This window comes from Ananas comosus, linkage group 15 (genome assembly GCF_001540865.1).
Source record: "Ananas comosus cultivar F153 linkage group 15, ASM154086v1, whole genome shotgun sequence".
In the NCBI taxonomy this organism is placed as follows: Eukaryota; Viridiplantae; Streptophyta; class Magnoliopsida; order Poales; family Bromeliaceae; genus Ananas; species Ananas comosus.
Genome location: NC_033635.1, coordinates 6,200,760 through 6,272,848, shown reverse-complemented (window position 1 = coordinate 6,272,848; position 72,089 = coordinate 6,200,760). Strand labels below are relative to the sequence as shown.

At 39.7% G+C, this 72,089-nt stretch overlaps 1 protein-coding gene and 1 long non-coding RNA gene across 3 annotated transcripts; one reads left to right on the top strand and one right to left on the bottom strand.

Annotated features, from left to right (window-relative positions):
* Window positions 28,318-65,181, bottom strand: LOC109721578 (protein AUXIN RESPONSE 4). The gene is made up of 2 exons (XM_020249259.1): window positions 63,878-65,181; window positions 28,318-28,986 (listed from the first exon to the last, which is right to left on the bottom strand). The coding sequence occupies exons 1-2, from the start codon at window positions 65,102-65,104 to the stop codon at window positions 28,717-28,719; spliced, it is 1,497 nt and encodes a 498-aa protein (XP_020104848.1). The 5' UTR covers window positions 65,105-65,181; the 3' UTR covers window positions 28,318-28,716.
* Window positions 42,570-45,729, top strand: LOC109721579. 2 transcript variants are annotated; one of them, XR_002219234.1, is made up of 6 exons: window positions 42,570-42,982; window positions 43,074-43,174; window positions 43,245-43,355; window positions 43,446-43,528; window positions 43,633-43,705; window positions 45,321-45,729. It is a non-coding gene; the product is annotated as an uncharacterized LOC109721579 (long non-coding RNA). The 2 variants fall into 2 exon arrangements; XR_002219233.1 differs by having other exon boundaries at window positions 43,071-43,174.

The window sequence follows — 72,089 nt, the reverse complement described above, 5'->3', positions numbered from 1 at the left end:
AAAACTGACTAAAATACTCAAAAAACTAAATTATAATCGCAATACCACCATCACTCATATTAGCATATGCATGCCGCGTTTTAAATGAGACGAGATACATAGTAGAAACTATAATAACCTACAAATCGCTTCCAGAAGAATGCTAATCAAGTAACCCTAAGCTACACATAAGACATAACATGCTACAGCTGAAGTGATCCACAATTAATAGCCCATAGCAACAGATTAAGAATTAACAACAAAACTTAATTATGGTTAGATGCATTCGGATGAATTAAGCGGCCAGGCGCCTAACTACCAACACAGCGAAGGTATAAAGCATGCTCAGCCCCTGAACTTTAGAGCAAATACAATCAAAATGCGAAGTCGCGGATACTCCCCCAACTCCAACCAATATGTCCCTAAGCACTATATAAGGCGCTCTACCAATAAAAGCGAAGATAACAGAAAACAGCAAGAATACGTCAAACTGAAACCAATAAAAAAGAAGACAAAGGAAAACGTAAAATAACCAGCAACTAATGGAATTCAGAGCAAATATAGTTCTAAGCGTTAGAACCATCTACAACAAGTAAAGGAATTTATAGGCATAGACAAATAAAGGAAAAAAAATTCAAATAAAGTATTACAATATCTGTCTCAGATACAAAAATGTGTCTCAATATACATATACGGTATCAACTATCCACCCCTCACAAGGCATATAAACACGAGAGGTAGACACCTATCAAAAAAAACCGATCCAAACAGAAATGCAAAACCCTCCCTTACAATTTATGGTGATGGTTGCTAAAAACAAAACGCAATCAAAATCGGTAATATCCTTAAAAAAATAGTCCCAATCATGATTATAAAATTTTTTCATTCTATTGCTGCGCAGTTGTTGAAAATCGCGATGGCCGATAAACCACTGGGTATTCTTTCCGCGATCCCGTTTATGGATTGATGACACCGTTCTCTCCGGCACTGCGTGAGAAGGCTCTGGGGTGGAAAAAAGCATCGAGAAAAGACAAGGGGAGCACCCGTCTGAAAAACATTATAATTAAAATAGTATTCCCAGCAGGGCAATGCCATACTCCGGAAAATGCTTTTCTAAGTACCAAATATCTCTTCCATTCAAACCATTAAGGTCGTCTAATGCATAAAAACCTGTCTGGGACCCACCCAAGGATTCAAAAATCACCCCCAGCACACTGAAAAATCCAATGGTAAGGGTAATAAAAGTAACTAGAAAACAAATAGAATAAACACAATAAAACTAACGCAGACAATTAAAGGAGCATAAATTAATAAATCTACCTTGGGCATAAAAAAATAGTAAAAAGTTCATGAACATCAAATGACTAGATATTCTAATCTTTGTAGTTCTTCTAACTATAGTCATACGAAATGCTCAACCTGATTAACCTCAAAAGAGTGCATACTTATTAAAATAAACATATCACAATTAAACATCATTCTCCTACTACCCCAATTTCGTTTTTGTTAAAAAAAATTAATAAAATTCAGTAGCCCCTATCTAAGACGGCCCGGTGACCACATCACACTAGTTTATGTTGTTAACCTTTTGTCAATAAATGATGTAGAATTTGCTAGTCATGCAACCACAAGTAAATAATACTATATTGTCCTCATCACACTATGCTAGAAGACCCCACCACAAATTCAAAGCCGTTATTGTACAGTGTACGACCAGCCCAAACATCAAATCTTCTAGTTAATTTTCAACAATTGCCAGCTAAAATTTGATTTTCATAAAAAATTAACCAAAACTCTAGCCTAGTGATCGAATCTCCAGAAAAAAATAAGAAATGCCTAACCCTACTGTATAGATAAATAATCGGGGTATAAATACGTTAAAACAACTCTTTGGTTTAAATAAGCAACTTCAACCCTCCCAATAAAAACGTAAATATAATTATTAATTTAATTTTTAACTTTTTTTAAAAGGGATAAGAAATGTAAAGAACAATAGTCTTTAGTGGGATTGTATGTGTACATCTACACTTGTTGGTGGCTCTTACTGCCCTCATACTATTTAGGAACCGGAAATAAATATAGGAGTAAGGGATCGAGTCCCGTAAATTTCCGTTCCAATAACTAAGAAATGACGAAGTGAGGAGTGCGAATCAGAGAAAATAATACTCCCCTTTTATTTCCCTCACACTTACGCCGAACCCTCCGAATTAAAGATAACCTGGCGAGAGTATTCCAACCAAAGATAAAAAAAAAAAAAATATGACCATAGAAATCTGACCGCCCGTTCCGAATCTGTCCTCCAACCTAAGTGCCCACAAAAATAGATGAGATGTGATGACCACTTCCTGTGGGACCCTCCTACTAACGAAATCCTTATCTATTTCGCTAATACAAGCCTAGTAACATGCACTCCATTCTATCAATTCACGATCCGTTTGTACTCCTATGGAAAATTAGTTTGTCTGTCCCACTCACTCCCCTACAGACTCTTGACATCTCTTCTTAATAAATAGGGCTCCAAATGAGATGTTAAACTGGTGATGGTAAATTATATCAATAAAATAAGCAATCGGTAAACTATATATAGATATAGGTTTGTGGCTACAGTAAAAAATTTTGCATTGATAAAATAAGTTGATTTCGATTAATTCTCCAATTACAGTGATATTAACAATTTCATCACCGATATTAGGTGAACTATATTCCCACCTAACAAAAACAAAAATATGACATATCGATAAACTATGCTGGATTAATCACGTAGTTTTTCTTGTCTTTGTAGTTGTAGATCTTAATCAATCTCTCCCTCGAACGAAGGAATGCCGGCTTGTAGCGGAGCGACCGCTCACAAGCAATCAGAGATCCCAAAAATACCCTAAATAATCAAACTGCTTTATTGAGTCCTTTGAAGACAGTCAAAATGGGCAAGTCAACGCAATAGTTCAAGAAGCTTCAATATCCAGAGCATCCTCATGTCTCACTAAAATGGTATTAACGTGATAACCTAGACCACCTGCCAATAAAAGGTCCCTAAATGAGTTCACGTACGAATGTGATAGTAGTATTCCACACAAACATTTTGCTTAGCGCACTATGCCCGAGAACCGCAAATATCCTATCCCAATATACACAATTGTAGATGTGTAACCAATTTGACGTTTACTAAAAACAAATTCAAACCCCTCCCTTTAAAATAATATCACGTTATGTTTTTTTATTCGCACAAATAACAAAGAACAATATATTTGCTTTACAATTTTCTCATCTTAAGTGACTGCCAAGCTGTTTCTCCTTTCTCCATCCTATTATATAACCTATAACTTCTTTACTTTTGGAAATCTCCAGAATCATACCTACACCCCACATTCTCACTTAATAAGCCCCCCACCCACAATACAACCATCAATACAACCTATAGACCAGTTAATTAAAAATAATAATAATAATAAATAAAAAAGTCCAATTAAAAGAAAAAAGCAAATAAAGCTCTAATACAAATGGCAACTTTGAGCTTGATATTTAAGACATTACTCCATCCAATTCACGTATGCATATTCTAACAAAGTCTCCGATGCGCTACAACAAATTGCTCATAGATAGCCTAAACCTTTATTGGTCATACCATTCACATCTTATGCATGTCTCAATTAACTATGTTTAAATGCATGGATCACAGTCATATACTCATTATAAAGCAGGAAGACTGACGTTACCTCTCTTTTAACCAAATACTCCAATACCATGATTAGAATGCTAAATCAGACAACTCTCTCTCGCTCAAGCAACGTCTCTAATCTATACCATAGAGGTCCAAAAGTTTCATCTCGAACACATGACATGGCGCGGCAGACATTTAAAATTAAGCATCCCTAAAGATCATAATACAATGCGTTTAGATGAACATGAGCATGAATTAATAGTATAATTACGATTTAAACGTAAGAAAAACCTTTATCTAAAAAGCTTTTTTTTTCCACATTTTGCCCCGGTTTATTTGGCGGAACAATAGCTAAATACAATAATATACAAATTGAATAAATTACACTTTGGCACGTAAACTCAATTTTCACATTATTTAAACAAAGTTCATTCATCTTAAAGCTGCAGTTTACATCTTAAGTAGTGCAACTTGTAATTTTTTTTTGTAGTTAACGATACAATTTCATCTTCATCCTTCTTTTTATATATTTTTTTATCTTTATTTTTTTCTGTTTCTTTTTTTTTTGTGTCACCTTCTCTGTCAATAGCCACGGTGTCAGTGACGACGCCGTTAAAGACCCCCCACTCCGAGGCTGCAGCGCCGCAGTGATCTCCACGGTGTCGGCGTCGGTGTCGGCGAAGATGCATCGTCGTCGGAGGCAGCAGAGAAGGAGGGAGAAGGAGAGATGAGAAGGGCAGGGAAGAGCGAGAGAGGCGCCGTCGTCGGAAACTGTGGAGGAGAGTCAGAGAAGAAAAGAAAAGAAAAATGCAAAAAAAAAAAAGTCACAGCCCGGCCTTGGGGGGATCGGAGGCGAGGAAGGTGGGGGCGCCGACGGCGACGCCGCTCTATCTTCGCCGCTCTCTGGGAAGAGAAAGAAAAAAAGAACGAGAGAAAAAAGAGAAAAGAAAAGGTATAAGGGCACCTCCGCTCCGTCTTCGCCGCTCTTTGGGAAGAAAAAGAAAAAAGAACGAGAGAAAAAAAAAGAGGAGAGAGAAAGAGGAAAGAGAAAAAGGTATAAGGGTATTTTGGTCAGTTTGCTAAAAAAGCGGACCGAATCTGCAAAAACCAAAAAAATTGCCCGATTTTGCAAAAGCCCAAAATAAGTGGATTTTTTATGCAAATTGGCCTATTCTAAAAGAGGCAAAATGATTGCTGCTCTAAAAATCAGAAATCTAAACTAATTCTCAGTACTTTGAACCCTAACAATGATTAGACTTTCTAAATAGTTCGCTTTCACAGAGTCAGATGGACAAAAAACTACATCCTAATATGAGATCACATCAAAATCAAGCCTTGCATATATAAATATGGAAAAGCTAGATTAACCAAGACAATAAAAAAAATCAAACAAACCCAAATTCTCAGGTGTGACCATCAAAAACCTACAATGTCGACCCATTCCCGGCGTGAATTATCGCATGACCTCTCTAACCTTCCCAAAACTTTATAAAACAAAATCACGATACACAATAAGCAAAAGCTTTTAAGTACACAAACTGCTTAATTAAAGCATGCTAATAAAACAAAAATGTAATTTTTCTCACGTTTTTAATCCATCTTCACTCAAAAATTAATCTTCTTAAAAAGACCAACCATGCCAATGATATTGCTGCATAAAAAAAGAAAAAGAAATGCAAACAATATCTACAAATCCCGCCCCCAATTTCACAACCTCAAAACCCTAAACTGAGATCTATGCCTTTAAAAAGTAAATGTAGCAACACAAAAATGAATGAGCAAATTTTAAAAGCACTTATCAATATGGTAATGAAATTGAAAGAAATGATGCATCTGTTGAGAGAAGCATCTCCTCCTCTTGCTCTCCTCTCCCTATCTAGTTATTAGGGTTTTGAGGAGGGAGATGACGAAGCGTAGAGAGCGATTGAAGAGGTGAGGTGTCACGCCCCGGGACCGGCGGAGGCCCTCCCGGTAGCGTGCCCAGACCCGCCATATGTCTACACATATAAGGCGTCTACAATAAAAGCGGAAGAAAAGCAAGAAATAGAACAAATAAAAGAAGGGAAATAACCAGCAACTAATGATATCAGAGCAAATATAGTTCTAACATCTACACCAAAGTAAAGAGATAAGGATAGACAATAAAGGAAATCATAAGTAGTACAATATCTGTCTCTAGTACAAAAATGGTGGTCTCTATACATATACGGTACAACTCTCAACCTCTCACAAGCATATAACACGAGAGGTAGACCACCTATCGAACGATCCCTCGGTAAGCACGCTAGCCCGAGGCGATACCCTTTCCGCGATCCCTGGCCTCTCCCTGCGTGAAGGCCTGAAAAACATCGAGAAAAAGAGCGTGAGAGACATAAGTTATAGTTCCCAGTGGGCCAATTAAACGACCTCCAGCTCTTCTGCCACAAAGCCAACCAAAAATAGGTTAATAACGATAATAAAACAAAGCAAAAGGACATATACATATTAACTGCGAAAGTAAATAAATGAAAGCTAAGTCACTGTGTAATCAATAACAATGTCAACAAAAATGTGCATCTATTCCTATCATACAATTAATCCAACACACTATTTAAGTTGTAACCTTTTCTAATACATGATAGGAATCTATCAGCAACCAAGTAGTACTATATGTTCCACACTATGCAAAGCAATGTAATGTAACCCAACTACAACCAATATATGATCGTTCATTCCTCAAACCCCCGTCATCCATTGTCCAATAGTGACCTTACCCAAAGTAGTCCCATCTTGTCCGCTAAGGTTCCTGTTAGCCCGACATCCCTAACTCATGAAATGTGTCCTGTCCACTCGACCCCGTAGGCTTCTCAAATACCGCACGAGCGAAACGTAGTCCGCGTAGGCTAATCTCCAGTGCCGGCTTGTATGGAACGACCCTCACAAGCATGGTGCAATAATCACAAAATGGCAAGCAAGCATAAGTCCAATCCAAATATCCAATCCTAAATGTCTCCTAACATGTATCAATAAGCATCGCCGAAGATCTACTATCACGATGTAGGATCACATTGTGCACCCTAAGTCCCCTTGATACACTTAGCAGATTGACGTCAAACATTTTTCCAAACCCTCAAATTGCCCTATCCACTAGTTCACACAATCCTGAGCTCATGCCGCTGATGACATTAGCTCTCCAATTCAACATTGATATCAAGTTCGATGCCTACCTATGTAGCCAATTGTCATCTTCCATGTCTCAAATAAACTAGTCTTAAATGCATGTCACAGCTCATATACTCTACTAAACCATGAAACCAAAACTCATAAGACAGCTAAATGCAACCACTCTCCGCTCCAACCAAACTCCTACTACATAGACCAAATTCAATACACAACATGGCATTTGAAGCATCCAAAAAACATAATAAATGCTTTAGCACGAACATGCAGACATTAATAGTATACAAACACTTCACCAATTATGAGATTTCTCATAATTATAGCTAGGTCAAACCCACCGACACAACGAAGCTTCGCTGCTTCGATGGAGATCCACTACTCCTAGCACCCTAGGAACCATCAAAAATATCACCAATCGATACGAAGAGCCAAAACCTCCGATCTTAACCTGAAGCAAAAGGGGCCAAAACCACAACCTCAAGAGTAAAATCTTCTCCTAAGCTCCAAAAGAGCAACCCTTCCAATCCAAGCCCCTAGGAAGGTTCTAAAAACCAACGCAATCAAGCCTCAAAAGCCTAGTTTAAAAGCCCAAAAACCCTAAGCCTCAAAACAGGTTTGATCTCAAAGAAAGCTAAAATCCAAAACTTAAAAAAGATCTTCCACTTACCTCTTTTAAGCCCAAAAACCAGCTCAAAGTCTCAACCCCCAAGTATCCCTCCAATCAACCCCAAAACCCAAGCTCCAAGCTTCGAAAAAGTTAATCTCCAAGAGACAAGGAACGGGAAAAACATCAAAATCCAAGCTAAAAATATCAAATCCAAAATGTGAAGGGGGAGTCCCCTACCTTTTTCCCTGCAGTAGAGCAAATAGCCCCTGGACCTGGTGCGATAATAATAACCACAAATCAAAAACACCCTGCATCAACTTGTCAATTCGCCTCCCTGTACCGTACACGGACTTGTACCGGTACAAGACTAACGAAATCCAAAACCGAGGCTCGTGCCGGCTCTCTCACTTACGTACAGCCCGATGGCTGTACCGTAACAACCATCCAACATTGTACCGTACAGAACCCACCTTGACCGGACAAACCTGCGAAAATGCCAAACCGAGCCGGGTTTGCGGTTCCGCTCTGAGTACCGGTACAAGGCCCAACCCTTGTACCGGTACAAGCCCGCCAGATCAGCCAATCCGAGAGCGACCCAAATCAATTTGTTTTGTGCAAGGCTTCATACCACAACTCCACGGACAACTGCCACAGGTCGAACACAATCAAACGACCAACCAGGAAATTCTGGAAACTCAGAGCACACCAACTCACCTCAACCTCGCAATTGAATGTCCAGTGTTTACATCACCCTCCCCTAAAAAAGGAGTTTCGTCCACGCAAACTCAAAAAATAAGCAAAGTACTTCCAAGTACCATCGAAAAAAGATGAACGCTCCCGCAGCGCGCCTCTAAGACCCATGGCCTCGCCTCGTCGTGTTGCTCCAAAGCAATCTTCACTAAAAAATTTCTCGGTTCCGCAATCTTTTTTACCTTTCGCGAGCCAAAATCCTCAAGGGTGCCTCCTCAAAGCCAAACCCCCCGTAGCTCCATAGGTGTAACGTCCAACCACATACCGTCGTGGAGTACTTCCAAGGACCGATACATAAAACATGTGTACACCCGATATTTCGTAAGAGCAACGATACGCCACCGGCTACACCTCCAAAAATCTCATATGTCCAATAAATCGGGGGGCTAAAACTGCCCGGATTCCAAATCTTCAACCCTGTCCGCGGAGACTTTTCAAGAAAACAGGCTCCAATCCTAAACCCAGCTCTCCCGACGGCCGATCAGTCAAACTTCTTTGCCTAGCTTGGCTGTCAACAATCCCGAGCATGCGAACTTTCCAGCTCCTGGAGTACACAGAGGCCTAAACCAACTCTCAGCCACTTCACTCCAATGAAGTGCACTCTAACACTGTCCCCATAGAGGCCGAACGTGCCATCTTGATGCTTGCTTGAAACTTTGTTATAAGCAAACTCCTGCCATCGTAGAAGCGCAAGACCCATCCCTCCCGGAAGTCAACACCAGGCTCGAAGCAGTCTCCGAGACTTTATAGACCGTCCGACGCCCCGTCAACCTGAGTGTGGAAAGCGTCTGAAGTCCCAAACCGTACCCAAGCGTCCGTAACTCCTCCCAAAGTGGGGGGGGGGGATACCAAACGGATCTCGATCTGAAACGATAAAAAGTAGTACCTCCGGCAATCGCACAACTCGTCCAAGTATACCTGTGCAGTCTCTCACTCAGTCCAAGTATTGGATAGGTAATGAAAATGGCCGATTTCCAATCTAATCCACAATCACCCAAAAGCGTCATGCCCCGCCTGTGACGAGGCAATCCCATCACAAAATCCATGGTGATCCTTTCCCACTTCCACACTGAATTGTAGGTCTCTGCCAACTCCCGCAGAACTCGTGCCGGCCCTCACCCACGTTGCAATAAACATCTAGCAACAAACTCACCACATCCTTTTTCATCACCGGCCACCAATAAAGCAAGTTCAAATCTGTACATCTTGTGCCTCCCGGATTAAAGCATACGGTGCTCGAGTGCTCTTGAAAATACCTCTTTACATGCCCAATCTCCCGTACAACAAAGGTCCCGCAGAAACCGCATGCAATCCATCACCGTCTAAAGTAAGTCCACCGTGCAACACTAACCAATCTAGTTCGAACCTTTTGCAACTCCGAGCGGAACCTTGCTTTTCTTTAACCTATCCAAAAGTGTAGGGTCACCACCAATAGCCATCAGTCCGTCAAGGTGTATCAGGAGCCACCACCGTTCAACATCCAAACCGCTCACTGTTCATCAACGGCGTAGTAACCACAAGCAATGCTAAGTTCTCAGTCGATTCCGACAGGCGCATCTGCACGACGTTAGCCTGCCCGGGTGGTAAAGTAGTCAATCATATCTCTTTGAGTACTCCAACCATGCTGCGTGCCCTCAATTCAAGTCCTTCCGGAGTGAAAAAATACTTTAAGCTTTTTGTACCGTATATACTTCCGCCACCGCTCCGCCATATAATTAGTGGCCCATAATTTGCAAGGCGAAGACACGGCCGCCAACTCCAAGCCCATTAGTGGGTAACCTTTCAATTCCTTCAATTGGCGAACGCATACCGATCACTTTCCCCCGCATAAAAACCACAGCCAACCATTTAAATGAAGCATCACCTAATAAACACATACCTGCTCCACCCATCGCAAGGTAAGGATCGGCAGATCAAACCTGCTTCAAACTCTTGAACTCCTTTTCACACGAATCGTTCCCAAATAAACTTGGCCCTTATGCGTGAGTCTCGGAGGGATAAGATAGCTCGCAAACCCTCGACGAACCGTCGTAGTAGCCGCCAAACCAATAAGCCCGATCTCGGTCACGCTCGCGACTCGGCCAATCCTCTAGCTCAATTCCTCGGTCCACTGCTATGCCTGAAATCGTGAAATCACATGCCCCAAAAACGCCCCACCCCTAAGCCAAATTCACACCTTTCACTGCGTGAAAGCTTCTTTTCCCGAACACTTGAATACAACTCAAGTGTCCTTCGTGACCCGTCACTCCGGGATACACTAAATTGTCTCGATGAACACCACGACAAATCTGTCTAAATAAGGCTTAAAACATGGTTCATCCCCAGCCATAAAAGCTGCCGGGCATTATAAAGCCCAAACGGCATAACGGTAAACCATAATCCAATACCCGTTCTAAAAGCCCTTCGACACATCCCCGTCTGATCCTCAACTGGATGATATCCCGACTCAACAACCTTCGGAATACCACACAAATCCCCTCGAAGCTGATCCAAATAATCATCAATCCTCCGAAGATACTGTCTGTCCCGGGACTTTATAAGTTCACATAGTCCAACGCATAACGAAGTATCCATCCCTCTCTTCCAACAAACCAAAAACGGCCAAGGTACACACCAGTCCCTACGAACCCTTGTCCAGAAGATCCTGCAACCCTGTCCTCAGCTCCCCTTCCAACCTGCTGCCACATTCCTAAGGCCTTTAACGAGTAATCCCGGGAACAATCTAACCACAAAACCATCTCCCTATCAGGAGGCAGTGCCGGAAAGCTCCGCTGGAATAACATCTCCAAACCGCACACGATTCCTCCAATCCAGGCGTCATCCTCACCCCGCAACACAAAAAGTATCCAAGTAACCACCCTACTAATAACCGCCTAAGCCAGAAGAGCAATCTCATCGCAAAACAGCGAACCCTGCAAATCCCCGGTAACACAAACCCTCCCGCCTGCCCTGGCTCTCTAAAAGTCACCGTTGCAGCTTCAATCGAATCGAAACTTCGCCAAACCATCCATGCCCAACACAACATCAAACCCCCAGTATGCAAAGCACATGTCGCGTGCATGATCCAATCTCCAACCCGAAAGGGCAACTGGGGCAGCAACCCCCGAAGTCAAAGAATATCGTACAACAACTCGCCCCGGATGCCAACCAGATAAGGGATCCATGCAGCTCGGCAACAGCCGAGCATGAATAATGCATGCACCGTATCGAAACAAAGCTCACCGAAACCAGAAAGTAAAATGATACCTCACCACATTCCGGCTGCCGCCGCTCCTCAGTCGGGCCCGCGTACATAACGCCCCGCTCCGGGCGTCGTGACCCTCCGTCTGCCGCGGACAGTGGCCGACCGTCCGTGTGATGCCAGAAATGTCCGCTGGGACCTGGCGAGCTGTCGGATCCGAAGAGGCGCTGGCATGATCCTCGGCAGCTGACGGAATGCCCTCCCCTGCCACACAAGAAGCACCGCCCTCGTACGTGAACACTGCCGCGGAATGAGACGCACAATCCACGCAGCTGGAAACCTGGCGACGATCGGTCCCCTCGCTGGAACTGGCCCGGCCTCGACTGCCCTGCTCCGGATGCCCGCGCCTCCGTGAGCTCTGACTCGCACCCTCAGCGCGGTCTCTTTTTTCCCCTTCCCTTTCCTCAAAGCTCTCGCGACCGCTCCTGCAGATCCCCTCCTCCTCAACTATCAATGTCGATCCACAACCTCCCGGTAGGTCTGGAGGTGAAGCGCACCAACGAAAAGATAGAAGGCGGCAAACCCGCTCAAAGAGGCGGCCTTGTCCTCTCATCCCGTAACCCACAAAGGCACAAAGTGGAGTAGTCAGAAACCCCTCCCGTGACCAGCCCACGGAAACCGCTCATCCTGCGAGGCTGCGCAAGTCCCTGCTCCATCTTCCTCTGACGCAGTAGGAAGAAGTGCCCAGAAAAGCCCTTAAACGGCGTCCATTTGATCGCTTGTCAAGTCCGTGCTGGATGTTCCCTGGAATCCAACCACCAACGAGGCCTTCGCCCGCCAGAAATGAAGTTGCGAGCCAAAATCTACCCCTCCACAAAGTAATCTCGAAATATCTCCAACTACTGCATCAACCACGTTCTCAACAATCCCGTGTCGAATTCTCTCCATCTAAACAGCCTCGGCTCACCTCCGAACTCACGAGGCCGCTCCAAAGCCGATCACCGCTCCTCGCCAGTCACGGGAAACTGCCCCGTCACCGGTCTGCACTGGTACCGCAGCCCACCTCCCCCGAGTGTGTCGCGTTGCCGCACGGAAGAACTGGGCGCGGGGGGAAACTGCCCCATCTGTTGCGCACTCCACACACGCTGCGTGATGGACCTGGGTCTCCGTCGAAGCCCCGCGCAAGTAGGAGGTCTCCAAGCCTCATCCCCGCCTTTCCCATGCCGCGAAGCCACCTCACTGCTGTCGCTGCCGCCGCCCGTTCTGCTGTGCCACAGATCTCGAGAAACCGCGAGCTGGCCCCAAGTCACGGACCCTCACTAATCCCAATAGCGGAGTCCGACCTCCCTCGGTTTGCCCGCATCATCCGCCCCGCAGACTGGAGCGTAATCGCATCGTCACTACAAAAGCATAAAACCAAGAGAACCACGCTATCGCACCCCGCCTCAAATAAATAAAACCCCAAATCATGCGAAAGTAAGGAAGTTCCTTCACTACTAACCCCGAGTTCGTGTCGCCGCCAACGTAACCTCTGCAGAGTTAGAAGCCATACACTCCGATCCCAAACTCTAACTTTTTAGAGTTTCATAAACCCAAACCATAATACTGTCCGCACTAAATCAATAGATCGCCGCTCCTCCAGCCACCTATTCCTTAGTCAAACCGGCCAAGGTTTCTATCACACTAAGACCAACCCTATCTCCTGAATACCGGGAAAAATCTGTCACCGCCCCGGACCCGGCGGAGAACCTCCCGAGCTGCCCAACCCCCCATATTCTACACATAAAGGCCTACAAAAAAGCGAAAAAAGCAAAAATAGAACAAATCAAAGAAGGGACAATAACCAGCCAACTAATGAATCAGAGCAAATAAACGTCTAACATCTAACACCAAAGAAAGAGAATAGAGATAGACAATAAAGAAATCAATAAGTAATACAAGATCGCCATAGTACAAAAATGGTTGGCTCATACATATACGGTTCAAACCTTCAACCTCCCAGCATAAACACAGGAAGAACCACCTATCACGATCCCTCGGAAGCACACCGAGCAACCTTTCGCATTCCCCTGCCTCTCCCTGCGGGAAGGCTCGAAAAACATCGAGAAAGAAGGGGGCGTAGAACAATAATTGTTATAGTGTCCCAGTGGCAATTACTGACCTCTAGCTTGCCCACTAGCCCCAAAAACAAGGGTAAGGAACGATAATATAAAAGCATAAGGACATATACATAAACTGCTGAAAGAGCATAATGAAATCAGTCTACTGTGCTCAATAAGCATGAATGTCAACCAAATGTGCATCTTATCCTATCATTAACAATAATTCCAATCACACTCAGTAATTTGTTAACCATTTTTCAATACAGATTAAATGAATTTCTATCATGGCAAACCAAGATAGCATATGTCTCACACATGCCAAAGCTGTAAATGTAACCCAACTACTAAGTCCTATCTAGTTGATCGTCATCTCACCCGTTGCGATTTCCATTTCCAATTAAGGGACCTACCCAAGGTATCCACTGTGCCGCTAAGTTGCCGTGTAGCCCGACAATCCCTACCATGAATTTCTGCCCACTCACCCCCGTAGCTTCTCAAACCGCACGAGCCGAACGTAGTCGCGTAGGCAACTCCCGAGCCGCTTTAGGGACGCGAACCCTCCACAAGATGTGCCGAATGACACAAATGCAAGCAAGCAATAAGGCCAAATCTCAAATCAATCCTCCATGTCTTCTAACATGGTATCCATAACTAGCAGTTCCCCGAAGATCATCTAACACGAGTGAAAAAGTTTTCAACATTTGCTACGCCTAGTGCCCCTGATGACACTTAGCAATATATCAACATGGTTTCCAAATCCCTCAATGGCCTATCCACTAAGGTCACACAAGTCTGACCAATCCGCTTATGACATTACGTCTCCAATTCACCATATATCAAGTTCGATGCCTACCCCATATCAATTCATCTTCATGCTCAATTAAACTATGTTTAAAGCATGATCATAGCTCCATATACTCTAATAGAACATGAACCAAAACTCATATAAATGCTAAATCAACCAACTCCTCCTCAGCCAAACCCGCTACACATAGAGGTCCAAAGTTTCATTACACATACATGGCATTTAAGCACCTAAATCATAATAAATGCGTTTACAGAACATGCAAATGAATAAAAGGTATACGAAACATTTCACCAATTAATGAGGAATTTCCATATTAAAGCTAGCAAAACCACCGACGACAACAAGCGTTTCGCTGCTTCGAGGAGTACACCACTATTCCTAGCACCCTAGGAACATCAAAAAAGTCATCCAATCGAACGACCAATAAGCTCGATCTTTAAACCAAGAACAAAAGGCCAAAACCACCTCAAGAGTAGAATCCTCTCCCTAAGCTCCAAAAGAGAGCTAGAACCCTTCCAATCCAAGCCCTAGGAAGGTTCAAACCAACCAATTCAAGCCCAAAAAGCCTAGGTTTAAAAAGCCCAAAGAAACCCTAATCTCAAAACTAGGTTATCCCAAGAAAACTTGAAAATCCAAAACATAGGAAGATAATGCCAACTTACCCTAAAACCTCAAAACCAGCCAAACTTCAAAACTCAAGTATCTTCCCCTCAATCAACCCAAACCCAAGCTCCAAAGCTTCGAAAATGTTAAAGGCTCCCAAGAACAAGGAAGGGAAAAAAAAAAAAAACCATCAAAATCCCAACGCTAAAAATGGAAAACCCAAAAGATGAAGGGGGTGGGGAGGGTCCCTAAGCCTTTCCCCTGCAGTGAAGCTCAAAGAAGGCCCTAGACCTGGCTTGATTAAAGACCCACAAAGCAAAAACACCCTGCAGTTTCGAACTGTGCAAATTCTGCCTCCTTGTACCGGACACGGAGTCTGACCGTAAAAGACTACGAAGTCCAAAACCAGCTCGGTGCCTCCTGCGGCACTGTCGGACGCCCCATGGCTGTACCGTACAACCATCAACATTTACCGTACAAGTACCCCATCCTTGTACGACAAAGTGGTGGGTGGTTTGTGGAAAATGCAAACCGAGGCCCGGGTTTGCGAGTTCTCGCCTGTAACCGACAGGCCCAACCTTTCGACCGGGACAACGCCCAGACAGCCAAACGAAGACTGACCAACAACCAAAAATTGTGGTTTTGTGAAAGCTTCGTACCAACACTCCCACGGGACACGCCAAGGTCGGAACACAGTCAACGACCTAGCCAGGAACTGAAAAGCCAGAGCACCCGACCAATCACTCGAACCTGTCGCAATTTGCAAAAGGTCAGTGTGTTACATGAGGAGTGATCGAAAGGCGGGCAGGGATCGAAGCGCCTAGTCGAAAGCTATCATAACGGCTGGTGAACTGTACAAAAAATTAACGTGAAACGGGGGGATTATAGGATATAATTTTGTAAAAAGAATGCCATTGACATTTAATACACCTAAAACAAACTACAAATATTATAGTATATCATATACGAATAGAAAAATATATTATAATATATTACAAAAATAATGCAGTATGTATATAAACAATCAATATGTAGCATTGTAAATAAAAACTAGTGTAATGACTCACGTGATACGGTGGATAGATAATATTCAATATCTAACTTTGATTTTTTCCTATCTTGGAGATATGTTATAAACAATTCTTTTTCCATTTTAAATATAATGCGAAAAATATATAAAATAATTTTTATTCACTAAATAATTGATTTATCAGCTGCTGAGACCAAAAACTGCAACATTACAGAAATGTCAAATCTACAACATTAACAACAATTCTAATCTATGTCTTTGTTCTTTTGTTAGACCTTTTTGTACTTAAGTTTTTATTTTTCTTTTTTTTTTTAAATATGGTTATGTAGGTGTGCGTTGTTCACACATTTTGGTATATAATATTAAATAAATTATGGTTTGACAAAAAAAAATTTTAATCCTTTGTAGAGCTTTTTTGATGAGTAAGCTATCTGCTACTTTTAAGATTACTGTGCACTTGATAAGGTAAAATTAAATGTGATACTACATACATAACTCATAGTCCCTATAACGTAGAAATATAGTCATTTACATACGCAATTTTCTTTATATCTATTGGTAACCAATCAGTTTTTATTTTTTTTAACTTTATGTACTTTTGTGAAAGTTTCTACTTATAGTTAGTAAAATGGTTATTTCTTTCTTTCCTCTTTATAATTGCTAGCAGTCTAGACTACCATCAAATAATAGATAGATTATACAACGGTATGTAGAGAAAGGCGTAGACTTTGAAGGTCAGTTCTTGATAGACGTAAAATAGTATAGATTTTTTTTTTTTGCAACAGTAGATGCAACGTTGGAGGGCATGGAAAGGAGCAATAATGTCCCTTCTTGATAGCTTTTTGATCATATTACCATTTGCACTGGATGCAGTGTATGTGCACATTCACTGTCAACTTAATTTTTAATACTACAGAATACTTGATTGGTAGCATCTACTGAAGCATTCACACATTATGCATACTTTGTACCATTGATATTTTTCTCTTTGTCCGGACTTGGGCGTAGTATAACCCGACCCAACCACAGCCCAATTCCACCCCTATTATCGATGCGACTTGGATGCGGGTGCACAGCGCATCCCATTAGAAATATATATTTAATTAGAGACTTTAACTTAGTAACTTATCTTAGTTAATTAGATGGTTATATTCCAACTTCATTTAAATTATTATATAAACCTTCATTATTAAAAATTGAAATCTAAATTAGCATGTAATTTTTTGGACCAATTAAACTTTTTAATTTAATTAAAGTTAATTTAGTATAAAACTTAATCATAAATTTATCATCAATATTTTTACTTCACAATTTAAATAAGTTATGTTTTGCTTAAATAAAAAAAATATATTTAAAAATATATGTTCACAATATTGTTTTACCTTTTTTCTATCTTACCATTTTTAATTTAAAATTATATGGTATATATTATTCTATATGTTTCTAAATACTCCTATTTGAAGAATTAAACTATAATGACAAAATTTATTTTCTTTAGATGAGCAAATTTTCGGAAGAAGTAAACTTTATCGTCATATTATTTGTTAATATGTATAATATTGTCTCACACAATTAGTTTCTAGTGATTAATTTCTTTTGTTTTTACGTTTATACCAGACACATGCATACAATAAGCATATATATCTAAAAAATTGATGAACTAAAAACTTACAGATTCAGATCCAAACAATTTCAACTAAATGTTGTCAGCTTTCTGAAACAAAAAAATAAATACTCAGTATTTAAAACTTCTAAATTAAATAGTAAGCATTTCAAATTACAAAAAAAAGAAAAAACTTCAAAAAAAAACCCCTGTGGTTTCACACTTTCTCACTTTAGTACCCTGTGGTTTAAAGTCTATCAATTCGGTGCCCTGTGGTTTCAATTTTATCTTTGCGGCAGCTTTTTCGTTAATATTTCGTTAAATTATATACAAAAAACTTCAGATACCCACCTAGGTTTGTCGAATATTCATTTTAGTACTCTTTAATTTTAACTTTATCACTGATTTAAGAAAAAAAAATAATAAAAATTGATAATAAAAAGAGAAAAATGAAACCGCAGGGCATCAAATTGATACACTTTAAACCACAGGGTACTAAAGTGAGAAAGTGCGAAACCACAGGGAGGTTTTGAAGTTTTCTTAAAAAAAAAATAATAACCAATCGACAGAAGTACACAACACTGCGACCTTCCTTAATCTCTTGGCTCTGAGAAGAGGATGTGGAAGTTCTTCTTAGAAGTGAAGATGTCGTAGGATGCAGAGCAAAAGATAGCGAATGACTATTATATAGGGAGTGAGAGGTATGGAAGAAGCCGAACAACCCTTCAGCGCTAATGGAAACGGCGCGAAGGGAAACAGGATCGATGTCATATGTGGCCCAATTTTTCGTCCATAGAAGAGGAACGACGGTTTTCGAAGCGACGATAAAGAAAGGAAGAACTGACGAACCAATTCGATGTGGCTTTGGAAGATGTAACGATAATGAATCGAGACCATTTTAGAGTCGAGAGGCGGATCATTCGACGGGAATGAAGATTGCGCCAATGGAAACGGTGGGGAGGGAAGCAGAATCGATGTCGCACTTGGCCCTATTTTTCGCTTATAGAAGAAAAACGATGGCTTCCGAAGCGACAACAAAGGAAAAAACGAATAGGTGAACCGGTTCAGAAGAGCACCGATTTTTTCAAGATAAGGATCTGGTTCAGAAAAGTATTTTCTCTCTAAACCCTAAAACCAATAGGTGGGTCCCACATGCCATAATATTTAAAGAGAATCGAAAAAATGATAGGCAGGTCCCACATGCTTGAAGATAAGGATCCGGTTCAGAATAAGATCTTTTCTCTAAACCCTAAAACAACAGGTAGGTTCCACATGCTGTAATATTTAAAGAGGAATTGAAAAACTGACATGTAGGTCCCACATGCACCAAATTAAGCCAAACATGCCACAGCTGATAGGTAGGTCCCACATGCCCCCAATTAAGCAAAAGTTGCCATATGGACTTAAAATTACAAGGATTAATATAGGTTTATAGATACTTTATAATATATTAAACCTTCACAAATTGGCAAAATCTAAGTATGGAATAGTTACTGGTACTCCTTAAAGAGTTCTAGAGGTTAATTTATTGAGTTGGACCAGTTTAGGTGTGAAAAAGTGGGAAAACAAAGTCCGAAAATATTTTCTGTAGAAACTAGAGTCTTTGTGTACTTTTGAACGCCTGGAGGATTAATGCGGGTGCCTAGAAATGTTATGCTAAGGGGTTTCAGTGTTTCGGATGGACAAATTACCCTATGGACGGCTAACAGGTTTCGAACACATTTTGGATGCCCAGAAGTGATTTTGACGCTAACACATTTTGGATGCCCAGAAGTGATTTTGACGCTCAACCCCAGAGCTGAAGTCACTATTCATGCAATGTCTAAGGTGTTCGAAATCTACTGTGGATGCTTAAAAATAGTAAGGCCAATGTTGAAAGATCTGGAAATGGGAGTAGCTGACTCATCAATGAGGTTTCAGATGCATAAAAGTTGGTCCGGTGCCCGAAACTTGTTTCAGGCTGAGGGAACTGCAATTCCTTTTGAATTGAGGGCCTAATGTAATTGTTGAACTTTTATTTTTGACAATTAAATCTATAAACTTTATTAAGTATTTTAATTGGCCCCTCTATTTATTAATTGAACATATGTTTTGAGTCAATGTCTTATATATGATTTTATATAACTTCAAAATATTTTTTTTTAAAAAAATATTTACCTATTTTCAAATCCTAGTGTCTGCATGCCTGATCACATGTACCAAGATAGGAACAAAGTGCTAATGGACTAGTATACATCATGTGGGGATACTATGCTAGACCATGCTCTATGCCAGATCAGTTGGGAACATTGGGGTACATCAAGATGATTGGATACACCTATGTCTAGAAAGGTGTCTCTCATGTAGTATCAGTAAGAATAGTATCATACAACTGGCTCATCAACTATATTATAACTAGCTAGTCTAGAGTACCATGTTTGGTGTTTGAAGGTGGAAGGTGTAGGGATATAATGTCACGCCCCGGGACCGGCGGAGGCCCTCCCGGTAGCGTGCCCAGACCCGCCATATGTCTACACATATAAGGCGTCTACAATAAAAGCGGAAGTAAAGTAAGAGATAGAACAAATAAAGAAGTAAAATAACTAGCAACTAATGATATCAGAGCGAGTAAAGTTCTATCATCTATACCAAGGTAAAGAAATCAANTACACAGCCCTCTGAAGGCAACCCGAGAGCTAACCAAAAATCCGATTTTTCGGGTTTTCGTGCTCGGCTTTAAACCTCACTTCTCGGGACTCGAACCATGGGTCGGAACACTGTCTACGACCCTTCAGAAAGTCTGAGATGGCTCGTCACACGGATCAAACACTCGAACCTCGCAATTTGCAAAGGTCCAGTGTGTCACATATAATATGGGTCAAGCAAGGCCGACACAATCCTCATTTTCCTAGTTGAAATAGACCTAGGCCGCCCGGCCACAAAATCAAACCATACCGGGCTACACTAGATTTTTTTGCACCCTTGGCCTAGCACAGCCCTCGTACCCAAATAGCACAGGCTATGCCAAGCTAGGTCAGAATTCGGACCTGCCTTTCTTTTTTTATTTTTTAAAAAATGTATAAAATTATTTTAAAAATTAAAATATTTTTCTTTCAACTAATTTATTAAAAAAATATTTATAAAGTAATGAGTTTATAAAATATTTTATAAATTTTAAATTTAAAAAATTATTTGACCAAAATACCCTCCTTAACAGACTGTTGGGCAAAGTATTTTGGTCTAAAAACTAAATCAAAACACTCATATTCAAAGACTCTGTTATGGCAAACCCTTTGGAGAACGGCCAACGGCTCTTCTAAGAGCCAGCTGTGTGACGCCCCGGATCGGACTGCTCGGATCCAAACCGCAACAATCGGTCACACATCTGAAGGAAGAACCTCCAAAAATGGAAGGCCTTAAATAGATCCAAAGCCATGCTCTCGGTTAAAGACTAAATAAAATAATTTATTAATTAAAACAAAACTGAGCAATAATTACTAGATGTCTAATTAATCAATCCCAAATCAAAACAAACTATATATCCAAAAGATAGAATCAATCCCAAATCTTACGAATCTTCACCGGCCAATTATCTCACACGCCCCGACTCTCAATAGTTGAAACGGTAGACAACAAAAGTAAGTCCAATGCTTAACAAGAAATCTACTTTAAAGGATAATGATAATTTTAAATTTGAAATCACAGCGGTCATAATTTGGAGTATCTCCACTCCGTCGCTCTAACCACAAGAGTTATAATTACACGTCGTTCCTCCTCGGGAACCGCATACAGAATAAATGCCTCTTCTCCGAGGTATCTGTAACACCCTAATAGTCCCACATCTGGTGGAAAACTGATTCTGATTGAAATATATGAGGCCTACACGCTAGTAATAATAACTTGGCTTAAGCATTTTGGGCCAGTGGTTTGGGCCAACGAGTTATTATTGCTGGCAGGTCAGGTCATTGCAATTAGTATCAAAGCCGAATACTAGCCGGAAGTGTGAAAGCTAAGTGCTATGCGGAGCAAAATGCTATACCAACCTATTTGGTGGAAGCCACCTCTTGAACCCGAGGAGCCACCTCTAGAATCTCACATCGCCTGGTAGTTCTAGTCTGCATCTATGATCTAGTTTGGACCCGACGAGGATGTCATGGTCTAAACAGGGGGAGTTTGTAACACCCTAATAATTACACATCGAATGGAAAACTGATTCTAATTCGAATATATGAGGCCTACACGCTAATAATAATAACTGGGCTTAAGCATTTTGGGCCGGTGGTTTGGACCCAACGAGTTATTATTGCTTGGAGGTCGGGTCGTTACAGTATCTTACCGCAACAGTCATAAACAACAATAGATTATTATAATGATAATAATATGCGAAATAAATGAGTACAACAGCCAATATAACTATAAAATTCACTCGGGTGTACCAGCAACTAGTAAACAAAGGGCATGTTTGGTTCGCTTCTTTTTCACCATGGAATCAGAATCGGAATGGGTGAATCCGTTTGTGGGTGTTTGGTACACGGGAGTCCCATTCCGATTCCGATTCCCGAGTGGAATGGAAATAGCTCAATCACCTCTTTTTCCAATCCGGCCTAGGAGGCCGGATTGGAAGTTGAATCCAGATGGAATGGATATTTATTCAGATTAAATTTATTTTTTCAACTTTTTTAATTAAAATATGAGTTAAAATTTAAAAATTAAATATATAATTTTAAATTTTAATTTGAACTTAAATTAAAAATTAAAATTTAATCAAGTATTTTGAATCTAACTTATGAATTTGAATTTAAATTAAATTTGAATTTGAATTTTAATATTTAATTTGAATTTAAATTAATATATTATAAAGATAATGTTAGTATATTAATTTGATTACGTTTTTTATATCCACCTGAACCAAACACCGACAATGGGAATGATTTATTCCGATTCCGATTCAGGTGATGAACCAAACAGAATTAGGTAATGAGTCATTCCGATTTCGATTCCAGCTTATCTTGATTCCGATTCCGATTCCGACTCCGACTTCAAACCAAACACGCCCAAAATAGATAATAATCGTGCCTGGGATCCACTCGGATCTGCATATTTTCTACTATTTGCAGAAAAGTAGCTATTTACTTGCCTCTATTAGTGCTCACAAATTCGTTACAATCTAAGATTGAGGTTTTACGGTAGTCCCAGCACCTAGAACGACGAAAAGACCTAAATAAAATATATTTTTAACCAAACCCTTTAACTATTAAAAATTTTACAAACATTATACAGTAAATCTAGATAATTAGACCAAATGATCTCATCTGTATTTCCAAGACAAGTCCAACGGCACTTGAATCACAAAATTCTCATCTTTTACGAATTAGTCCTAACAACCAAAACTGCTATTTATAGATTGGTTCCTGGCTGATCTTTTAAGCCACTATAAGCATCCAAATTTTGCTGCACCCAATCCAACACGAGCAGCGTGCACCAGAAGTTTTTTTCAGTTAACTATAGTTCATTCGACAGAGGCAAAACACTCTAATTAACAACTTAATTACGTCTAATATCACTACGATATATTGAAACCCAAACGTAAAATAAACCATGTAAAAATTAATGCGATTCACCGTGAACTAGGTCTAGCCAGACCAAAAATAATTCCATCTACCTTCTTCTTCCCAAGCCAATCAAAGAATCTCTCCCAAACCCCTCTCATGGCCAACCATGGTCACCCCATACGGGATTCACCCCGACCCGACCATCGGTGGCCGGCGACCACTCCGGTGACAGCAACGGTGGTATAATGAGGAGGAAGGATAAGATGGGGAGGTCGAAGAAGATAGAAAAGGGAGAAAAAAAAAATGAGATAGCTAAATATTGGAGACTCACCTCGCTCTCACTCTTTTCCCCCACTATCGTCGGATCTTGCACCCCTCGGCGGCCACACTTGCACAAAGAATCCACCCATACTATTTTATTATTATTATTATTTTGGCCATACACTCTCCCTAAATCACCTATCATAGGTGATTAATTAGGGTTAAATCTCAATCCTACTCTAACTAGTATTAGAGTATAATTAATCCGAAAATCAAATCCAACCAAGTGCACTTAATTCGACGGTACAAATAAATCAAAAGTTATAATAACGGGTTTAGCACAAAACTACAATCACGCCCGCATATTTAAATTTTAATTTAAATTAATTTAAATTAATTAGATACGGGTATTACAAGTTGGCTCCCCAACTTCCTAAGGTGAACTCCGAAGGTCCAACCAGGAGTCTCCAACTTCGAAGGTTAGGCCTTGGGAGTTAGAGACAACTCCCTACCTTCCCAAAAGGCCCCTAGGGCCGGGCCTAGGGCCCAAGCCATTCTGGCTGGCAGGCACCGCCCATGCTGGTTGTACCGTGCCGGGCCAACAGGCTCCTTTGGGTTGGCGTAGCACAATCTAAGTTGTCCGGCCGAGCAGTGCCGGGTCGACTTGGATTCTATAGTATTGTCGTGCCTAGGCCTGACCCGTAGTCGTGCCGGGCTAGGCAACCCCTATTTTACATCCCTAGGGACGTGGGAGGGCCGCCCAACCGGTTTTACATCCTTAGGGAGATGAGAGGTGGATAGTTGAAGTTTGAGTATTCAGTGTGTTAATATCTTACTACATGCATAAATCTTGTAGCTTACTGCCAGATTAGTATATATATCATTTATATATAAAATTCACTAATCTTATATATAATCACCTAGGTTTTATGTCTGGATCCCTTGCCTACTGAGGAGCACGAGACTCCCACTATAGATCTCACCTTTGACCCGCTAGCTTTTGAGAGTGCTACCAGCAGCGACATATGAGACCAAACCCACCACTTCTAGAAGCTTATTAGTTGTAGCTCTTTTCAGAATCTTTTGTTGCATTTTGGAGATCAGCTGTATTATGATGACCAAGGGATGTTGAGATTCTTGTAATTTGTGTTATATTTGTTTCCACTTTCCTAATCTCTTTTCATACCTTGCAACATTTGAGTTTTTATCTTGGATATTGTTACTATTCATGGGTAGATGACTTGCCAGACATGTAGGTTCCTATTTTTTGTGGTCATCGCTTGTAATGACAAAATCACAATATTACAAATACATGAGCCTCATATAATTCAGAATTTGAGTCCAAACTAGGTTGAAATTTTATAAGAGGTCCAAGATGTAACATTGTAAGAGGTCCAGGATGTAGCAGAAGTGAGAATGCTCTAAACCTAATGGAGGGCAAATTGAAGTTTATCCTAAATATTAAGAAAAAATAATTAATTAGATAGACATGCCACCTGGACACTCCTAGACTAAGTATCTTAATTACACCTCACTTATTTGTAGGCACATATTCTTTACTTGCCTTATCAATTTTTCTTTTTTTCCTTTTTTTTCAATAAAAGCCCTTGTTGTGAACTCTAGAGTAGAATGGTTGTAAGATTTACACTATATATAGTTATATAGATAGCATTTTCGTTAATTAGAGGGCTAAAATATCTTATGTGGACTGTGGTTAATTTGAATTGAAAGTAAAGATGCTAAAAACTTAAAAAAAGAAAAAAGTTGAGATAGAACCGAAAAAGAGGTAATGCACGACTAGAACCAAATTCAGGTAAGGTTTCCTTAGGTATCACACTTTGTTGCACTAGAAGTTAATATCTCCAAGTGATCTCAGCACCTTGTAAATCACTATATTTTATGAGAAGTATCTTGATATTAAAATGTAATGTGATAAATATAATTTTTAAATCATTAAGAAAACTCATTGCTTTTAATTAATCCCTAAAAATTCTATAGTTTGAAAATCTGTAGCTTTTTTTACATCTAGTTGTCAAATAGTCTAGAAATCATAATAGATATCAAAAAAGACACACTACAACAGAATTAGGTTATAGGGACACATGTTTGGGACACTTTTGAGTAAGTGTCCCATTTATGCTAAAACTTAAAAAAAACATCTACTAATGCCTAAATAAAAAACTCAATCCAACCAAAAATAAAAGATTACTCTACTCAATCCACCACATCCAGTCCATTTGGCCCGATTACAAACAGAAAAGAAAAAAAAAGAAAAATCAATTACCATCTTTTTTTCTCTTTTCACTCAATCCACTGAAATTCTAGACGAAGAGCCTTTCCTGTCGTTCTCCTCCGCCAGCGCAGCCAAAGAGATAGACTTTCGGCGGTTGCTAAATACTTAAATAAGTGTTGGTAAATTAGCAGCACTCTTTTAGGTTATAGCGACACTCTTTAACTGTCACTATATACCTAGCGACCCCACATATAGCAACACTTTTTAAAAGTGTCGGTAATTTTAGCTAGCAGCACTTTTTTGACATGTACCTACATTTAAAAGTGTCGCTATAGATCGTTTTTGTTGTAGTGACATTATTTTTATTCATAATAAATATATTTTCAAAATTAATAGTTTTAAAATATAGATATTTTAAATGTCATAAAATATATCCAATAAATTGAACTTAGCAATTTTAGAGATAGTTTCACAAACTTATGTATTAGCCATATTTTGTACAAAGCTAATCGTGCTACAGATGGGCTCGTAAAGTTTGATAGAACTAGGGTTTTTTACATTTTTTGGGAGTCCGGTTATCTGCAGAAGAACATCTCCGATTTGTTATCTGATTCGCTACATGAATCTAATTAATTACCCTTTTTTTGGGGAAAAAACTTTAAGAGATAGTGTAGTTTTGGGTGCACCTAATGCATGCAAAGCAAAAAACCAACTTTAGGGCAAAGAAGCCCACCATATCACTGTCCTAAACAATAGCACAGCAAACCTGGCTTCTATTTATTATTGAGCAATGCTATCTACGCACACACCTTTAGTCTATATGTAACATTTATGGCCCACTTATTCCAGAGCTATTATTTTTCTACTAGTCATATTATTAATTTTTAATACTCAAAACTTAAAAAATATTTTGTGAGCCCTTTGATAGAAGTTGTAAGATTTACATCTATTTGTAGGGTTTACAGGTAACATTTTTCTCTATATTTCAGAGCCTACAACTTCCTAATCAACTAAGAATTTAAACCGTAATTTTGGCCTCGATAGGTCAACGGCTAGAAATGCTCCTATCTGTTGCGGAGAGAAACAGTATAGAAGAAAATCGCTTCGTAAGTTTGACACTTAAAAGCAATCCATATCTACCAAACAAAACTTTCAACTTATTATTTTACAAGAGTTGCAAAATATTTACCTAGGAAAACAACCCTAGTTCTATAAAAATTAAAGCATACGGTGCGATAGAAATTTTCAAATTCAGCTAATAAAATTTAGTGGCCTAGAGTATATGCCTATACAGAAGTAAGAATCCATCATCTCAGCAATGTGATTGTTGCTGTAGTGTCATCTTAAAATTTGGAAGCTCGTGCCAGTGGCTTTCCTTGTTATAAAATAGAATTAGTTTAGGGAAGGTTATATAGAGTGAAGGCGTGTTTATAGTTTGGTTGCTACATGAAAACCAAACTAGAACCATCCAAATTATAAGTTCCGGTTTGGTTCAACAACTTCAAGTTTGGTTCACGTTTTAAATTAACTAAAAAAACAATTTTGGTGATTGTTATCTGAATTGTCATTTTTAAGATATCAGAAGTTCCATGTCCCAGATGGGTATTTCAAAAATGGAGTATCAGTGGCTTTTCCTGACTGTAAAAAAGGATTGTTATTTAGTTTAAAGTAGTTTATAAAGTCAAGGTGTGTTTAAGTTTGGATGCAAACAGAAAACCAAACGACAATCAATCCAAATTACACGTTTCAGTTTGGTTCAACAACTTTAAGTTTGATTTGGCTTTTTAATTTAACTAAAGGACGATTTTTGATTCAGGTTCAGTTTTTGAAAATTTTATCTGCTTGTGATTGTCACCCAAATTTTCATCTTAAGAGTTCAGAAGATCCATTTCCTCACTGGGAATTTAAGTAAGGGTGATTTTTAGTTAGGATTCAGTTTTTCAAAATTGTTCAACCAACCAAACCAAAAACCGAATTGCCTAAAACTATTACATATATAAATTTTTATATGCATGCACATTTCAATAAGAGGGTATATGAGTCTTCATAAAGTATTTGATTTATTCACCACCACTGGATAGCGCAGTTGGATGGTATTTTGGTTGTCAAGTAATTAAGAGATTGGAGATTTGATTACTCGCAAGCACCTATATAAAAAATGTGGGAGCTCAAATACTTTTAATCCGGCTTAAACATTTTGGGCAGTGACTAGATCTAAGAAGTTAAACAAGTTAAGTTTGTTAGAATAGGAATAGTCCTAGAATGGATGACCTTTTGAAAAGTTAGGGCATCATAAAAAGAGTGATTCAGCCTCCGACTTCTTAGAGAGAAAGGTATAGAACTTGCAATAAAAAACCAAAAACCCATTGCATCGCTATTTAATGGTCTGAGTTTTAGCTTCAGTAAGTAAAATAATAGATTACTAATTTGATACTATCTATTACGCAAAGGAAAAGGTAGGAAAGTAACCAACGTTCTGAGATTGGACGAACCTAACCAAACCGAATCAACTTCGGTTTGGATTGGTGCGGTTTTCAAGTGGTTCAGTTTTGTCCACTTTAGAAAACCAAAACCCAAAAAAAGTTCAGTTTGCTTTTTATTTATGCTCCTAACCAAACCAAACTATACCGAGAAAAAAAAAAAAAAAAAAAACCTAACAGGGTCTAGGAGGCTAGTGGAAAAATAACAAAATGAATTATATCAATTCTGACTAACAGCCCTTGGCACCTACCACCTACCTTGCTTGTCATTCAGGTAACACAAACTGCTCACACAACAATGCTGCTATACTATAAGAATAGTTGAACTTTACTTTCAGATTCCAAATGCGACGCTTAACTTGGTCAAAACCATTTCGAATCATGTACTACAGATGCATCAGGGTCGGACAACACATGAGCTTTAGTCGCTACATTGGTTAACTAATGTTGATTACATTTCAAACAATGCAACACTTAAATAAATCTGCTAAGAATCTCACTCTTGATTGCTCCACTGGTTGAAACAGTAATGTAATGCGGCACAACAAAAGTATTATAACCAGAGGATAAAAACAGACCGAGCATATCTTCATTAGACAAAGTTGAAGAGCTCGATACAAACACCTTTCTCACTCATGCTCATCCGACTGTTTCATATAGAACCAGCAAGACTATACACTGCAGCAAAGCCGATATCCATCAATTGAGAGGAGAAATCCTTCAACTTCAAATCATCTACCCCATCCCTGACCAAGGCCATACATGCCCATATAGCCCGCAGCATGCTCATGTCCATGACCGTGACCATGACCGTGATGATGACGACCATCGTGGTGATGGTGGTGGCCAGGGTCGTGGTGATCATAATGCCCTCTGTTTGCTTCCTCCAACATTTTCTGGATATGCTCTGGCAGAGGTTCGTCTTTTACCTTCTTGATGGATCTTGGTAACGAGTTTACAAAGTCGACTATATTTTGAGAAATCTCATCAGCAGCATCCTCCTGCAACCACAAGCAATAAGTCCGTCACGAGGAATAGCTTAATATCTGTGCTACTTTAACAGTGCTGGATTCCCAACCAAGGTAACATAAAGAGACCAACCACCTGGTTGATTTTCAAGATGAGTAGAATCAAAATTTAATAGAAGATATCCAAAGTTAAGGGTGGCAAAACTATACAGCACGACAACAGATTCTACAAAACTAAATGGATTCGTGGATGATTATTACATGTCATAACAGATATGGAAAGAACAAAAATATTCTCATTGCATATAATTATCTGATGGATTTATATAGTAAATGGAATCAAATAAAATGTCGTCCAAATCCTAAAGTGCATAATCAAATTAAACTCAAAGAAGAGCAGAACGATAATTAAACAATTATAAAATGAATGGGTCCAATATTACATCTCTCCCCCCATAAAAAGAATTCCATCCTCAAAATTCTCCTACAAATGCCCTCAACTAAACTACAAATACTCATTGTCTTATTTTTTGTGCATTAAATTGCAACCCAATCTCCACCATAGAAAAGTTTCCATAATCAAACTCCATACAACAATTGGTTATGTATAAGAGTTCCCTGGGTTCTAATCTCAAAGTAAACAATAGCCCTTCAAATTCAACCCAAGAATTGGTCTCTAGCTGACAGTTCTAAATATGTCAAATAGGTCATCAACGATGATTTTATTTGTTTCTCACACAAAGTTATTGGCTCCCAATCCTCGATCATACTCTGCTTCTCTCTCTTGAGGTCTCTCTAGGCCGAGCCCCTTCCTCAGCCTCTTTCCAGCCAGCCAGTTCCAGCCTGTTCTCTCTCGCCTCCCCCTCTTGATGTCTATCCAAGCCGAGCCCCCTCCTTCCAGCCAGCCAGCTCCACTAAAGCCACAACAGCTACTTCCCAGTGGATGATTCCCTCCCCTGTTGGCTGCTTTCTTTCCTTGGCGGTGTAGTAGGGCAACCCAAGGCCAAGCTCCACCTTCATTTTTCTCCAGCTACGCCATCTCCTTCCTCATAGCAGACGACCATCGACAGGACTTCCGAAGTGGTGAGACGGAGTCTCGCCTACGTCGTCTCCACATTGTCAAATCAGCTTCCGGTCAAGGCCTTGCAGTAAACGATCTAAACATACCGTTTTTGTTTCGATGTGAGTCTTCATTTTGGGATAGTAATTGTCGAGTTGATCATCAAAGCTCTGAGTTTGGCTGATGATCCTGGTCAGATTCGGCCAGCCGTGGTCAAGCTCCATGCAGCCTTGGTGGCCAAGACGACCTTCGCGGCCCAGGACATGGCGGCGAAAGCCCATGGTGGCCGCGGTTGGTTGGCCCAACTCTGTTGTGGCCAGCCTTGGTGGCGAGCCATGATGGTGGCCGACCATGGTGGTTGTAACCTGTGTGGCCTTTTCCTTTGGGTCATGCCGTGTATCTGAGTTCGTTGGTGGCTGAGCACACTCTGTGGCTTGTTTTGACACACAAATGTGCTTCGGAATTTCTTAGGAGCTGAACCGAGGAGAGTTGACGAATCGATAATCTTTGTGGTGATTCAGCAGTCCTTTCACTGACCAAGCGCTGGACGAAACTTGTCAGTGGGGTCCGACACCAAAACGATGCTTGGAAAACCAAACCGAGCCCTTGTGGTTGAGCTAAGTGGTCGAGAGCTTGCAGCCATCTGATTGTAACCTTCTAGGCTGATCGTGACTCGCGTAGATGTCCCGACACCGAAAAAGTGTGATATCGAGACTTTCCATGGCTGAAATCTGCTGATTAATGCACTGTTTGTGCATTTGATTTTGTGGGGCACGACTAGGGCATGAGTGTAAGGAAGTGAATTCACGAAATACGAGAGTTGAACTTCGATTAGAATCGACCAAATGTCGATTGGGTGCCCTACGGAAAGGCCGAAGGCGTCAAAAATGCATAAAGGGCATTGCGAAGGGTCTTCGAGAGCAAACTGGGGCAATTCTGCAAAGACTGCAGCTTTTGTGCTCTCGGGGACCAGTCTCTCAGGCAAGGACCGGTCCTCAGGGATCCGGTCTCTCAGGCAAGGACCGGTTCCCGTGAGCGTAGGATTTGGGGTCTGGAGTGTCCTACGAGAGATTTGCTCTCGAGGACCGGTCCCTTTGGGAGAGACCGGTCCCCGTGTGCATGTGGAGGCAGCAACAGCCTGCTGCCTGTGGAGCATTACTCTCGGGGACCGGTCCCTGGCTGGGGAGACCGGTCCCCGTAGCCCGAATCTGCCCAGAGTGGGCTATGCAAGAGGTGAGAAGTAGAGGGAGTTTTATGCAATTTGGACATATAAGGGGGTTAAGAGAGGGTTGCCTCTCTCTCTCTCTCATTTCTCCCTCAACCCAACCTAACACACACTCTCTCTCTCTCTCTCTAGAATAGCTCTCTCTCTCTCTTTTATCAAAAGGGGAGCAAGGATGAGAGGAAAAGGAAGGAGAAGAAGATCAAGAAGGGGATCATCATCACCCTCTTCTTCTTCCTTGTGCTTGGAGCATCTTGGAGAGGTAAGCTTCTAAGCCCTCTCATGGTAGATCTCTAGAATGAGGTTTATATGCTCTAGAAATGGATTCTTTGGAACCCTAGCATACTATCTAGATGATTGATACCTAATTCATGAAAGGATTTGGTGGATTTGGCGGATTTGGCGTTAGTAGCATCTAGGGCATTCAAAAAGAGGGTTTTTGTAAATAGTTGGGTTTGATCTCAATTGACCCTCTGTAAACCTAATTGCTAGGTGTACGAACACGTTGTCGAAGTCGGTTCGGCGATTCGTCGAGCCTACGCAAGGATATTGAAGAAACGGAAGATTTAGCTTCGTTTCCGCCTGTAGGGCCGAGGCGACGTCCATAAATCGTGAAAACGAATTCTGGGCATTGTGGCAACTAATTGAAGACCTATAATTCCCGGAATTGCGAAGCGACGCACGGTTGGTGTGCAACTACAAGATCGGGCCAAACCGGGTGTCGAGTGCCGCGGGAGGCCGATTGCAAATGTCGACAAGCAATCGGAGAGCAAATTAAGGTGGGTTGTGCTCACCGAAGCGACTAGGTCACCGTTATGTCTAAGAGAAGTGTGAATTCATGTTGATGCATATAAATGCTAGATGATACATGTAGTAAATGCTAAAATAATGCATGTTAATGACTTAGTGTAGAATGCATGATGAGCATGATATGTAAATGCTAGGTAATTGCATAAATGCATGATTAGCATTGTGAGGATAGGCATGTGAGTTGGATCGATGACTCTAGAGTGAGTAGAGAACTCGACATTGGACAACTAGGATGTCGAATAGATCGAGTGGCATTAAACCTAGTGTTAAAGAACATAGGTTGTGAACGAACCTAGAGTCAAATAGATCTAGGTGAGTGGCATCCAACCTAGTGTCGTGAACATAGATTGATCAGGAATGACATGGAACCTAGTGTTGATAAACATAGGTTGGACATGGATGATATTGGACCTAATCTTAGTAAACATAGGTTGAACAGGTGAACCTAGAAGCTGAGATCTAGGTAGTAATGATATAGAACCTAGAGTGTTGAAACCTAGGTTGTGATGTGTAGTAAACCTAGCGGTTGAACCTAGGTTGTTGACTATAGTGGTAACAACCACTAGGATGTCTGGGTCGAACCTAGATAGGTCGACAGCATAGGGTTGGATATGAACCCTTGACCTGTGGAAGTGGATTCCGGAATCCCAGGATCTGTGATGACCTTGGTATCAAGGCTAGGGCGTGTGCGACGATTTCGCCACCGAGGTTGATGCCAAGGGAGGATTGGGGGTGAGTACGCAGAGATCACCGCCCGAAGGCTTGAACCATGGTTCGGCGTGTGCGATGATTTCGCCGCCAGATGGTTAAGCCGGTTTGTGGATTAGGCCGCCAGGATTGACTTGCGCCATTGTTGGGTGAGGTGCGATTAGTTCGCCACCATATGGCTAAGTCAAGGGCTTGAACCAGTGTTCGGCGTGTGCGACGATTTCGCCGCCAGCTGGCTAAGTCACAGAGGGCGGGTAGGCTGTTGAGCAGCCAGTGCGCGGTAGTCCGCGAATGATTGACTCAAGACCGAGTCGGGTGGATAGTGGAAACTTTAAAGGCTAGTCACATATGATATGATCTAAGGCAGTACAGACCTTAGACACTAGTTGAGGTTGAACTGTGGAACTAAGGTAAGTAGAAACCTTAGAGCTAGTTGATGTGAGCTGTGAATAGCAAGATTGAAAGTAGTATCAATGGAACTACTAGCTGAACTGCATAGTTGCATGATTTTCATATTACATATTGTGAGGCATGACATGTATTTCAATATGATATATATATCTGTTGTATATTATTGGACTAACATGTTGCAGTACCTCCTTGGACCTATTGGTCGAGCTTTTTCCTTGAGTGGCCGTACCCGCTGGGAATCATGGAGTTAGTTCTCACCCCACGTTGTTTTGGGGTGTTATAGGTTCGCACGTGAGCGGCGCGACGGCGCGAGGCAAGGACGTAGCTCCATAGATAGCGCCCTACCCCCGAGACCGAGATAGCGGTACCCTGAGTCGGCATAACCTAGGGGTAGAGGGAAAGAAAAAGTAAAAGTTGTAATAAACTTATAATAACTTAGATTGTATTTTAGAAGTTAAATGTAATATGTAATTGAAATGCAAAAGCATGAATGTGAATGCTTATAATAGTTAGCTGTTTATGTTTTTGATACTTCCTTATGCAATCTGTATGTTGAATACTGTTCCTGGTTGGAACCCTTGTATTGTATTGATTGCGACGCCTAGAACGTACAGAAAAAACTCTGTCCGTTCGGCAGTCTATCGACGTACCCGAACTCGACCAAATAGGCGGGACACGGGGCGTGACAATGAGGGATGTGATCTGAAAGCTCTTTGCTGGCTAAAACCAACGATAACTCTATGCAACACGTGTAGCCGGTTCACCAGCATCACAATTGGTGAAAATTGGAAACCATTGTGGCCGAGTTTTGTGGTCGTAATTCCTATAGCTGAGCACTCTATGTGCGGCTGTCCTGACATCAAAGATGGTATGCTTTGGGATAGCATGGGGGTTGAAACTGATGCCCCGATGTGTTGGTTCTTGATCAGCTGGGTTTCAGGAATCAATTTGCAGAATCGATGTTCCAAACACGTCATATTGTGCTATAGTGCAAGTTTAACATGTTGTGTGGTGTCAAAGACAAGTAGGGCCAGATTGTGACCTATAGTTGATTTATCCAGGTCCAGTGATACCTAAAGGCTATCAGTCGTGTTAAGTATTTTGTGTTGGCAAGTTTCGTGATTTGGGTCGGAGTCTTGAAGGGTTCAGTGCGTGATTGAAGAAGATTGAAGAAACCAAGACTTCGAGAACTCAGAAACATCTCACGGCATGAATCACGATGCTCAGTTAAGGTTTTAATTCATGTTATGGTGATTCAAATTTATTTATGACATTAGAATCATGAATATCAAAGTTTAAAAGATTAGAAGTGGTCCAAGTGATGCAATTCTCGAAATTGCATAGAGTACCGGTACTGCATCGACAGAGTACCGGTACTGCATCTGGTTCCGGTGGCATCGGCCTGGTACCTGTACCGCGGACTGAGGAATTTTTTGTTCCATCATTTGGTACCGGTACAACTTAATGCAGTACCGGTACGCAGTGTAAAATTCCTTATATGCTTTCTAATCCGACTCTAATTGATTCTAAGGACTACATATAAGCTATTGGAGTTCTCTAATTGATTGAACATCACGAGAATACATGTTTGAGAAACCCTAAAGGCTAGGTTTTCGTGCTAAACCTATTTTCTACAAATTACCCTCTTTTAGGTCAATTCGAGGTATTGTAAATTGATATCTATATGTCGAATTGATCTACGCTTCGCTTAGAGATTCTTCTCTGATTTTCATCGATACTCTAAGGAAAGGATCACCATAATCATGATGTTCTTCATGGACGGCGTCGTGGATTCGGCGTGATCGAAGACGGTTCGAGGATTCGGATCATGAGCTCATGGATTCGAGTAGCGTTCGTGGATTCGAACGTGTGCGAGGCGTTCGTGGATTCGAACGTGAGGGCGTGGACAACCCGAAGGATTGCGCGAGATTCATAGGAGGTTAAGAGAGGTCGAGTCCGTAGAGTCGGTAATCACCTTGTTGTAATATACCGGATTTTGATATAAAAATAAAAATAAATAAAAATAGTGTGAAATACTATTTTTATTTGATTTAGAGAAGTATAATATAAGTCGGAAGCGACTTGTGCTGAAATCGGAATGAAAACAGAAGATTTCGAATTTTCTGTTAGAACCAGGGCTGATATTTTAGCAGAAAATGCAGTGTCAAAAAATTATGAAAACTGGAGAATATGTTAGAAATATTTTTATGAGGCTAGATTTAAAGTTTCATGCCATTCTGACACCCGGAAGATGGAAATTAAAATCCGACTGCTATCTGCTAGAGGTTTTAGTTCGATAGAGCTTTCGGCGACCAAATGTAATCGAAACTGAAAGATTAAAATTTCTTTTGTTAAGTAAAACCTAGCCTGACTGTCAAATTTGAGCTCAAACGGACATTCCGAAGGACAGGTGAAAAATATCTGTACCTGAGCTGCTAAACTGCTAATGTGAATAGTGTAATGTTGAGGGGGGTTTTGTGTAAAAAGGAGTTGTCTCCTTTTTTCTCAGCCAAGCACCACACCAGCCCACACACGTACGCATGGAGGAGAGAGAAACCCTCCCTTTCTCTCTCTAAATATCTCTCTCATCTCTTTAGATCTTTCCCTCAAATTCGCGGTGTTGGCGAAGAACGAGCTTGCGAACGCGTTGGGAGCGTCGGATCGGGCCTTCGTGCGCCCGGTTGAGCGGCGTGCTTCCGTCTCGGCGTTCACATTTTGGTAAGCTTTCGAGATTTGGTTTAATCCTTATGCTTAAGTGTTCTAATAGCCTCTAATGTATTGTTAGCATGTTAAATTCTTAATACTTTGGTTAATTGGAGCATGTGTAGAGGCTATGGTTCATAATGGGGGTTTTGCTTTATATAGGGGTTTGATCTAAATTAACTCTATAGAAACCTAATTGCTAGGTATACGAACGCGTTGACGAAGTCGGTTCGGCGATTCGTCGAGCCGGTGCGAAGATATTGAAGAAACGGACGTTTCGGCTTCGTTTCCGCCTAGAGGGCCGAGGCGACGTCCAAAAGTCACGAAAACGGATCCGGAGTATCGTGGCATCAAGTTATAGACCTTAAATTTTCGGATTGTCGATTGGTGGCCGTTTGGTGGTCGAGTGCGAGTTCGAGCCGAACCGGGCGGCGGGTGCCACGGGAGGCCGATTGCAAGTGACTACAAGCAATCGGAACGCGATAATAGGTGAGTTGTGCTCACCGAAGCGACTAGGTCGCCTTCATGTCGAAGAAAAAATATGGTTTCATATTGATGCATATAGTGGTAGCTAGTTGTAAAACCTATGAATGCATGAGTTGAATACTATGTTAGGCTACCAAAGAATGCATGTTGACATAATGTAGAATGTTAAAAGGATATTAAACGAATGCATGTGGGCATGATATAGAAATGCTAGATGAATGCATATAATTGATGCTAGTTGAATACATAAGAAATATGGCATGTGAATGTTAGCATTATGAGAATATGCTAGTTGAGGTATGCATGTCGACAAGTTGTAGAATATGCATGTTTACATATTGTGGCTTATGTTAAGGGTAAAATGCATGTTGGCAAATTATGGAATATGCTTGATTCATATGAGTTAAATTTGGGTCGATAACTCTAGGTGGATTAGAGAATTCGACAATGAAAAATAGAAACATGGAATACTCGATTTGGACAACTAGGAGGCCAAATAGATCGAATGGTATTGAACCTAGTGTTAGTAAACATAGCTTAGACATGAATGACATTGAACCTAGTGTTAATAAACATAGGTTGGAATCATGAGTGGCATTAAACCTAGTGTAGAAAACATAGGTTGAGAATTGAACCTAGAGTCAAGCAAACCTAGGTTATGTGATGAGGGCATTGAACCTAGAGCCAAATGGACCTAGGATGGAAAGGACATTGGACTTAGATAGGTCGATACTATAGGGTTAAGACCAACCCTTGAGTTATGTGAAATGGATTCCGGAATCCCAGGACTTATGGATCACACCGAGAGGGGTGTGGAGCGTGTGCGACGATTTCGCCACCCGGGGCTAAACCATTGTCGTGGCGTGTGCAACGATTTCGCCGCCGGATGGTTAAGCCGGTTTGTGAATTATACCACCGGTTGACTTGAGCCATTGTCGTGGCGTGTGCGACGATTTCGCCGCCGGGTGGCTAAGTCATGGAGCGCGGTAGGCTGTGGTTGACTGAGGTGTATGTGAGTTCCTTCACCTCGAGCCGGACAGAGCGCGGATTATCCGCAGTTGATTGACTCAAGACCGAGTCGAGTGACATAGTGTGACTGAGGTAAAAGTAACCTTAGGAAAGAGTGGCAAATGAGCATAATATGGCTAAGGTGTGAGAACCTTAGTAAAGAATAAAGAACGGCTAAGAATAAAGATTATCTAAGAAAAAAGAATGGCTAAGAATAAACAGTGGCTAATAAGAAAGAATTGCAAGTAGTAAAGAATGGCTAACAATAAAGAATAGCAAATGATAGAGAGTAAAATCATTTAATCTACTTGCATAGTTGCATGAATTTATATTGCATATTGTGAGGCACATTCATGTATTTCAATATTGCATAAAAAACTTGTGAATATCTGTTGGACTAACATGATTGCAGTGCCTCCTTGGACCTGGTGGGTCAAGCTTTTCCCTTGAGTGACCGTACCCACTGGGAACTATGGACAATAGTTCTCACCCCCGTGTTGTTTTTGGGGGTACAAGTTCACACGCGAGCAGCGCGGCAGCGCGAGGAAAGGGCGTAGCTCCGTAGATAGCGCCCTGCCCCAGAGACCAGAGATAGCAGTACCCCGTGTCGGCGTAGCCTAGGGGTATAGGAAATGGAAAAGAACAAGATGTATCGAAGTTGTAATAAATTGCAATAACTAGATTGTAATTTGGAAGTTGAATGTAAGAAAGATGCAATATGTATTGTGATGTAAAAATGCATGTAATGGGAATGCGTGTAATAGCATTAGTTGTTTTATGTTTTTGATACTTCCTTACGCAATCTTGGATTGAAATGTGTTCCTGGTTGAAACCTCATATATTGTATTGATTGCGACGCCTAGGACGTACAGGGGAAGCTCTGTCCGTTCGGCGGTCTGTTGGCATGCCCGAACCCGACCAAATAGGCGGGGCGCAGGGCGTGACACTTGTAATCTTTTCTCTTAGTGAATTGTTTTTTCGCGTGTTGGTCTCGTGGGTTTTTTACTCCAAGTTGGAGTTTTCCCACGTAAATCTCGGTGTGTTTTTTATTTTCCGTATTTAATTTTTATCGCATTGAGATTTATAGTTTTTGGCCTATACACCTATTCACCCCCCTCTAGGTGTTTGATACTATCTAGATAGATCCTAGGGCTCCTTATAACTTACAAGTCGAGTTTCGTCGAGAGCATAGGTGGATGCTTCGATTCGGATGTCGATATAATAGTATCTTACTCAGTGATTTCCTTATGCACAGTGACTGCTTCAAATTTGTTGTGTAGTATAGTCCTACACTAGATTCTTATACAGCTCATATTTGATATTCATACCTGTGCTATCTCTACACTCAGGTCATTGTTCTTACTGAAACGACAACATGCCCTTGGTTATTATGCATTATATTGTTTGTCCATTGATACTTAACATGCCCTTGGTTAGTATCCCTTGGAGTTCTTTCAGCTTCTTGCTGTGGCTTGCTTACTAGATTAACACAGTGGTTGCACATATCGCATTATGATCGCCACTGCTCACTACGCATTTACATATAGCGGCAGTATGATCAACCCCAATGGTGTTGTTTCTGGAAAAGTGGTCGGAAGCAAACCATTACACACCTTGTTGTACTTATAGTGGTACAATTTATATGCCAACCTTGCCAGGCACTAATGTGGCATAAGCTTGGGGTCTACGGTATATTTGGACGAATTGATTGTTCGTTGATGCATGACACCTTGAGTTATAGAGTTGTTTGCTTTCATTACAGTAACTCTTATCAAGCAATTTGTTATACCCCTTACCATGACCTGTTTTGTTATGCTATCGTACTTTACCATCCTGGTTACTACATTCTTTACTATTCGAATTACATTTCAGCTTATTATCGTACAGTTTATATGTTTTCTATTTTGTTGGCCAATAGGTGTGGCTTGCCTTAGGCGACTCGTTGTATCCACAGTGAAACATGTCATATGCTTCTAAATCCTCTCCTCTACAGGTGATGCAGGTAGTGAAGTTCGCGGCGCTATGTGAGGTTTGAGCTAGATAGAGCGTCCTTGAGAACCTAACTTGGGTCATTAATTAGTTGTGGATCTGAATACGTAGTTTACTACCTATCATAACTACTTATGTTGATTTCGTTTGGTGGTTTGGACTATTGGTTTATGTCGTCATTATGTTGGATATCTTGTGGCGTACTTGTACTTGTCGATTATTTAGCCGGTAGGCTGGTGATTATGGATTATGTTGGATTATCATGTGGAGACTTATTGGATTCATTGTCTGGCAGTTGGTTGGTCGTACATTCATTTCATTTTTTTTTTAATCATACTACATAGGTTACGTTGAATGTGTTGCTTTGAATCCCGACGTCGTGCACAAACAGGAAAGATGTTGTCCGTGTGGTGGGTCTGTACATGCTCCAGAAAGACTCTAAAAAACTGATTTTTAAATAGCTTTTGCGCACTCTGGTTGCCAAATGAAAATGTTTCCAAATATGCTTTCAAAAAGGGGCTTGGGAATTGACATAATCGCTAGCGTAAGCATAAGGCAACGGTAGTATACAGTCATTTACAAACCAACAACTGTCATCTAGGTTTTGAGGCATCACGTGTTTGCATTTACATGCACCACGTAGATGATTTTTGTCTGCTCATAACCAGGATGCATGTTTGGAAGAAAATTGAAACGAACTCCTTGGTTGATTTTTCCAATTCATGGTACAGATTCATCATGTTATATATTCAAGGCAAAATGGTTTTATGAAAAACAAAAAAAGCACGTTAAAGGAGAGCAAAGTGATTTTGGCATCTTTCCACAGTTGATGGAATGCCACAAGAAAACTTCAGCAACACAAACAACAAGCTAGCCATCCTAGTTCAATACATAAACAAAGTATAGAAGTTGTAATTGAACTCTACACTTATGTTAAATGTCATAATAAGTTAACTTAATTCAACAAAGAGACAATTGCTGAACATCTAATTCAAAGACCATCAACAATAATAATAATTTAAAATATTTAAACTGCCAACAAAACAAAAATTATTTGATTTAGGCATCTTTCTTGCTTATGTATCAAGTGATCTTGTCGTAATAGTTTAACTTAAATTCAACAAAAGACACCTACTGAACATCTATTCAGAGATCATCAACAAAATAACGATTTAAAACATTTAAAGGAACCGACAAAGCAAATCATTTGATTTAGTCATCTGTCTTGGTTATACATCAAGTGGTTTTGTTGAAAGCATTGCACTAGGTGTTCCTAGGTGTTTATTCTAGCCAGACTTCCTAGCTTATGCACATCTATATATATTTACATATGGGTAGGAGAAGATATGGAGGGGACACATAGATACATATTATGTTAGTTAATTCGGTGCACCCGGTGCACCATAAACCATACCAAGTGGGTGGAAGATGAGGAGGGGACACATGTTGTGTTGGTTAACTCAGTGCACCCGGTGCACTATAAAACATATTCAAATATCATAAACTTTAATCAATTAATAAACTAAAAATTTATTTATTATTATTACTATATACTAAAGTACATGGGATATTCTTCTTTTATTGACATGTGTCTGTCTGGCTCAACTACTCGGTACACCCGGTGCACCGCATGCCGTTGATTGTGGACAAATGTATGGTCTATGGGAGAATCTTGGGTACATCTGGTCTACTTCTATCTATTCTTTCTTCTACATTAAAGGAGGATTTAGGGGATGACACGTGTCCCCCAAAACCCTCCCCTTTCCTCTCGCCCTACCTATATATATAGAAAGGGTTTTAAAATTTTACATCATAAAATTCCAAATTTTGGATATCGAAATTTTAATTTATTCCCAAATTTTCAACTTCAAAATTTAAAATTTTAAATCCTAAACTATATAAAATTTTGAGTTATTTTTCTAAATCGCTTTGATTCATTGCCTACCAACTATTAAACCAATTAGAGTACTCCATTTTTTGTCATTGTAAGTCCAAATTTTAGAACAAATTATATCTAATTTCTTCACGTTGGTGCTTAATTGTGCTAAATTTAGAAATTTCTTACAAAATTAAATATATGCTCATAAATTCAAAAAAAAATTATAAAGTCAGTCAATTAAAAACCTACGAATCAAGTAACTACTTTTTATTTTATCATAATATTTTCAATTCTCGATATTGCTTGCATGGGTCAACAAAAATGATCTGAACAGAGTTAGAAGAATAAAAATTAAAAAGAAAACACAAAAAGAGGATATGTATTTTTTGGACAAACTGGCGTAAAATAAGCATATTATAAACTTTTCCTTTTTTGCTTCAGAAAATTTTAAAAGTTCACGGAACCTCAAGAATCTAAATAGGAACTATCATACCTAGAGACAAAATCTGTAACAAAATTTTATATTTTGGAATTAGGTGTTGATACAAATATGTATTTAATATATATATTTAATAGGAATATATACTATATTTTATAAATATAATTAAAAACATACCCATCGTACCCGCGGCAAAGCGTACATCGCTAGTAATCTATTTTAGTGAAAATTGTTTCAATCAAAAAAAGACTTAGCAATTATTGTAAATTTGTAATAAATAAGGATTGTAATTTCAATAGTAAGAAACTAGTATAAAACATCACTTAAAATGACTCTCTCTTTCCTCGCCTGGCCTCATCATATCGACAATAGTCTCTTCTTTAGGGTAGTCTAACAACTTTTACTAGCACCGAAGCCAACACTTGAAATATAAATAGAATAACTGTAGTACACTGAACTTTGACAAATTGCGAAGTTCGAGTGTTAGAATGGTATTTGGAACTATTCTACAACTTTTGAAGGATTGTTGAGAGGTTTCAGCAAGTTACTGGAGCAAGCAGATAGCTAGAAGTGGAAAAGTGCATTGCACTTTAGAAGTGGAAAAGTGCGAAGTTCAAATGTAGTATTTTGAACTTGGCCGATTATGAAGTTTGATGAGTGGGATTGGTACTTGGAATTAACCCACATCTTTTAAAGAGTGGTAGAAAGGTTTTTGGCCAGTTAGAAGAGTGATCGAATTGACGAAAGCAAGAAAGTGCATCGCAAAACATCATTTCTGCATTTTGTACAGGGTACTGATACTAACTTGGTCCAGTATCGGTACCAGCACAAGCTGCTGCGAGGATTAGAGGCTAACTTGGTCATTTCACCTCCTAAGCTTATCTAAACACTCCCAGCTCGAGCCCAGGTGATCCTTGTCCTGTCTAAGCTCTGAGTAACAGGGTTTGAACCCTTTTCTCTCTTTCTCTCTCTAGGGTTACTACGTTGGAGTAGGGATTGGTGGATTTGAACCTACTTCCTTCCTCTCTTTTGTGCTTGCTGGTTTGGGAGACTTGGAGCAGCTGTGGGAAGGTGAGAAGGAGTCTTGAGAGAGGTATTTTCGCAGCCCTAACTCAGTAGGAAACTGAGTTGAAGTTTGATAAGGTGAGATAAACAACTTCTCGCAAGTTGTTAGCCATAGTAGTGAAGTTGATGTTGATTTGGGTTTCTTGTTGCGAGCTGGTTTGAGGGGAGGTTCCAGCAGCTGAAGAAGCAGAGTTGGGCTGTAGTTCTTCAACTCTAATCCGGGGGAAAGCTGGATTGAAGCCTTGAAAGGTGATTAACTAGCTCTCTCTCTCTATTTTGATACTAAAAGTAGTGATATTGATGAAGTAGTGATGCTGTTTCTGGTATGTGTTCACAGCAGAGTGATATTCACTTCGAGCTGAGTTTAGTGGCTCTTGTGGGCTGGTTTGGAGGTACTTCAACCTGTGTTGAAGTGGAAGATTAGCTGAGGTCTGAACCCAGGTGGGATTCTAGTTGATACTATGTAAGTATGTATGTGTACTGCTGCTGTTTTGAAACCAGTTCACAGCAGGTTCGCAATGAGCTACTTGGATCCTTTTGGCTGGGAATTGGTGAGCTTTCGAAGAGTAATTGGAGGTGCTCAACCTGAATTGAAGAGGAATTCACGTTTGGTTACTTCTAGGTGAGATTCTAACCTAGATTATGCGACTATGTGAGGATTATTACGTGAATGCTTGGTTAAGCTCCTAGCTAATTTTGGAATATTGGTTAGGGTGCTGGAAGGCTTCGGAGCACCTTGAGCTGAGTTTGGGGATTCTTAGAAGCTGGTTTTGATGTACTTTAACCTGAATTGAGGTAAGTTCAAGTGTGGACTTTAAACTAGGTACGATGCTACCTAGATTGGACGCATATATGAGATTTTAGTAAAGGCTGAAGTTCAACTTTTATTATGAGGTTAGTATACCTGCTAGAGTACTTGGAAGCTAGAGAACATCTTCGTTTGCAGGATCGACGAGAGTCGACAGTGATTCGGTGGGTCGGACCTTCCCGAAATTGGTGAATTCTCTCTATGTCTCCTTTGATATTATGAGTTGAAATTTTTATATATATATGTGTACTTGATGAAATTGGAACATGCATCAAAGTGCGAATCATACCAGATAGAATAGTACCCCTATGCAGTAGAGGAAGAATCATGAAATTGCTTATTTCACGTAGACTACTTGTTCTAGTAACATGTATTCATGGTATGAGTGGCTTGTACAAATAAGTTGAGCATGACATCATTCAAGAGGGAAGAATTGTAAACCATGAAGTATAGCTCCATTGGACAACAAGGGAATGATGTACTTGAGATGAAATCATGCAATTCCATATTGTAGACATAATACTAGAACTCTTAGTCTATCTTGTATAACGAGGTTATTTATACACTCATGTGGAATCCGGTAAGAGTATTTTCGACAATGTTTCGCATACTTGTGCCAACAAGCTGGTTATTGTTTTCTAACTGATAGACCTTGGTATTATGACATGACCTGAATTTACATTGTTAAATATAACCTAATGGAATGACTAGAATAATCATGATGTATACTTGTATAGTCAAGCAAAGTACTTGCCTGTTACTTATGCACTCCAGATAGTGGAGGTTTAAATGGAACTTTAGAATATGTGCAATGAGTTGTATTAACCTAGAATGAGTCATTGAATATGACCTTAGTAAACCACTTTCCTTATGTATAGGAAGTAGTGAGAGGACTCTATGTGAGGGTACGGGTATAGCCATTTGAAACCTCAATAGAATGTAAAGCTGGTAATTGTTGAGTCATACTATCTATGGATAGAAACATGTCACAAAGTAGTCAATAATGGTTTATGATTCAGTGTTACAGTGTCGACCTTGTGTCGAGTTGAGATTCCATGTTAGAGACATGATGAAATTGTGATACCTATGATATGGATTATACTTGCATACCATTGTGCTCTTTCGCACATACTTGTGTGGGTCGCTCCCCACAAGCCGGCACTCCGGAATTGTCTTAGCGACAGATTGCTCGCTTATGTACGAATTGAGCGCCAAAGTGGATTGCTGTGGGTAGTGTTGACTTCCACAGGGCCATTAGGCAGGGTGCGGCTGGGACTTTACCATGTGTAAGTCTCTTGTTAATTGGGTTATGACAAGTTACTTTAACCTTAGATGGACATAATAGTAAGAAGTACTTTATGTCATTGGTCGAGTAAACCTAGTAATGGACATACTAGAAGGTTGACATCCTGATTCGTTAGTAGTATAATGATAGTATGTTTACACTCTTGCTAGTGTAGGAAATTAACTACAAGATGTCATCAGTTAGTTCAATGATAATAAGGATATGCTGTATACGGTTTGACATATAATTAGTTAAACTGTCAATTAACACGATTGGTAGAACTAGTCATGATGAACTAGTACATAAAGCATGTTAATAAACATACCTTAAGAAGTATGTCAGCATTGATTGATTTTAATTATCAGTTGCATTTACTTGCTTATCTAGTATTGTTTATCTATGCCATAGTTGACCTAGTGATGTACTTCGCCACTCTCGGCGGCTTACCCACTGGGAACTATTGTTTAATAGTTCTCACACCCATTTGTTGTCAGTTTCTTGTGCAGAGCCTTCCACGGCGGGAGAGGCTAGAGATCGTGGCAAGGGGTTGGCGACTAGCTAGAGCCCTACGGAGATACATTAGATGGACCCAGTGTTATCATTCCTTTTGTACTTATAGAAATGATGTACTATGTATTTGCTTCTGAGTGGTCGTAGGACACTTAATTTTAGTAGTATACTTTCGTATAGCTTGTGAATCTTCTGGTGTTAGAATTTTATAGTTTTATGGTACTCGCTCTGATAACCTTGTTAGTATTTTGAACTTGTTCATTCTTTGGTAGACGCCTTGTGTGCATTGTGGTTGTTTGGTGTACACGGCGGGTCTGTACACATTACCGTGAGCTTCGGCGGAAGCCCAGGGCGTGACAATAACGCTCGAGCAAACCTAATGCAGAACCATATTCAAAGAGGGTTCGGTCGAGTCATCTTTTATTTATTTGAGTTAATTTTTGTATTAGGTTTGATTGAGTCATTTAGATTTTATTTTTTCTTCTAATTTTCGAAATTATTTTGTTTGTTAATTTGTTTAAGTCGCTTTTTTAGATACTTTTTAGGATTTATCATGTGGAATAAATTCCTAAAAATTAGGGATATAGTTTAGGTTCTTTTAGCCAGATTAGAAAAGATCCCTAAAATCATGGGATTCGTTTTAGATTAGAGTTAAGAATTGACAGCTATAAATATAGTCAATGCCCTGTAATTTAAGAAATAAGTTATGATGAATTAGTTTGGTGTTTATAATTTGACTGCGGTACAATCTTCTTCCCCTCCCCTTCCCTACCGTGTGCGCTAGTAAAATTCTTTTTCCTAAAAGGTTTTATCTTTTCTTTCCTTGCTTATCTTTTCTCCTTTCCTCTATCTCTCTTATTCTTCTTCTAAATTTGTGTTTCCAATTTTCTAAAATAACTCTACAAATTTTTGACTTTTCCATATTTATAAGCTATTTCTTCAACTTTCTCCTAATTTTCTTAATTTTCTTTTTTTTTTAAATTACAAATTAAAAAAACCGTCAGAAACCTTGCTCCAGTCATACTTCTTTTGGATTTTTTAATTCCGAAAATTGATTTAAAATTCATTACAATCTTTAAAAATAAAAAAAATCTGAAAATTAACCTAAAATTTCTAGAAATTTCTAAATTTGGATTTAAACTGATTTTGGGTTCATAACTAGCAAGATAAATTAGGGTTTTTCTAATTTTCTTGCATCAATTTTGGCATCAGAGCAAAAAAAAATTGATCGTAAAATAATTTCAAAATCATCCTTTAAAATTTTTGTATCATAAATTCTATTTCTCTTACTTTTTTCCAAACTGCTATGAGATTTGATGCTGTTCTTTGTCGAGTACAAATTGATCATCAATTTTCTCATAATCTTATTCCAAGAAAATTCGTAGAAAAATAAGATCTTATTCTTTGTCGTTGTTTATCTTTTTTTTGTGTCTGTGATGACACTTATCAAATCCAAATATATTAAATCCGGCATACTCACAATGCCAGATGAATACAAAGACGAAATTGCATTAGTCATGGTTAATATTAAAGGGAATTGAGCTAGAATACTTTTAGAAGCACCAACCTCTTGGTGCTTCTAAGTTTCTATCCCTTGGATCTACTCCTTGATTACTAATAGCCTTTGGATTAAACACTATTCCACCAACCACCACCTACCACCTATGTTGCACAGATACGGATACGGGGATACGGATACGACACGATACGGATACGGTGATACGGCAATTTCTAAAACTTCTAGGATACGATACGCGGGATATACTTAAATAAAATATTATTTTAAATATATTTAAATGTATGTTGATTATATGTAATGATATATTGAGAACAATTAGAATATCTAGACTATATTAAGGAATATATTCTAATATGCATTAACTTGTATAATTATTCTACATATGTTCATAAAAAAAGATAATCAATCATATAAAATAATAATTCAAAAAGTATCAAACCAACTATCATTCAACTTGATCAAATGATAACAATAAATATATAGTCGCACAAACTAGATAATTAGCCATTCAATATATATGTCTGATTTGTTAGTTCTATTATTAAAATAGTAATAAAAAAATATGCTAACAATTTAATAGAGAAGGAAAAAAAAATCATATTTTCTATAGCCTTTGTTGCTTAATACTAGGTTGACAAATTAGATGGAAGAGAGTAAATACTGTGTGAAGATAGAATGAGAGGGAGCGCCTTTTACCATTCAAGAACAAAAAGATAGATGAAATGACAAATTGAACAGATATTGGTATTTTTCTCACTCTTTTCCTTCTTTCCAATAGGTTTGGACGTGAGCTTTTAAAAAAAATTTAAGTTTCAATCATTTTAGACCAAAAAAGAACCTGGCCGTGTCCCCCCCGTATCCCCCCGTATCCCTCACGTATCCGAGCTGTATCCGATATTTTTTTTATTTTTTAAAAATGCCGAATACTTCATTCCCGTATCGGATACGTATCGGGCGCGTATCGAGCGCGTATCGGTATCCGATACGTATCCGATACGGATACGGCATGAAATTTGAAGTATCCATGCTTCATAGCCTACCACCACCTACCACCATCATCTCAACCTTACATCTCTTCATCCAATGGCTAAAAACTCAAAAGTACCACCTTTTTGGTGGTTTTGAGAGTATTCTAGCTCAACTCATATTAAAGGATATGACATAATACTTAGACGATCATGGCATGAAGCCAAAAATGCTTTTCTAGGTGGAGGAAAATAGGTATATTTTCTATGATAATGACACTCACTATGCTATTTTTCCAAAGGTCAAGAAGCCGAAGTCGACGCAGCTATATCCAATTATGTCTGATCCTTCACCACCTCCGTCGACCCTCCCAACGATAGAGCCATTTAAATAGAATAATGGAGCACCAATTATTACATCTTCATTACCACCGCCGAAGGCCCCTCTTCCACCACAACTTGAGTTTCAAACAGCAATCGTGACCGAGATAGTACTAATGAAGATTATTCGAAATTCAGGCATCGGACTGCATCATCATATCTGTATAATGATTTGGTGCTATCAACTTCTTCTAGTCATGTTGATCTCGAGGATTAGATCCTGCACAGCGGAAGCGAATGATGCGGAACCATATTCAAATAAGGTTCATTCGAGTCATCTTTTATTTATTTGAGTCAATTTTTGTATTAGGTCTGATTGAGTCGTTTAGATTTTTTTTCCTAATTTTCAAAATTATTTTGTTTGTTAATTTGTTTCAATCATTTTTTAAAGATTTTTTAGGATTTATTAGGTGGAATAAATCCCTAAAAATTAGAAATATAGTTTTGGTCTTTTTCACATATTTTAATATTAGAAAAGATCCCTAAAATTATGGGAATTGTTTCAAATTAGGATTGACGGCTATAAATATAGCCAATGCCTTGTGATGTGAACCAAATCCCCTTCCGGGTGTACGAACTCCGTCGATGCCGTAAATGCAACTTGACTTGAGCATGTGGGTCGATCAATTCAGACTGGGTTTCGGTAGAATCGCACCTATTAGTTTCTAGAAGAATCTAGGATTATGTGATTTTGTTTTAAAATTTGTTTCTTTAAGTTGAGATTTTAGTCTATTCTTTTAGGACAGGTTGAGATTTTATTATGAGATTTTTATCCTGTTAGGATAGGTTGAGATTTTATTATGAGATTTTTATTCTGTTAGGATGGTTGTTTAAATTGAGATTTTATTTTGGGTTTATCCATTTGTTACTATTTTGAATTTATCCATATGTTAGGAAAGCTCTTTAAATAAGCCTATGTATGGAACAATGTGTTCTTTATTGTCTTTCGCATTTATGTGTCGGTCGAGATGAGTCTGTGGGGAGTGAGTCCCTTTATCTTTTCCCTGCCGCCTGCATCCATCGTCACCACCGTCACCCACCATCGACGTCACCTCTGCATTCGAGCCATCTCCCAATCATTTCGACGTCAATGATCTTGTCATGACATCCAAATGCCGTCTGCGGGCATCTCCACCACCGTCTTGCCTCGCCGCTATCGATTGTTGTGCCCAAGCCAACTCCCGATCTTTCGACGTCAATGATCAAACCGATGCCATCTAGCTTATCCACCAAGCACAATAGTTTTCCCCTTTTATCCTTTTAATTATTTTATCTCAATTCCTTTTACTATTCTCCCTCTCTCCGATCCCTTTCCCTTAAATTACCATCCTTTTGTGAGACCCCAGGTAGTCCTATATATGAGATATAATAGGGCTAAACTCTTAACCCGGCTTAAGCATTTTGGGTGGTGGCTGGGCCCAAGAGGTTAAGAGAGTTAAGAGTGCTAAGACGGGAGTATTCCTAGGATGGGTGACCCCTTGGGAAATCGAGACGTCACAGTTGGTATCAGAGCCAATTACCAGCCGGAAGTGTGAAATGAGTCTCGACTTAGCTAGGTTTGTGCAGCGGGAAGAGCGAGGCTCTCATGCTGTTGACTGTTGTGGGTAAAGCGCGCGGTTCCCCCACAAGGTCGGTTTAGGCTAGCGAGACGAGTCTCACATCGCCTGGTACTTGTGAGTTTGAGCCTGACGAGGACGTCAGGGCTTAAAGGAGAGGAGATTGTGAGACCCCAGATAGTCCTATATATGAGATATAATAGGGCTAAACTCTTAACCCGGCTTAAGTATTTTGGGTGGTGGCTAGGCCCAAGAGGTTAAGAGAGTTAAGCGTGCTAGGACGGGAGTAGTCCTAGGATGGGTGACCCTCTGGGAAATCGGGGCGTCACACCTTTGCTTTGTGCCCGTAGATGGTACCCAAGGAGGATTGGATCCGATCAATTACGAACAGGCGGTCCTATTTCGGTTTGGAGTTGCTAATATCTCCTATGAAGCATTGATAGGTTAAATTGATCATCCTCAATTTCTTAATTAATTTTTGCTTCACATTATCTATCGGCTTGTTCTTCGTTTTGTTCTAAAACTATTTTTTGTGAGTCCGAACTGTGGGTCCCATAGTGTCGCATTCAACTTGCATTAGAGAACCTTTAAATAACAGAATTTGATTGCTTCTATATTTCATTGTCACACCCGTCCTACATCAGATTTGATATCATAGCTTAGGCTTTTTGACGGTTCTGTTTCATCCAAAGTTTTGAGCTTATGAAAGAAAACAGGGTGAAAATTAAAAAAAAAGGGTGAGAAAAAGTATTATAAAAAAGTAGAGTGAAAAAAAAAAGTAAAAGAAAAGTGTGTGGAGAAAAAAAAATGGAAAGTGTAAAAAAAAAGAAAACGAAAAAATATCATGGATGCAAAAGAATGTCTCAAAAAAGTTTTTTATAAATATGGCAGAAGAAAAGGCATACATCTAGAGTCATTGAAAGTAATATATGAGATAACAAGAGTCGAGTTTGATGAATGGTTGTATGATCAGAAGTCATACTTCGAAAGAAAAAGAAACGACATTCGGATAGAAATACTAGATGACTTGAGATGGTGGTATAAGACAAAAACAAATATCTCATCTTGATTTTAACAAAATATTGTTGGAGGAAGAAAAAAGAAGGTTGGATGATATTTAAAATGATGCTAAAATTGCTGAAGATGATTTTCAATTGATGGATAAGATGAGAGATGAGTATCAGCGAATTCAAGTAAAATTCAACTGGAGACCATAATTGCTCAACAGACTGCGTCACCTATAGCATAGTTGGGAGTCAACATTTATGATCTAGTTCCATCCACACCATCCGATTGCAAAGAAGTTCTAGTTGTTACCAAGTTAGAATTTGAGCATCCACATTTTGAAGCCAAGATAGATGAGCGTGTTGAAGAGGTAAGATTACATATCGAGTTATCGTCATCGCCCCAGCAATATGAGTCCTCCATACCGAGCTTCAGATTACACCTTTCTCTTTGACATCAAACCTTATGAAATCTTATGAACTTATAAGTCGTTCTTCCTACATCAACTCCAAACAGGAAACTCAAATGATACAAATTGTTCGACTTGCAGGCATCGGGCTGCATCACTTTATTTTGCACAACTTCGTTGTTTCCTCTCACCTTGCAATCAAACTGATTTCAAGGATAAGATCCTGTGAAATGGAAGCAAATAATGCAGAACAAGCCTGAAGTAATGTTGATCGCATTAAACTGATTTAGCTCATCATTTTTTAAACTAAAGATTATATCTGTAGAGCATATCTTTTAGTTAGTTAAATAATGATTTTTAGCTATTCTCTTATTTGGTTTTATCTCTATTTATTTTTAGATTTTTTATGAGGACTGAGATTTTTCCCTATGTATGTTTGACATCTTTTTAAATGTTATCGTGTGTATTTTAATTTGTAGATTGCCCATCAAATTTCAGCGAAAAAGGATTTAAAATAAAATTTTTACGTGATTATTATGTTTCACTTAAAGTACATAGTAACCCGCGTTTCCGGTGATGACCGAGGAGAGAGATAGGCTTCGAACACGAATTGGACTGCGTTCCGGGCGATCCAATAGCTTATTTTCGATGGTCCAACTGTGCCGGAACCAATGGCGCTGACGGATTTTATGTTTGACACACGATTTTCGAGAAAAATAGCTTTTATCGCTAGGATGGCTTTTATTCCACATTGAATTTGCTTTTTCAACGCGATCGGCGCCCCGTTTTGCGTGAAAACTTACGAGCGAGGATCTTTCTGTGAGAGAAAGATGTTGGAAAGGAACTGGAATGCAAATTCTAAGAATTAAGGGAGTTTTTGGTGATTATTCCCAAGAAATTTGAGAATATAGGATTAGGGATTGGATTTGGGGATTTTGGAACCCAAAAACCCTAGACCCCAACCCTCCTCTCCTTGTCCACCTGAGAGAGGTCATGCCACTGCCGCCGTCGCCACCAGCCGCCAGAGAAGACGAATCAACTTCTTTTTTTTCTTTCTTTTTCGTGTGTTGTGAAGGGGGGAACCCGAGCCCTCTCGTGCTCGGCCGCCGCCGACCTTGATCGTCGCCAGAGTCATCACCGAACCCCGAGCAGCCGTCCCCGAGGTTCCCCGGAGCCGCTGTGCTGCAGGGAGCCGCCGCTGCCAAGGTGATGTGCTGTAAGGAGCAACCCGACCGCCGCCACCGCATCGTGCCACCTCTAGCCATCACCGATGGCCCAGAGGAACCATCGGCGTTGCCCCGGGCTGCCCCCGAGCCGCCACCACGCCGCACTGCTGTGCCCGAGCCGCGGGCCTCTTGGGAGTCCTATCGCCACCGCCGCCGCCTAGCCACCGCTGCCTCCCGCCGCCGGCTAGGGCCCCGACCTCTCCCTCTGGGTGCAATGACCACCCCCCCTGGCCGGAGCTCGTGTGGCTGTGCCTTCAGTAGCGCCCGGCTTGATGCCCTAGCTCAGCCCTTTTGCTACCAAGATGGATTCCAGCGGCTGAGTTGGTCGAGCTCCATTTTTCGACCATCAGAGACTTCAGCAAGCACCCGAGAGATGAGCACCACACTCCTGGGATTATGTGGAGTCTCGTGCCCACCTTCGCTGTGATCATTGAAGCTCCAATGCTCGTGTGGGACTCGACCGCTTTTAGGAGCAACCTATTGGAAGAGTTTTTCCGCTGTTTTGAAGTCAACCGTCGATCGCGCTCCGGACAGTGAACACGAGCTTCATCGCGTCGAGACGAATCAAATCGACTGGTTGGATGGATCCGCTACAACACGGATCGGGGTAACGAGGTCGAAACTCATGTTTTATGTATTATTTTAATAGTAATTAATGCTTTAGTAGGCCAATTGTAAATTGTATGCAATGAGGACCCCGCGCACAACCTCGAACAGTGTGTAATCACTGTTAGCGACCTTTTGACTAATCGCCGAAGGTCCGGGAGCCGTTGCGGAGTGGAAACGGGGTCCTACGGAGTCGTTTGGCGGATATTCGCCGATCGGATGCGGTTTATGTTGCGATTTATGTTGCGGTTTTGGCACCTTGGCCATTGAATGCTTTGGAGACCCTGCCAAGCCTTGTTGGCTGATTGCTACCACCACCTTCGAAGTTCGAAGGCGGTGAATGAGCGGTGGAGGGGTGTCGGTGCGTTTTTCGACGAAATCAACGGTACAACGCAATTTCACATCGCGATAAGTTTCCGACTGCGTGGTCGCTCCGGAAATCATCGCCTAGACTTGTTGCCTGGCCGCTAGGGTTGCCTCATGTGTTTGGAGGCGACAGATGAGCGGCGAAGGCTTCCGGTGCCAAAGTGGACACTTCTGGAAGCCCGAAGAGAAACGGTTGACCGGCGATGATCGAGTGACCTTGGTGCTTGTGTTTGCTACGCGGACACTCAAATGGATGTGTTTTAGGGCAGCAGGTGACTCACGACATAGGTCGGTGTGTTTCGGGATGTTTCGTGGGTCCCGCGGGCATCCTATGAATTTTTGGAATTCCCGGTGAGTTCGGGAATCAATTTTGGAAAACCGATCCCGCGGGTGGTTTGGGGTTGTGAGCGATCTGTTTTGAGTCATGTGAATTAGATCCTAACCCGGTGGACCTGTCGTAGGTCCGATCAGCGTCCCTCGCCTAGCAGGAGCTAGACGCGGCAATGGACACGGGTAGGTATTTCGATCCGAAGTCGGTTCAATGGCGCACGCTCGGTGATGTTCCCTTCATCGTTACCTTTTACTGCTTACATATATACATATTTAGTACTTAGAGCTCTTCACCACATGACTTCGACCCTTGCTCTACTTAGTATACTTTTCCGTTTGCCATGACATAGAAGTAGAGCGGTAGTGACACTTGCATTTATATTTCTGTTGATCTGAGTGATCGGTGTCCGTGTACTTATAGTGTCATTGATCTCACACTTCCTAGTTGACCAGAGTGGTCGGTTCCTCTTTACCGTTGTCGTTGTTGACCTGAGAGGTTGGTTCTAGTGGATACACCCTAGTTGACTAGAGTGGTCGGTTCCCTTATACTCTTGTCGTTGTTGACCTAAGTGGTCGATACTAGTATTCCCTTAAAGTTCGATGACCTATTGGTCGGTGTCCTCTGAGGGGTGGAGATTGTTGGCTATTCGCTGACGGCTAGCTATTGATCATATTCGCATTGATCGCCACAGCTCGACAGCATTTCACGAACACTAGCGGCCTAATCCACCGCAGGAGGATGTTCTTTTTCGGTATAGTTGGTTGACCCGTAAGCCCAACGGCCATTTGCTAGAGTTATATACCAGACAGAGCAGTTGTAGTTTGCTTGAGCTTCTTAGACCTACACGGCAGTATAGATTGAGCATACTTGTGCTATCAGTTGTAGTTGATGCATAATTATTTTTCTACCTCCCTTTGCTGTAGCGGCTATTCATACCATTATTACGGTTGTTTTCAATTCAGTTATCATTGCTATTGCACTAATTTGACTATTGACTAGTCGGTCATTGCTTTATTATCTCACTTTACAGTAGTAGCTCCTTTGTTTATTATCGGTGGATGTTATTCATTGTTATCATACTTGATTTACTTGTTACTACTGCTATTTACCCCTCCATCAGCTAGTGAGTACAGCTTGCCTTCATCAACTTGTAGTACCTACTGGAAGGGGGAGACTTGTTTACGTGTTCTCACCCCCCACTTCTTTCAGGTAGTTCGGGCAGTGAGGGTCGGGACGGTGCGTGAGGCCGTAGCTAGTGGGCGGTCATAGAGGTCTCGATCTACAGTATATATTCTTGATTACTCCATACTTAGCATAGACATACACGTGATAGTATAGTTCACCCCTACACCTGATAGTAGATGATACATGTAGTTCAGTTAATGTCTTATACTTGCGAATTTTTGTATGATGTATTTAGGTGTTTTGGATACTCATGGTTTCGATCATTCGTGGTTTTTGAACACATATGGTTTTAGACTCGAATTTCTTTCGATGGTTTTCTACCCCTCGTGGTAGCGTTTTCAAAATAATGGTTTCCGTGTGGAAAACATTTTTAAATGGTTTTCTTGAGATTTTTCGCAAAATTAGAGTTTTAAAAAGAAAAGGAAGTCTTCGTGTGGGAGAGATTTTCAACATGTAGGATGAATATGAATGAATGCAGAATGGAGGTGACTAAAGATGGCTAGCTGTCTGAGGTAATATGATGATCCTTGTATATCATGTTGTTGTTGTGTGAATGAAGATTTGGTTATTAAACTATACTATGTGTTACGCCGTGAAAATATAGAGGAGACTCTGCCCATTTGTTCCGAAAATTTTCTGTATCCGTGGCGAGTCTGTTGCACGTCTTTGGGGTCCAGGTTAAAAAAAAAAGGACAGTTTCCCGCTTACTCTCATTTATAAAGATAGCCCGATTTCGAATTGGCTTTCAAAAAGGACCCCGGGCGTGACTTTTTTATTTTTTGGTTAATCTCTAGACAAGGTTGTTTTAATTAGTTAGTTAAAATAGATGAAATACAAAGTTGGTTATGTGTATCTAAGGCTAAGAATAGTATAAATAAGGTGTAGATCTTCATTGTATGAAAAGAAGGATGATATTAATAAATTAATAAAAGATGATTCGGAGCTTTGATGCACGAGCAATCTTTTTTTCTTCGCGAATGCGTCACCCTGGAGTGAGTCCAGTTCGAAAGTGAGTTCGGTTCAGGAGTGAGTCCTGATTATCTTTTCTATTTTTTGTTTTTTTCTATTTTTTTGAGTTTTTCTATTTTCTTTAGTTTTCTTTTTTTTAATTACAAAAATTTTAAAAAATCAAAAAATCAAAAAAAATATTTCAAATTTTTTCAAAATTTTGAAAAGCGTTCAAAATTATAAATCATATTTGGAGCCTCTAAAATGTAGGACCCTATATCCCGTCCTACATCAGATTTGGTATAAGATTTGGTATCAGGTTTTATTGTGTCCAAAGATAGGGTATAGGCTAACCGAGAAAAGGTCAAGGCTATTAGGAATGGCCAGAACCGAAAAATATACATGATGTTAGGAGCTTTCATGGCTTAGCAACCTTTTTTTTTTTTGAGAAATAGGTAGCACGCTACCCGCTTCGTTTATGGCTTAGCAACTTTTTGTCGATGATTTATAAGGTTTTAGTATTATAATGGCTCCGATTACAAACTGTTTAAAGAATGATGAATTTAAATGGACAAAATCGGCTACAAAAGCTTTTCAAGAAATTATGGATTTGATGACAAAGGCGGTCATGTTGAAATTACTAAATTTTGAAAAGATTTTTGAAGTTTCTTGTGATGCCTATGGGGTGGAAATAGGTGGAGTATTAACCCAAGAAGGTCATCCCATAGCTTATTTTAACGAAAAATTAGATGAGACTATACAAAAGTGTTCTACTTACGACAAAGAATTACACGCTGTAGTTCAAGCCCTGAGGTGTTGGAGACATTATTTGTTACCTATGTTGCACAGATACGGATACGGGGATACGGATACGACACGATACGGATACGGTGATACGGCAATTCCTAAAACTTATAAGATACGATATGCGGAATATACTTGAATAAAATATTATTTTAAATATATTTAAATATATGTTGATTATATGTAATAATATATTGAGAACAATCAGGATATCTGGACTATATTAAGGAATATATTCTAATATGCATTAACTTGTATAATTGTTCTACATATGTTCATAAAAAAAGATAATCAATCATATAAAATAATTAATTCAAAAAGTATCAAACCAACTATCATCCAACCTGATCAAATGATAACAATAGATATGTAGTCGCACAAACTAGATAATTAGCCATTCAATATATATGTCTGTTTTGTTAGTCCTATTATTAAAATAGTAATAAAAAAAAATGCTAACAATTTAATAGAGAAGGAAAAAAAATCATATTTTCTATAGCCTTTGTTGCTTAATGCTAGGTTGACAAATTAGATGAAAGAGAGTAATATCGTGTGAAGATAGAACAAGAGGGAGCGCCTTCTACCATTCAAGAGCAAAATGATAGATGAAATGACAAATTGAACAGAGATTGGCATTTTTCTCACTCTTTTCCTTCTTTCCAATAAGTTTGGACGTGAGCTTTTAAAAAAATTTAAGTTTCGATCATTTTTGACCAAAAAAGAACCTGGCCGTGTCCCCCCCGTATCCCCCCGTATCCCTCACGTATCCGAGCCGTATCCGATATTTTTTTATTTTTTAAAAATGCCGGATACTTCATTCCCGTATCGGACACGTATCGAGCGCGTATCGGTATCCGATATGTATCCGATATGGGTACGGCATGAAATTTGAAGTATCCGTGCTTCATAGTTTGTTACCAAAAGCAATTGTTTTATTTCTGATCACCAAGCTCTCAAGTACTTGAACTCACAAAAACATTTAGATTTTCGGCACGCAAAGTGGGTTAAGTGTATTCAAGAAGGGGCAATTGCTTATATATTCCTGAAAAGTTTCCGACTTTTTAATTTACCCCTCTTAGAAGGCTAATATTGAAAATACCCTTTTTACGTTCCAAATATTTCAAATATACCCCTAGAGTTAAATTCCGTTAATGAATGGTTAATAATAACTGTTATCTATATGAAATTACTATTTTGCCCTTTCAAATATACCCTTCCACCATCACCGACTTTTCTTATTTGCCCTTAAGTTAGGAGTACAAAAAGTATTTTGAATTTTGGTCTTTTCAAATATACCTTTCTAACATCACCAACATTCCCCTTAAGTTAAGGGCAAAAGACATAGTTTGATTTTTTTTAACTCTAGTAAATATTTAACTCACGTTTAACCCAAGTTAACTTAACGGGTGGTAACTGCAGGGTTATTTTAGAATAACGAAGGAACATATAAGGGGTATATTGGGCAAAAAAAATAGGGATAAATGAGATATTTCTGAAGTTTTGAGGGATATATAGGCAATTATCCCATTCAAGAATATACTTTCAATTTGAAACATCGAACCAAGGTGGATAATAAAGCTGTTGATGCATTAAGTCGAATTGTAACAACCTGGCATAAAGTTGGCAGGAGTGTAATCAAGTTCGGCAGCATTAAGTGAGAACATTCCTCGTGTCCGGATATTAGCGAAATCTACTCCTTAACTTTAGAGGCCAAACCCACTAACCCAGATTTTGTCATTCGAGATGGCTATCTCTTTCACGGTAATCGTTTGTGTATTCCGCAAGGCTCGTTGCATGATTTCATTGTTTGGGAATTACACGCAAGGTTTAGCCAAACATTTTGGTCGAGACAAAACCATCTCCATCCCTCTATGGTTGAGGATCGATAACCTCAAGCGAGATGTTGCTCACATCGTGGCGCAATATAGGATGTGTCACAAGGCCAGAGGCGGATAAAAGAATGTAGGATTGTACACACCTTTACGAATACCGCATTCTCCTTGGCTAGACCTGAGCATGGATTTTGTTTTGGGTCTACCAAAAACTATTAGAAAACACAATTTGATCCTTGTCTTGGTTGACCGCATTTCTAACTGGCACACTTCATTCCTTGTTGCAAAACATCTGATGCTACTCATGTAGCGAAACTTTTTGTCGCTGAAATTGTACGTCTTCATGGGTTACCAAAATCAATCGTGACTAATAGGAATGTTCGCTTTGTTAGTTATTTTTGGAAAACATTGAAAAATTATGGGTACAAAATTGCTTTTCTCGTCTTCACATCACCCGCAAACTGACGGTCAAACGAAGGTAGTTAATAGGAGTTTGGAAAACCTACTTCGATGTCTAGTTGGTGAGAATGTTAAAAATTGGGATCTCATCTTACTACAAAATAAATTTGCATATAATAGCTCAATTAATCAAACAACAGGAATGAGGCCTTTTAAGATAGTGACAGGATATGATCCAAACAAACTGATCGACTTAATTCGTCTTCCCATAGAACAAAGACCTAGTAAACATGCATCTTCATTTGCACAGCATATGCGGGGCTTACATTACGAGATTCGACGAAAAATAGTTTTAAATAATGAGAACTTAAGAAAGTCGCCAATAGACACAGGCGCGAGGTTGAATTTAATGAAGGAGACTTGGGGATGGCGCAGCTTAGACCGAAAAGGCTTCCGCATGGTGCTATTAGAAAACTATATATAAGAAATATGGGTCCATTTACAATTCTTAAGAAAATTGGGTTTAATGCTTATCTATTGGATTTACCGTCTAATATGGGAATTAACCCCACTTTTAATATTAAAGATCTCACCCTATACTACCCAGATACACAAAATTCATATCCCAAGTTCCCACCTCCACTTGTTTCGAGTATCCCATTACAGGAAAAGCGAGATGGCATCGAAGCAATCCTTGACGATCAGATTGTGTCGACGAGGGATGGCGGAGAGCGCAAGTTTTTTGGTCAAGTGTTTATATCGATCGGAAAAAGATGCAACGTGGATTTCGCAGGATGAGCTTCAACAACTAGATCAAAATCTATATGAGAAGTATATCTCAAACAATTCGACGAAGTCAAATTTTTCAAAGGCAAGGAGAGTTGATGCGGACCGGGTCCCTTTTCCGATTGAATCACACCTATTAGTTTCTATAAGTATCTAGGATTATGTGATTTTGTTTTAAAATATATTTTTTTTGAGTAAGTTGAGATTTTAGTTTATTCTGTTAAGATAGGTTGAGATTTTATTATGAGATTTTTATTCTATTAAGATACATTGAGATTTTACTATGATTTTTAGTCTGTTAGGATGGTTGTTTAAATTGAGATTTTATTTTGGGCTTATCCAATTGTTACTGTTTTGAGCTTATCCATCTGTTAGGAAAGCTCTTTAAATAATCCTATGTATAGAACAATTAAGAATAACAAAGATGAATATTGTTATAGCTATTGAGATGTGTTCTCTATTTTCCTTCGCATTTATGCGTCGACCAGAGTGAGTCCATAGGGAGCGAATCCCCTTATCTTTTCCCTGCCTCCTGCATCCATCATCACCACCGTCACCCACCATCGACGTCACCTCTGCGTCCGAGCCATCTCCCGATCATTTCGACGTCAATGATCCCGTCACGACGTCCTATTGCCACCTGCGAACATCACCACCGTCTTGCCTCGCTGCAACCGATTGCTGCGCCCGAGCTAACTCCCGATCATTTCGACATCAGTGATCAAACCAATGCAATCTAGTTTGTCCACCAAGCACAATAGTTTTCCCCTTTTATCCTTATAATTATCTTATGTCAATTCCTTTTATTATTCTCCCTCTTTCCGATCCCTTTCCCTTAAATAACCATTCTTTGCTTTGTGCCTGTAGATGGTACCCCAGGAGAGGCTTAGATCCGATCGATTAAGAATGGGCGGTCCTATTTCGGTTTGGAGCTGCTAATATCGCCTATGGAGCATCAATAAGTTAAATCGATCATCCCCAATTTCTTAATTAATTTTAGCTTTGCATTATCTATCAGCTCGTTCTTTGTTTTGTTCTAAAACTTCTTGTTTGTTAGTCCGAATTGTGGGTCTCGTAGTGTTGCATTCAACTTGCATTAGAGAACCTTTAAATGATAGAATTTGATTGTACCTAATATTCATGTTTACACCCGTCCTACACCTTGTAATTTGAGAGATGAGTATGATGATTTAATTTGGTGTTTATGATTTGCCTGCGATCATGATATCTTCTTTCACTCTCCTTCCCTACTGTGTGTGCCAACAAAATTCTTCTTCCCAAAAGATTTTATCTTTTCTTTCCTTCCTCATCTTTTCTCTTTTCCTCTATTTCTCTCTTATTCTTCCTCTAAATTTGCTTTCCTAATTTTCTAAAATAGTTCTACAAATTTTCTAACTTTTTCCAATTTGTCAGCTATTTTCTTCAATTTTCTCTTAATTTTCTCATTTTTTAAAAAAAATAAAAATAAGCAAACCTCTAAATTTGCTAGAACCTTGCTCCAACCGTACTTCTTTTGGTTTTTTTATTCTAAAGATTGATTTAAAATTCATTAAAATCTAAAAATTGAAAAAAAATTGCAAGTTACTCTAAAATTTCTAGAAAATTCTAAATTTGCTTTTAAACTGATTTCGAGCTCATCACTAGCAACATAGATTAGGGTTTTCCTAATTTGTCCTGCGTCAAAACCTCTAATGGCCTTTCTAAGTTCTATTTTCCAACATTTTTTACTTTTTAATTCAACTCTTATTTTTCAAATGTTATGTAATTCGGTGACTAATGAAACCCACTCCCATCCATTTTCTCAAAGAATGACCCTTTGGTGTATCATAGTCGCATGTACTAAAATAGTTATTGATTTGTATAAGAAAGGGGGTAATGATTTTATTTTGATCAAGTATCATAGTTGCATATGAAGTAGGGTCTAGCAGCAAATAAGACCAGAGAGAGCTAAAAAACCAGAAGGCTAACTCCAAATTGTAAGTGGTCCTATATTGTGACCTATACCAGGTCATGGGTGTTACAAAATTGCGTACGGTACAAACGCAGCGGAAAAAGAAATCAAACAAATTTGATTTTGAAAACTCTCGAGATCCAATCTCAAAAGGCACGCAATTAGGATCCCTCATATTCTTTAAGATTAAAGGAGAAAAGTAAGATCGAATCTTTACCTTTTTCGCGGATAGATCTTCACCTCAACTTGATGATCGTGGAATTGGGTTCTCTTGAAACCGCACACGCGTCTGGCCTCTATAGGTATCCACACGAGGTTCTTGATTTGATCGATATCCTTACCGGGGTGCTAGCTCCCTTGCAAAAGAACGTCTATCTTGCTAGAAGATGGAAGAGAGAGGAGAAAAGAGATGACGGCTAGCGTTTTCTAAAAACTCCTGTATATTATATAGAGGAATATAATCCTCTATTTAATAATATAATAACTATTAAGGATAAGTACAAATCTATATTTAAATTTATCCTTTCCTTAATTGGTTAGATCGATCAAATCCTAATTTGATTCAACTTGAACTTTATATTAATTTGATCATATCAAATTACTAATGCAACATTTGCACATAAGTCCTCTTATAATTTACTAACTATTAGTAAGTCCTCTCTAGTAACATTTACACTTTAATACCACTAATTTGTAACAATTACAAATTAGTCCAATTATCAACATATTGACAATTAGGTCCTCCGGCGATTCAATAATCGCGATCTAGCTATCCGATCAATCACAACCTCTTATGTGTGTAACCCCATAGGTTCTATTCTATCTGGTAGTGAGATATATTTTGATCACTATTAACAATATCACTGAAACTCCTTTCAGTGGATCGGAACAATTCCAACTCAGCTTAATGAGAATTATCGATCATCTAGATAATTCTCATGAGTCTCACAATCCACCAGTGACGCCTAGCAGCATGTAGTGGCATTCCAGTAGAATGGAATACTGAACCTCTTGGTGCAGTTACCGTGTGATACAATCTTTCTATCATGAGTCCCGACTAGACGGAGGTTATGGAATAACTCGTCAAACCCCATCGTCTGTCATATGTCAAATTTATTCGACTCGAGTTTCTAATATCGGAAACCCTTTTCCGCTATTAACTCTGCCATGGCCAAGGTCTTCTAAATTCGGTCTCATAAATCACATAGGACTAACACCCCTATCTACCAAGGGAGATAGATTCTATCTAAGTGCGCACCCTATTCCTACAAGGAACCTACTGCAGCCAACATGCACCACAAGGACCCTAATGACTAGGGACCAAGTGTATGTACAGTCAAACTACAGTAACCTCATTGTGAATAGCCGAGGCATCGCAGGTCAAAGGACCAGTCATACTACTGCAACATTGAGTAAAGTCACTGACGAGTGAGTAGACATCCAAGTGACTTCTCGCGTTGGTCACGCTCGGTACCCTTGTTCTCCCCACACTGTCGACTCGAGACTCATCTACCCAAAAAGGAAAGCGACCTATGCACCAATCTCACCGGATCAATCACCGTCCCCGTGATAATCCATCAATCGGGAGCATTTAGGAATTAACCACCAATGACACATGTCTCAAATTCTCAACTTTTGAGAATATATGTCATCATCTTATTAATTCATTTGACGATTCATTGACACAAACACAACATGAATGAAAATAAGAACCCAAATTTTTTCATAAGATTTTAAAGTCAAATACAAATTTATGTTCTAAAAAGAATACATGCGTCGGCCTGGTTGGCTTCTAGGGCATACATCTAACAATGGGAACCTTCATTACACATTGACTCCGTGTTAGTACCAGATAATGAGGTTTGAATGGCAACTTCAATCCCAGCATAGAGTCTTATCGTGTCAGAAGTCATGCAGGTATATGCTTTTGCGCAACCGGTGAACGATTCCATTGTACTGATTATCAGATTATATCAGCTCGTGGTTATGCTGCTAGTGAAGGATGGCCACCACCACAAGCAAACACCCTGATTCCATGACAAATTTGAAAACTTATGTGTTATCCGCAAAACAAATGTGACAGACCTAACAGTCAGTTCCTACAGTTGGATTGTATGAGGTGCCACTTCAAATAGCTGTTTTGGCTAAATTTACTAGATGCTAATCTAAACATAAATAGTTATAGGAAGAAATTTACGGAAATGCAAAAACGTAACTATAATGAGTACATCGTATCATTGCCAGGTTTTCTAAAGTAATATTCAGAACTCACCTGAGGCCACCGCCCACCTGAATGGTAAGCAAATTTTGCAAATGGAATAGAAGATGAAACTCGCTGCGCTTCATCAATCCATCTATCCGACCAATTATTTGACCAGAGCATCTGTAAGGGCATATCTTTCACTGCCTCCAGATCCTTCCACTCTCTCAAATCAAAGCTATAATTTAACGCTTTCCCTGTGGCAACTACAGCTCTCTTCTTATCCTTCCCCATCAAAAGAAGCCTATGAACCTCAGCAGCTGACTCGTCCATGCTTCTTGCACAGCACAACCTTAGCAACCCAGCAAACAGCATACGAGACCTCAGGAGCAGCTCTCCAAACACCGGCACACCCAAAATCCAAGAAGGAAAAGCCACATTCTCTGCCAGTGTATCTATAAAAGTAACACTTCGCAAGGCAGAGGGATTCATTGCAGCCCAATTCGTCCCCGGACCCAATGCCGAATCATGGAGCACCAAATGGACGGGTGCGAGTGCCATCGAATCCACAACCTGCTCAATAACACGGCCGATTTCTGCCGACCCATATCCAGAAAATCCCTCGCCGCCATGACTCGGCGAAGACCTCCTTCCGATCTCTTCATAAGGTATCTCCCCCGTCTCGATAAGCTGATCAAAGGCCCAAAAGAAGCCCTTTTCTCTGATCTCACTGTACACATCCCAAAACCTACCAAAAAGTCCACCCCGCGCCCCACTTCCCACCAATTCCACATTATCCGAGAAGCCGGAGCCGGGGAGATCGATGGCCACGGATCGGAGTCCAAGGGAGCCGAGGGAGCTGAGGACGCGGCGGAAGGAGTAGGAGCTGGAACCCAAGCCGTGGACCAAGAGCACGGCTTCGGCTCTCTCCTCCCGTGGACCGTGCTCGACGGCGAAAACTTGGATCGGAGGGGAGGATGGGTTAGGGTAGGCTTTGATGAGCTTACCTTGGGAGTAATGGAGGCGGAGATCGTCGGGTAAGGAGAGGAACCATGCCCGATGGTCGGGGGGGGAGAGGAGAAGGGGGAGGAGGGAAGAGAGGAGGAGAGTGAGGAGGGAGACGGAGAGGGTGAAGTAGGCCCAAAAGGCGAGGGCGTTGGAGGACGAGGGCGAGGGTTTGGAGGGGTTTGGGTGGGGAGGAGCGTCGTTGGTGGTAGTGATGGGTTCTCGAGGGAGAAGGGGCTCCATTGTAGTGTTGTGTCCTTCTCTCTCTTCTTCAATGGACGTGGTTTCCGCCATTCTCGGAGGGTTTGAGCTCGGGCGAAGGGTGGCGATAAGTGAGAGCGAACAGGCTTTTGGAGAGAGAGAGAGAGGGAACAGGGTTTATTTTTTTACTATATAACACTACAAAATTTTGAAATTGGATAAATAGTGGTATAAAAAAAAATTTAATTACATACAGCTTTATGTAAATATAGCAAATTACAAATATATCTCTACAAAATTAAATTTTTTTATATTATCTCTATAAAAATTAAGTGATATTCATATTTATCCTTCTGATTTGATATCATTAGAGAACTGTTTATTTTTTAACAATAAATAAATAAAATGTCAATTTTGTCATCACAAATATGTCCCTCCAAAAGCCCTAACTACTATAATCGTGCAGACGTATTCTCTAAAAAATTTTGAATGGTCATCGTCTTCCTCTTTAAAACCCAACACAATCCATTATTATTGCAATCTCTTCTCTCACTCATTTCTCCTAAACCTTTTCTTTTGAGCAAACCAAAAAAAAAAATCTTAGGTATTTCTCAAACCTAGGAGGGATCGCAATCATCCCAACTGTACATTTTTTGATCCAAGGGTCAAAAAGTCAGAAGCATCAAATTCTCTATGCTTCCGATAGTCTAGTAACTCTACAATATGGGGGTGTTTGGTTCGTTTCTTTTTCACCCTAGAATCGGAATGGGAATGTGTTTGGTTCGTTTCTTTTTCACCACGGAATCGGAATGGGAATGGATGAATCTGTTTGTAAGTATTTGGTATGCAGGAGTCTCATTCCGATTCTGATTCCCGAGTGGAATGGGAATCCCCCAATCACCCTTTTTTCCAATCCGGATTGGAAGTTGAATCCGGGAGGTATGGATATTTATTCGGATTAAATTTATTTTTTCAACTTTTTTAATTAAAATATGAGTTTAAATTTCGAAATTAAATATATAATTTTAATATTAATTTGAATTTCAATTAAAAAGTAAAATTTCATCAAGTATTTCGAATCTAACTTATGAATTTAAATTTAAATTAAATTTTAATTTATATAAAGTTTTATTCAAATTTTATTTAAAACTTAAATTAAATTTATAGATTCAAACTAAAATTTAAATTATAAATTTAAGTTTGAATTTGAATAAATCAAAATTTAGTTTTATATTTTGAATTATCCACTCAACTTCAAAATTTAATTTTTTTTAAAAAAAATAGATTTAGAATTTTGACATTATTTCAAAATTTTGATGTAAGTATTTAATATTTAATTTTCAATTTGAATTTAAATTAATATATTATAAAGATAAGTTAGTATATTAGTTTGATTACGTTTTTTAATTCACGATTTAAAACTCAAATTTAAATTTTAATGTAAACTAGATGGATAGAAGTACTATTTTTTAATAGATTGATATTCTGGCAAAAATTTAGATAAGCATGAATCTGTTTCTATTTTAGAAATAAAAAGAAATTAAATAAATTTTGAATTAAAATATAGATTCATAGTAGATATCTTTCGGTTGGTAAAAATTTGGATGAGCATATTTTTTTTCTATTTTAAAAATAAAGAGAAATTAAAAGATTGTTTCATTACGTTATTTATTTTACGTGAGGAAAGAGAAATCAATTTTTTTTTCCACCAAAAAATGGGTCTGTCAATTGATCAAAATTTGAAATACGTGATTTTAGATTTTATATATAGTATAGATATAGATAGATAGTATAGATATTATATTATAGATGGAGATAAAGAAGAATTAAAATAAAAATTCATAGTAAATATTCTCCGATTGGCAAAAATTTGGATAAGCATAAATTTTTTTCTGTTGTAGAAATAAAGAGGAAATAAAAGTTTGTTTAATTCTTTTATTTATCTCCATCTATAATATAATATCTATAAAAGAACAAAAGTAAAAGAGCAAAATTAACTTGGATATATATATATTGTCACGCCCCGGGCCCCAGCGAAAGCCCACCGGGCGCGTGCACAGACCCGCCATATACACAAAGATCACAATGTACACAAGGTGTCTACAATAATCAAAGAGAACAGTAGAGAAATCCATCCTAAAACATGGTAATCAGAGCGAGAAAGTACAACAGCTAGAAACTAAAAACTCAATATTACAACAACCCAATTAAGAGTACAACATAAATTCATAGGACCTCACATAAAGTACAAATACATCATAAATGCTATGCCACTAAAAACAACTGTGGATTCATCTATCACACGTCGTGAGGCTCTAGCTAGTCGTTGTCTCTCTTGTCACGATCTCTAGCCTTTCCCGCTGCGTAAGGCGTTGAAACAAAACAACAAAACAGAGGGCGTGAGAACTATCAATCAATAGTTCCCAGTGGGTAAGTCGCCGACCTCAGCAAAATACACCACTAGGCTAACTGAGGCATAGATATGATATAGGAAGAGTCTAAAAGTAAATGCAGCAATTAAATAAGCAGTTTCTACTATATCATGCCTCTACATGAAGTATCTCTAACAAGTATGGGGATTCCATCTCTACAATTACATGTATAAGTAATTAAGTAGGCAACAATAAAATACTAGTCCACATTTAAACCCTGGATAGTTATAATGGTGTAATTCTCGCATTGTCATTGACATCAAATCGTTATAGTCATCATAGAGCTATCCTTCTATATTTAACATCACAAATGTAGATTACTACCACTAAGGTGTCAATGCAACAATGCCCCACAAGGATATCTCTCTACTATGGATGCATCAAATCTCAACAAAGGGTAACCAACCACTAGTATGACCATCTACTAGGTGTGCATCCACTAGTATGTCTAACATAATATCAAGTTTAATTAACTCTTGGTTAACATAATTCAATTCATCAGGACCTACACAAGTGTAGTCCAGCTTGCGTCGTGCCTAATGGCTCGTGGTAGTCCAACATTCCCCCGCAAGGAATTAGCCTATCCCACATCGACCCAGTAGGCACCAAATACCGCACGGCGAGCATCTATCGCATAGGCCAACTCCGGAGTGCTGGCTTGTGGGGAGCGACCCTCACAAGTATGTGCGAATGAGTACAAATGGCAAGCAAGCATGATCGTCATCTCAAGTACACAGTCGTCATGTCTCAACATGGTATAAGTACTAGCAACCCCAAAGGTCTAGTTCTATATCTAAGTGTACAAGTTTAATCATTCACTAAGTCCAATGCCTCTTTATGACATTGTTGTTTTCTATGTTATAGCACATGTCCAAAGCACATGAAGGTCCATATTTTATTCATTCATTCTATTAAGGGTGGTTCTATGTCTCATTCATGAACCTACCAATGTATGCTACTGCCACCATCATGCCCCATGCAAAAAGAGTAATCTTCTAATGTCATGTTCCACAAATAATTTAACTCAATGGTATGTTTCTACCAATGCACCACATGACTCAAACATACTAATGTCCACATTTTATTCGTTCTATTGGGAAAGGTTTGATGACTCATTCAAGAACCTATCGGGCTTCACCCGCATGCCAATGTATGATATTTTCACTAAAATGCAATAGGAACAATTTTTCAATGTCAAATCCAATAAACCCCACGGTTATCTATCAAGTCATGATACATGCATGTCGTGCATATGCCTTTCTACATGATGCCTCCACTTCATGGAGGGTATATATATATACAAACATAACCATGCAAAAGTTGATTTTCATTAAACTACTCAAGTGTGAACTTTGTCATTTACATGTCAATTGCATATTCCAACACATGAATCTTCTATATGCCTATAGCATAAAGTTCCATCTATCAACTCATAGGATGGGTAAACCATAGTATTTACAAGCATATATGTATACCTCACTACTTGAGCCTCCTTTATTGTCACGCCCCGGGACCCAGCGGAGGCCCGCCCGGCGCGTGCCCAGACCCGCCATATGTCTACAACATATAAGGCGTCTAAAAACAACAATAATAACAGCGATAATACAAGACGTCTAGTAGTATCAGAGCATAATAAAGTCTAAATGCTACAACAAGGGATAAGGATAAAACTGTAAATCCACTAAGTAAAACATAAAGTAAATACAATAGGGATCCCAAATACAAGTGCTATAAGTGGGTACACAGGTGGTCTCTATACATGGATACAAAAGCCTCACACTCTCTCAAAATATAAAATGGAGAAGAAGCAACCACCTAGCGCAAAAGAAACTCTCCCGGGATAGCTACGCGACACCCTTGCCGCGATCCCGTGCCTCCGCCGGTGCCGAAGGCTCTGAAAAGGAAACATAGAAAACAGCCGGCATTGAGATATTAAGATAGTTCCCTATGGGCATTACTGACTTCAGTGAATGCACCACAAAGGCTAAAGCTACAATAGACTGTCATGACTATAACTGTAGGAAAATAAAAGGCAAGTAAAAAAGTATCTTACTAAACATGATAACTCTACTTACATAAAATAGCATAAGTATAAACACTATCATGAAGTAAAGAGTCTCCCAACTACATAAAGTTCACAATGCAAATAGTAAGCTTCCGTTGTTTACTATTCTGAGTCAATGTCCAAATAATACCTCTCTAAGTCCATAAATCTGTCCACAATGTCATGATGAATACTCAAGTCAAATCTGAAGAGACCCACCCGAAGGCTGTCTATGGCCCTGAGACCACCCGTAGGCTGGTCGCCGTGCCGAGCCTAATGGCCACCGTGGTAGTCAACACCCCACTCCTAGGAGTGAGCCTGCCAGCGGCAATCCCACTTCGGGCGCCCAATCCCCACGGGCGAATATTATCGCGATGGCCCATCTCCGGAGTGCCGCTTGTAAGGGAGCGACACCTCAAAGCATGTGCGAATGAGCACAATTGGCAAGTAATCAAACGATCTGTCGCAAGTACCAAATTCTCATGTTCCAGTAACATGGTATAATAGCAAATGTCTCGGCGCCAGTCACTGATCATCATATATCTCAAATATGGAATATATTTGATGTCAAATGTGCTATTATCAAGTCTTATGTTGCAGTTTATAAATTCCTAGTCCAAAGTGCCTCTTAATGACACTATGGCTCAAATTTTGTCACAACATGGATAATAAGTTCAAGAATTATAATTTCTAGTCAAATCGAAGCATGAACTTTATTTCCTATCATCTCATAAGAGTATTCGTCGCAGTTGCATATTAAAAAGCACATTTGTCTCTCTACTATATAGAGTAACTTCCTTGAGCATAACATATGAGTTCTAAGCATTCATAATTCCCCATAAATGCAACTAAACATGAATAATGCATGAATTTGAAGAGAATGAAAAGCATTTAACCACTTATGATGGAATTTCCCTTACGATTTTCAACGAAGCCAAACCCACCGATGACAACGAAACTCCTCGCGCTCGCAACGAGGTGTCCTCATCTCCTAGTACCGTTAGAGGTAAAAGAACAAGTGTCATCTAGTCGAAACAAACGACGCTAAGCTCAATCATTAAGCATATAGGGCTAGGGTAGACGAAAACTCACCGATTGCGAAGGAAGCTCTCACAATCTCCAAATGGGAGCTAGAGTCCTTCCAATCAAACCTAAACAAAGGTTCTAAAACCAATCAATTTGGTACAAAAGCCCTCAAAACGAAAATCCCCAAATTTAACCCTAAAATCCAAAATCTAGGGTTTGATCTAGTAAAATCCAACAAAAACTAGATCTAGAGGAAAGGATCTTGTCTCTTACCTCTTAGAAGCTTCAAACCAAGCTCAAAGTTCTCAAACTTCAAGAATAATCCCTCAATCAAGCTCCAAACCTAAGCTCCAAGCTTCAACAATGGTGGAAATAGCTCCAAAATGCAAAAGAGAGGGAAAAACCATCAAAACCCAAGCAAAAGGTGATCAAAACCAAAGGGAGGAGAAAAGGTTCTCCCTACCTTGCTTCTCCACGGTTTCCAGCTCAGGGAGAGCTCCATGGGGCGTGGGGACACATATAAAAGTCCACAAATGCGAAAAACCCCCTGCAGTTTCGAACAGTTCAAATACTGCACTGCGTACCGGTACACGGGCCCGCGTACCGGTACACCCTCTACGAAAATGCCCAGCCCGAGCCTCGGGTTGGCTGAGAAGCGGCCAAAGTCGATGGCTGTACCGGTACAGCCATCACTCCCGTACCGGTACACAGCCTTCAGAAGGCAACCCGAGAGCTAACCAAAAATCTGATTTTTCGGGTTTTGGTGCTAGGCTTCAACCTCAATCCTCGGGACTCGAACCACGGGTCATAACACAGTCTACGACCGTTCAGAAAGTCTGAGATGGCTCGTCACACAGATCAAACACTCGAACCTCGCAATTTGCAAAGGTCCAGTGCGTCACATTTATATAGGGTACAATATTATTATGCAAATGAATGGCTTCTTTACTCATGCAACATGTACTACTACATGCTTTACTACCGAGAGTATATCAACCCTCTACATGTCATATGGATGTCAAGTATTCGAACTACATTGTCACGCCCTGAACCCGATCCTATTTGGCCAGTTCGGACCCATCGAACAAACGCCGAACGGACAGAGCCTCCCCTGTCCGCCCAAGACTCAACAACAAGTACAAATAACATATAAAATTTGCACATGCAGAAGCAAACATAATAGCTTGCACGAGGGCAAGCAATAGCCAAAGTGAAAGATCTAACTACTCAACATACAAGTACTATGATTAACTTTAAATCATATACATGCATACTACTTTAATCAAGTTCTTTTACATTCTTTTTCATCATATCTTTTTACATCTCATTACTCCAAAATACAACCTTTGACATTGGAAATAAACATCTAGAATCGTCAAAATACAAAAGATGATAGTAAAGGGAATGCAACTACAAAATATGAAACCATCTCGGGTGGTCTCTATCTAGGGCGCGATGCCCTTACCGCGGTCATCTGCCGGCTCACTCGGTCCTGGCTCTGTGAAAAATGGGGTGTGAGAATTACAACAAAGTTCTCAGTGGGTTCGGCAACCAACCACGCTGACTTTCCCGCTAG

Bases quoted from the DNA above. Each gene is read 5' to 3' on its own strand.
- LOC109721578 (XM_020249259.1), bottom strand. From the start codon at position 65,104: ATGGCGGAAACCACGTCCATTGAAGAAGAGAGAGAAGGACACAACACT. The intron at 28,987-63,877 runs GTGAGTTCTGAA...TTGTGGTTGCAG, and splicing joins CAGGTGGGCGGTGGCCTCAG to GAGGATGCTGCTGATGAGAT.